This window comes from Eptesicus fuscus, chromosome 6 (genome assembly GCF_027574615.1).
Source record: "Eptesicus fuscus isolate TK198812 chromosome 6, DD_ASM_mEF_20220401, whole genome shotgun sequence".
NCBI classification, from domain to species: Eukaryota; Metazoa; Chordata; class Mammalia; order Chiroptera; family Vespertilionidae; genus Eptesicus; species Eptesicus fuscus.
Window position 1 is genome coordinate 21,929,793 of NC_072478.1, and position 60,948 is coordinate 21,990,740.

The window sequence follows — 60,948 nt, forward strand, 5'->3', positions numbered from 1 at the left end:
CAGCTTTGGAATCAAAAGCAACAGCCATTCCCTGTCCCCCAGGGTTGTATAGACTGAGGACTGCACAGGGGGGATATTTACAGCTCATCAGGCACATTTCCCTCATGTTTTTCCAACATCTAAGCACGTGATTTCACTCTGGGCCTCTGGAAAAACAAAGGAAATTTTTCCTAATGATTCTCTGATCCTAAAAGGCCAGGATGGAAGTCGTTAATTCAGTTTTTATGACTCCTTGTCTTAATCTCACATGCCTTCTACTACCCTATCCCATCCCTGATTTCACAGATTCTTCAATGTCTGATTGCGGGGGGGACAGTGACCTGATATCTCTGGAAAATTGCTATTCTCCTCTTCAACAAGGCAGAACTATGCTCCTTTGATATGCAATCCAGGGCTCCACATTCTTTGGCTTCCTGACACATTTGTCAAAATCATTAGGGATGCCGAAACCGGTTTGGCTCAGTGGATAGAGCGTCGGCCTGCAGACTCAAGGGTCCCAGGTTCTATTCCGGTCAAGGGCATGTACCTTGGTTGCGAGCACATCCCCAATAGGGGGTGTGCAAGAGGCAGCTGATTGATGTTTCTCTCTCATCGATGTTTCTAACTCTCTATCCCTCTCTCTTCCTCTCTGTAAAAAATCAATAAAATATATTTTTTAAAAAATCATTAGGGATTTTATACTTATATATCACATGTTAAGAGCTGTCATTTAATACCTCTAATTACCAAGGCCAGTATGGCTTGTGGAATTGGCATGGAATAAGGGACAGTTAAACACTCAGAGGTTCAGGAAAGTAAGCTTTTATTCAAAGCAGCGCTGCTGGTTCAGGGGACTCAAAGATCCAGATCCTGAAAACCTGGACAATGAGATTTTCTCCTTATATATTACTAAGTTTTTTTTGTTTCCTAACTACCAAGCTTCTGTGGTGCACTTTCACAGCCCCTCCTGAGTCAGTTAGAATGGTTAATTTAGATTGTATCTAATGTCTATCCTGGGTGGCGCCAGTGACCTCCCTCTAGTTAAGCTGTTACATCCTTGGTTTATGGCCCTTGTAAATTGGGAGTATTCAGGTAATTAGGTCTTGCAAGACCAGATAATTAAGGAAGGGGCAGTGACTTGATTATGCGCTTACAGGACTGTGCATTGGGGATAGTGATTAACTATGTACAGAGTCAGGCTGCTAGCCTCCTACATTCTTTCACAAATAGAGTTAATTATCAGCTAGCAAGAGTGTGCTTTAGAAAGCAGGTTACTGCCACAGATTCAGATTGCTAGCCCCTCTCCCCCCACCAAAAAAATGTCTTATGTTCCCCATCTACTCAGTTGGTTGAGCATCATCCAATGCACTGAGAGGATGCTGGTTTGATTCCTGTCAGGGTATATGCCCCAGGTGTGGGCTCCATCCCCACTAGGGGGCATACAGGAAGCAGGCAATTGGTGTTTCTGTATCATAGATGTTTTTCTCCCTCTCTATGTGAAAAAAAAAAATCAATAAAAACATATTTATAAAATATTCATTAATGATAAGAGATATATTTAGATATTGTTATGCCACATGACTTGAGCTAAGCATTTTCTAGGAATTATCTGATTTAATTTTTAGAAAAGTTCATTCTCTATTCCCCATTGCAGGAATAGGGCTCAAGTGAGGTAACTGATCTGCTCAGGGGTCAAACTGATAAGAGATGGGGTTTTGATTGGAATTCTGTCAGGATGCCTCTAGCTTTCACTGTGGGGCAGTGATTCTCATCCAGAGATGACTGTGCCTCAGGGGCTCTTTGGCAATGTCTGAAGGCTGCTGCTGAACACTGACAATACCCAACACAAGTAATTGTCCTGCCTCAATTGACAGCATGAAATGGTGAGAGCACCTAGTCCAGACCGGCACTTCTCCAACTTCACTGTGCATACGAGTCACCCAGGAGTCTAGTTCAAATACAGAATCTGAAGTATCAGGTCCCGGTGGGCTTGAGATTCTGAGAATCACAGTCACCCATGTGATGATGCTGCAGGTCCTGGCCGGAGGACCACTCTCTGAGTAGAAGCCTGTGGTTCTCTGTTAGAGTCGGGTGCAGGAAGTTTTAGATTTTCTGAACAAAAACAAAAAAAATCATAGTTGCATGTAATTTTTAAAAAATAGGGTATTCACTCATTCAAGAGGCTATTATAAATTCATTGTTTATTTACTTTATTTAAGGATTCTTGAAGGATACAAGATGATATAGTCCAAAAAAGCCTCCTTTAATCCTTTTATATAAGGGTCCTTGAGAAACCAAATAATATATTACTGAAAAAGATTTTATAGTAGGCAGGATGAGCACCTCCAAAACATGCTAACATTCTAGCCCCAGAAAATTGTAATATGTCATTTTTCATAGCATAGAACAATTAAGGGGTAAATGAGATATGTTCGTGAATCAGATGACTTTAACATAAAATTGGCCAGACATCAAAAACAAAAATAAATAAAAGGCAGAGGACAGTGGGCAGGTGAGAAGAGATCAATCAATGAACTTGTGTGCATATATGCATAACCCATGGACACAGACAATAGTGGGGTGGAGGCCTGGGATTGGGGACAGGGGCAGGCTAGAAGGAAAGATAGGACAGTGGAGGAAAGATAGGACATATGTAATACATTCAACAATAAAGGTTTTAAAAAACAAGTGGGACTAAAATAAACCGAAAAGCTTTGCCCAGCATAAAACAACAACAGCAAAAACGAAAATACCAACAAGACAAAAAAGCAACCTACTAAATGCAAGAAGATATTTGCAAATGATATAGCTGGTAAGGGGTTAATGCAAAATTTAGAAATAACTCATACAACTCAACATAAAAAACAAACTATTATGTTAAAAAATGGACAGCTACAGAGGAGACCTGATGCCCCTTCTCCCTGGAAGAATTCAGAGTCAAAAATCCATAAGGGGAAAATAGAACAGGACAGGATGAATACAGTTCAACAATAAGACCCCTTCCATATAAATCTAATTTCATAGATATGAGATGATAATACTAAATGAGAGGGGGAAGGACATGTAGTAAGAGTAGAACCACAGTTGTTTAATGATTATTCACCTTACTAACTACAGATAGGTTTTCTTACAGACCCTGGGAAACTGACCAACATGTTACAAGGAGATCAAGCCATGGAGACAAGGTATCCTGAAGCCCAGATCAAGGATGGAACCTATCTGAAGGGAGAGAGCATTCCAGAGCTAATCTTTGTAAGGACAATGAAAGAAACAAACTCTGGGAATTCACTAGCTTTAAATTTTTTTCCCCACCCACTAACTCTATGTGAGAGAGTGTTTAAAATTAAATGTTAGAGCAGAATTTCCAGGGTGAGCGACTGATTTCTCCATACTGCTAGCATGATTGAAATAAATGCTCAGGTATTTCTTTCAATAATAAATATGTGGTTTAATTTGGCTCAAGTAGTGATAGGCATCATCCTTAGACCCATTGTATCTGGTATTGTAATCAGACAAACAATGGGTCCGTGCTGCCTGTCACTACATGAGCCAATTAAGCAGAGACGGGGTTGAATCATTTATGATCGTTTGTTCCAATATTGCCGGCAGTATGGGAGAGCAGCAGGTTATCCACAAAAATCTGCTCTGCAGCCCACCATAAGCCAGCTGCTTCTACAGCAAAAGGGCAGTTTACAGATATGCAAAAGGACTAGGGGTCTTCGAAGGGTTTAGTGGTATGCAAGGGCTGGGGTTACATAGGGAAACACCAAAGGGAGTGCCAAAACCAACAGGTAAGCAGGCTGGAGATTTGCAAAGGCCTGCAGGTGTGCAAAAAAAAGGCTGGGGATCCTCAAAGGGCTGGTTGTCTGAGAGTTTAACCAATTGTTATGTAAATCTCAGCCCATCTGGTTTCTGTCACAAATCTTTGTTAATCTTTTCATGATGATAGGCAGCTCCAAATGGAGAGGAAAGGATGCATCTTTAGGGTCAGCTCCAGCCAGGGTAGAATGTGTCTTCTTTAATCAGAATAAAACAATCACGGTTAACAGAGCACGATTACTATTTCTTGTAATACTAGCTGGCTCCCCAACATTCTATTGCTGCCCCGTTTCAGTACCACAATCATGTATTTCAGTTAAATCCAAGCTCTGCTTGACATTTATTAGTTGGCTAATCTAGTAGTTTTAATAGTTCATGTGATGAAGAAAAAGAAATAACCTAATGCTATTTTCACAAAATTAGTAATCCTAGAGAAATAATTGAAGTCCAAGTGTGTGGGTTCCCTAAGACCTTGAACCAGCTCTTGCTGTTTATTCTGCATAATCTTTACCATCAAGCACTGCCTCATGGGTAATGCTGCCTCCCTTCAGCTTAGCCAGGATGTGATGGCAGTGGTTATGCTAGTTTTTACCAATGTCTGGAAATATCAGATTTGGTAGTCTGCTTAAAGAAACGTGTCTCTATACTATATTGTTTTTCAATTTTAATTGAAAGTCTCACTTGCTCTACTCCAGGCTTATGAGCTAAAGACTAACTTGCAAAACTGTTGTTTTGCTTAAGTTATGATGGACTGAAATTTACATAACAATTGGTTAAACTCTCAGACAACATGTAATACCCTATTTAGGACATAATACTGCAGAGGTTCTTAAGCTCCTCCTCCTCCTCCTCCTCCTCCTCCTCCTCCTCCTCCTCCTCCTCCTCCTCCTCCTCTTCCTGCTCCTCTTCCTGCTCCTCTTCCTCCTCCTTCTTCTCCCTCTCCTCTTCCTTCTCCTCCTCCTCAAGCATCCTTACCAGCAGAGGAATGTGAAATCTTAAGCGGTTTGGGGTAGTTTGTCACCAACTTTCAATTTCTTTGAAGTGTCTGTTTTTTAATATTACAATATCAGAGGTTTTTGCATACCACTCTATGATATGTTCATTTTGTTTTGAATTTTCAAAATATTTTACATTGTCAGGTAAATTATGTAACTTTCCCTTCCAGTTAATTTTTCCTTCTTCAAATGCTTCTTTTATAAATTTTATTTTTATTCTTGAGATTATTACAGATGTCTGCCATTTCTCGCCCCCCCCTTTGTCCCTCTGCACCCAGGTTCCGCCCCACCACAAGCCTTCACCGCACTATTGCCTGAGTCCTTGGGCTATGCATATCTATAATAATCTATAATAATAAAAGCATAATATGCAAATCAAATGGCTGAACAGCAGTATGACCATCCAGATGACCATGCTATGACACGCACTGGTGCCAGGCCAGCCAAGGCAGGTGCGATGAGATTGGTCTGAGATTTGTCGGGGCAGTGTGTGGGGGGGGGACGGGGGGAGGTGTGTGGCCTGCCATCGCCCCACGATCACCGCTAAGAGGGAGGCCCAGGTCACCCACTGCTGCACGCAGGCCCGTGGCCTGAGCCTCCCTCTGCGGGGTGTTCAATCGCAGAGCCCCCGCCCCAATTGATCGCCCCATAGACCGTGGCCTGGACCTCCCTCTTTGGGGCAATTGCCCCGCTGGCCAGTGCCCTGAGCCTCCTTCTGTGGGGCAATTGTGGGGCAATTGTGGGACGATTCTGGGGAGACGGCGGGGGCCCTGACTAATCACATCACACCCGACATGGCTAGAACTTCCAGTACTGTGTTGAATAAGAGTGGTAAAAGTGGACATGATGTTTTGTTCCTGGTTTTAGTTTTTGCTAATTTAGCATGATGTTGGCTGTAGATTTGTCATATGCGACCTTTATTATATTGAGGAATGTTCCCTATGTTTCCATGTTGCTGAGAGGTGTTTTTTTTTTTATCAAAAATGGCTACTGGATTTTGTTGAACGCTTTTTCTGTGTCTATTTATATGATCATGTGATTTTTATGCTTCATGTTTTTATGTAATGTATCATGTTTATTGATTTGTGAATATTGTACCAACCTTGCATTCCTGAATAAATCCCAAATGGTCATGGTGTATTTTCCTTTTACTGTATTGTTGAATCCAATTTGCTAATACTTTCTTGAGGATTCTAGCATCCATATTCATCAGGAATAGTGATCTATAACTTTTTGTCTTTGTGGTATCTTTATCTGGTTTTGAAATTAGGATAATCCTGGCCTCATAAAAAGAGTATGGGTGTCTTCCCTCCTCTTGAAATTTTTGGAATAGTTTGAGGAGGATTGGTTTTAGTACTTTTTTGAATGTTTAATAAAACTCCCCTATAAATCCATCCTGTCCAGACTTTTATTTGCTGGGAGTTTTGTGATTACTGCTTCAATTTCATCAGTTGTTATCAGCCTCTTCAGGTTTTGTGATTCTTCCAGATTGAGCTTTGAAAGATTGGATGTTTCCAGAAATTTACCAATTTCACCCAGGTTGTTTATTTGGATGGCATATAGATGTCCACAGCATTTTCTTACAAATCTTTGTGTTTCTGTGGTGTTTGTTGTTACTTTGTCTCTTTCTTTTATGATTTTATTTATTTGGGTCTTCTGTCTTTCTTTCTTGATGAGTCTGGCTATAGGTTTATCAATTTTGTTTACCTTTTCAAAAAACTAGCTCTAGGTTTCATTAATCTTTTGAATTGTTTTGGGTTTTTTTAGTCTATATGTCATTTATTTCCATTCAGATCTTTATTATTTCCTTCTTTCTACTTACTCTGAGCCTTTCTTGTTGTTCTCTTTCTAGTTGTTTGTTTGTTTTTTTAGTTATAGGGTTAGATAGTTTAATAGATATTTTTCTTGTTCTTGAGGTAGGTCTGTCATGCTATGTACTTCCCTCTGAGGACCATTTTTGCTGTATCCTATAGATTTGGGATTGTTGCATGTTTATTTTCATTTGTGTCCAGGAAGTTTTTTATTTCTTTCTTGATATCATTGGTAACTAATTCATTATTTAATAGCATGCTATTTATCCTCCATGTGTTTGAATGTTATTGAGAGTTTTTATTGAAGTTGATTTCTAGCTTCATGCCATTGTGATCCAAGAAGATAATTGATATGATTTCAATCTTCTTGAAATTGTAGAGATTTGTGTTTTGTCATAACATGTGTTATATCTTTGAGAATGTTTCATGTGCACTTGAGAATAATGTATATTCTGCAGCTTTTGGATGAAATGTTCTGTAATATCAATTAAATCCATCTGATCTAGTGTGTCATTAAGGTCACTTATTCCTTTTTAATTTTTTGTCTGGAAGATATATCCAGTGTAGTCAGTGGGGTGTTAAAGTCCCCTACATGATTGCATTGCTGTCTATCTCTGCCTAAGTCCTGCAAGTGTTTTTTTATATATTTAGGTGCTCCTATATTGGGTGCATATACACTGAGTGGCCAGATTATTATGATCTCTGAATGCATTATAATCTGGCCACTCAGTGTATATCCTATATAATAAAAGGCTAATATGCAAATTGTTCCCTCGGTCAAGAGTTCAACCAGCAGGCAGGCCAGCCAACCACCCATGTCCCCTCCCCCTGGCCAGGCTGGCTGGAACCCAAATTCATGAACCGGGCCACTAATATATATACAATAAATAAATATATAATAAATATATATATAATATATATATATATATATATATATATATATATATATATACATATATATATATGTATACACACACACACACACACACACACACACATACTGAGTGGCCAGATTATTATGCGTTCAGAGGTCATAATAATCTGGCCACTATGTGTATGTTTACAAGGGTTATATACTCTTCTTGGATTGATCCCTTTATTATCATGTAGTATAATTATTTGTCTTTTGTATGGCCTTTGTTTTGAAGTATAGCTTCTCAGATATAAGTATTGTTTCCCTTGCTTTTATTTTGCATGGAATATATTTTACCATCTCTTCTCTTTCATCCTATGAGTCTTTTGTTCTGTGTTGAGTCTCTTGTAGGCAGCATATATACACTTCATATTTTCTTAACCATTCAGATATCCTGTTTTTTTATTAAAGCATTTAATCTATTTACATTTATGGTTACTATTTTTAGGTACTTATTTATTGCCACTTTTATTCTTTATGCCTATGTTCTTCTCTCTCTCTTTCTTCATCTTCTTACAGCAGTCCCTTTAACATTTCTTGCAATGCTGGTTTGTATTAATAAACTCCTTTAGTGTTTCTTTTTTGTTTGTTTGTTTGCTTGTTGTTGTTGGTGGTGGTGGTGGTGGATTTTTGTTCTGGAAAGCTCTTTATTTCACCTTCAATTTTATTTTTATTTTATTATTATTATTTTTTAATTTCTTTATTGATTAAGGTATCACATATTTGTCCTCATGCCCCCATTCCTATCCCACACCCCTCCCCACACATGCCCCCACCTCCCTGTTATCTCGCCTTCAATTTTAAATGATAGCCTTACTGGATAGAGACGTCTTGTTTACTATTTTTCTTTTTTGTTACTTTGAATACTTGATGCCATTCCCTTCTGGCCTAGAATATTTCTGTTGAGAAATAAGCTAACAGTCTTATGGGAACTCCCTTGTAGGTAACTGACTGTCTCTTTCTTGCTGCACTTAAGAATCTCTTTTTGTCTTTAATGTTTGCCATTTAATTATGATGTGTCTTGGTGCAGGTCACTTTGGGTTCATCTTCATTGTAACTCAGTGTTACCTCAGCTTTGTGACTTTTATCTTCACAGGGTTATGTAAGTTTTCTGTCGTTATTTCTTCAAGCAGGTTCTTGATCCTTTGCTCACTTTCTTCTATGCACCCTGTGATGTGGATGTTGTTATGTTTCATGTTGTCCCAAAGATCCCTTCATCTGTTCTCATGCTTTTAAAGTATTTTTCTTTTTGCTGCTCTGAAAAACTTATATTTTCTTTCTTGTTTTATAATTCTCTGATTCAATCCTCTACTTTTTCTTACCTACTACTAATTCCTTCCATTGTATTTTTTATTTAAGCTATGTCATTCTTCATTTCCAAATGGTTGTTTTTATGGTTTCTATGCCCTCCTCCATTCTGTTGAGCATTCTAAAAACCATTACTTTCTACTCTGTTTCTGCCTACATTTCATTTAGCTCTTTTTCTGGGGATTTCTCCTGCTCTTCCATTTGGAGGCTATCTTTGTTGTCCAATTTTTCTGTTCTTTTGTGTTTGTTTTTGTGTATTGCATAAGGCTGCATGTGGCCCACGGGCCGTAGTTTGAGGATGCCTGGCCTAGAATAATGCCTGGGATGCAGCATTTGTTGAGTGAATATGTGACTGTCAGATCTGTAAAAAGGAGGAGGGTAATGCCTACTTCAGATCAGACAGTGGAAAGATGAACTAAGGGGCAACCTGTGAGGCACAAAGGAGAGGCTGTGACAGCAGAGATGCTCAGGGTGGGGCTGGGGGACAGTGCCATCACCCACTTGGGATTTTTTAAAGCTGGGCTGAGATTCACAATGATGTGAAATTTACCATTTAAAAGTGAAAAATCCAGTGGCATTCATCACACTTACATGCTGGGTGACCCCCACCTCTATCAAAACTTCATTCCTTTTTGTGACTGAATACTATTCCATTGTGTGGATGGATCCCATTTTGTTCATCCATTCATGTGTCAATGGACTCTGGTTTGTTTCCACCATTTGGCGATTGGGACTCTCGCTGCAATGAACGTAGGTGTACAAGTATTTGTTGGAGTCCTTGCTCTCAGTTATTTTAGGTACTTACCTAAGAGTTGAGTTACTAGGTCATGGGGGAACTCTGTTTAACTTTTAAAGGATGTGACAAAAATGTTGTATACAATTGGTGAAGGGAGACCCCAATCTGATAGAGTGATGGGGATGGGTTTAATCTTACTGAAGTCCCTGGCTCTCAGAATACATCACTTCTGTCTGAGACTGGTCATGACCATCAGCACCATTGCCCAAGACCCCAAAAACCTATGATGGAGGGCGGGGTGCAGCTGGGGAAACCGAGGCACAAAGAGAGGTTGACTTGGGCATTCAGCCTAAACCCTCTTCCTCCCTCTGCCCCACCCCAGCCCACATTCTGGTACCCCCTTGCAGGTTCCCTGGGAGACAGGAGCCCTTTGTCACTGGGCACTCCCAGGAGCCCTTGCAGAATGGGGAAGAGGCTCTGAGCTTCGATAAAGCGACCAAAAAAGCACCAACTGTTATCAGCTCCATACTGCATAGCTTCCTGTTGGCCGCTGTCAGTTCCTCCACTACCCACCACCTCTCCCCTCCCCCCCTAGCTCATCCCCTTCCCCACTGGGGTCTCCCTAAGACTGGGAACATCTTTCCATCTCTTCTTCCTCTAACCACTTCTCATTAGAAACTTAAAACATTTTAAAAGTTCAAAAAGAAAGTTTTACAGTGTCTCAGATTCAGAAAATCAATTTCCCATGACCAGCTCTAGCCAGTTTGGCTCAGTGGATAGAGTATCATCCTATGGACTGAAGGGTCCCGGGTCCAATTTCAGTCAGGGGCACATGCCCAGGTTGCGGGTTCTATCCTCAGTGTGGGGCGTGCAAGGGGCAGCCGATCAATGATTCTCTCTCATCATGGATGTTTCTATCTCTCTTTCCCTCTCCCTTCCTCCCTGAAACCAATAAAAATATTTTTAAGAGAAAATATATATTTAAAACTATTTCCCATGACCAGCTTTATTTTATTTTATTTATTTATTTTTAATCCTATAAGGACCCCCCTTTTCAGTCCCCCACCAAGAACTGGGACATGACCCTGCTCTCTCCCTCCACCAGCTCAAATTTTGTTTCCTGTTCTCTCATTCATTTTTTGTCTATTTGTTCTCTTGCACATCTGTATGCCAAAACCTTGTTTCATTCTCTCTGTGTCTGAGCTTTATGACAACGGTGGCTTTTGTATGGGTCTTCTGTGGCTTTTGTATGGGTCTCTGCGGAATTCTTTTTGATCAAGATTTTACTACAACCAAATCATTAGGTAATACCTTTTAAATATATTTTAATTTATTTGTCCATTGTGCCTCAGTAAACCTGATAAACTAAGATTCTACTACAAAATCCATCAAGCAAATTAAGATGTTTGTACATCACTCAGTGATTAGAATCCAGAAAGGAGTATGTTGTTAAGACTTAGCCATCAGGGGAGTTCACCTCCGGCACAGAAGCCATGCCATCTTGAAGAACAGAACTGCTTGAGACTAGGATCCTAGCCTTACCACCACCCCATCTGGTCTCAGATGCAAACCGGGACCCTACAGCCACTTGGGTAAAAGACCTGCAACCACAGCTGCAGATCCACGGACACCAAGACTCCAGGCATCCAGGCCTCGGATTTCTGTGAGTCACAGAGCCCATCCCCCTCTCCACCTGCCCTTTGCAGCTGCATAGGAACTGCTAGACCTGCTCTGCTCCAGGCAAGCAGGCCTCCTGCCCACACATGGTGGCTGTGCTACCCAGTTTAGCCTGGGTGCGCGGACTCGGGGAGTTAGTTCCCCACAGTGCGCACTCCCACGACCTGATCCCACGCCCACACAGGGCAGCTGCCCTACCTAAATTTGAGCCTGGGTGTGCAGACACGGGGTTTTTGTTCCTCACAGCATGCACTCCGTGACCTGACCCCATGCCCACACAGGGCGGCTGTGCCATCTCACTTTGATGCTGGCTGAGGGCACATGGAAGTCTCTTTCCCACAGCACAGGATTCAACCTCCCACTGACACAGCGCGGCTGTGCAACCCTGTCCTCCAAGCAAACCCGGGACCCTCATTCTCCATGTGAGAGACAGCACTGAACACCGGTGACTTGACTGTTTCTCATTGCCTGCGCATGGGATCCCTGATTTCGAGTACAGGCACAATAAGAGTCGGTGACTCAAATTCTCGGCACATGTGCACACAGGGACCCTGGGCCAGGGGATGGAAATACACAAAATGTTAGTGAAGCATAGTAACCTCCATCTTGTGTAAAAACTGCTGTTTGAAATTTTAACCCTGCTATTTTGGCTTCTGTAAACACTTGCTTGCTTAAATAATGGGGGAAAATAAGACTACTCCCATTCCAGAGAGGCCATAAGCTATGCCTCAGACAGAGTTGTCAGTGCTGGCACCAGGCCAGGCCTTGAGATATGGTCTCACGGCCTGTCCCAGCATGCAAGCCTTCTTTCTCAGAAGGTCCGGAAGTCTCGTAGTCTCGTTCCAAATTTGTAAGACAAAGAGCTGGAAAAATAAATAGGGAAGACTTCCACCATGGTGGGGCCCAGAATTTGACAGAGATATTGTATTCTGAGCCCGATAGCACTAGCATAATAAAAAAAACTCCAAATTAATTTGGCTTGTTGATTAAGCATCTCCTGTTTTAGTTCACTGATTTACAATACAACATTAGAAGGTTCAAATCCCCAGAGTCCTCTCTTCTTCTTGTGCTCCCTCTAGCTCTGTGACCCGAAATCACCCCTGCGTTCCCGTGCTGCCTCCATGACCATGTGACCTTAAGCAGTCACATGGCCCATGGCTGGACTGGACTGGATTTTAATAGGGAACAGAAGTTCTGGGCAATGACCTTAATTCTGGCCCTGCTGAAGATAAGACTGAAGCGAGATAAACAGAGATGGGACCTTGGAGGGGAACCCGCTTAAGTTTACATCATCAATAAAACTTTACACGAAACCCCATCTTCCCCTGCGGCTTCAGCAAATCTTTTCCTTGCAGCACCCCAAGAACTCCACTTCCACTGATAACAATGGGACAACCTGAAAAAAAAAACTTTTAAACTAAAAACTAGTCATGGATTCCGGTTCGCGGTTCAGTTTGTTTCTTGGCAATGTTTCCAAGAGTCACAGCGACCCTACCTCTTCACCCCCTTTCCCGCCTCCCTTTGGGTCCTGGAGGCCCAGAGGCGTCCGCGGCTGCAACTGTGCTACTCGGCGCTCCACACGGACCCGGTCAGGACAAAATATTATATCCAAAGGTGTTTTGGCACTAACAATGTGATCTATAGCAAAGAAGATGGGCAGTCCATTCCAACCCATGAGATTTCCAAGCAGGCAGAGAGCCAAGACAGTGTAAGGAGAATTCGAAAAAAAGACTTGTTAAATTTCATTAAGGACATGAAGGTTGAAATAAGCACAGTAAATGTACAAACCACAAAGCCACCCAACAGAAGATCACTTAAAAGTTTGGAGGCTACAACTGGCAGACTTCAAAAAGCTACAAAAGATGCCCCCAAAGAAGAGGTTTTGATGATGATGGCTCAGAATTTCATGAAAATATATTTCTGGATAAATACCTGGAAGGTTTTCCACAGCAAGGACCAATTCACCACTTCATGGAGTTAGTAACCTGTGACCTTTCCAAAAACCCATATCTGCGTGTTAAACAGAAAGTGGAACACATCGAGTGGTTTAAAAATTATTTTAATGAAAAAAGGACATTCTAAAAGAAAGTGACATACAGTTCAATTGAAGACCATGGAAATGTGTATTTCAATCTGTTGGAGATTGATATTATAACTTAATAAAAGAATTTTACTAGGAAAAAAAAAAACTAGTCACGGAGGTAGCCAAGTCTTAGACGTGTATCTTCCCTGACAAAGGCCAAGCTTTACCTTCACTGAGCTTGTCTATTGTCTTTTTGCATCTACATAACATACCTTTGCAATGTCAGGGTAACTTCCTTACATCCAGTCCCTCAGAGCACACTCTCCCACCTGGACAGGAGACCACAGAACCCCTCACTGTTATTGTTATCATGTGGATTGTGAACTCTTCACTCTCCTGTACCCACCTGCATAAAGGAGTCTGCGTCTGTTCCTTTTACTTTTTATCCAATCCCAGAGATTTCTGCGCCTGCCTCCCCAATCTACCACCAGTGGATTTCTTGTAACCCCCTTCTGCCTCTTCCTTTGATTGTAATGTATAAAATAAGGTGCAAGGCGAAGCTGGTTTGGCTCAATGGATAGAGCGTCAGCCTGCGGACTGAAGGGTCCCGGGTTCGATTCCGGTCAAGGGCAGGTACCTTGGTTGCGGGCACATCCCCAGTGGGGGGTGTGCAGGAGGCAGCTGGTCGATGTTTCTCTCTCATCGATGTTTCTGGCTCTCTATCTCTCTCCCTTCCTCTCTGTGGAAAATCAATAAAATATATTTTTAAAATAAATAAATAAATAAAATAAGGTGCAAAACTGCCATTCTTGGGAGAATTTTTTCAATCTGTTGAGATTTTGCTTCTAGGTTATTGCTGTCAGTTTGGCTCAAATAAACTCATAAAAATTCTCTACAAGTTGGAATGTTTCTCAGGTTGACAGAGGGGAACAGAGTGTGGGGACAGGAGCCAGGGCACCGACGTGGGAGATGATGGGGCTACACCAGGGTGGGGCCAATGAGGAGAAGTGGGAGGATTTGGGGTCTAGTTGAAGTCAGAGCCATCCGGCTTGCTGCCAGGCCCGGTTATAGTGGTGGTGGCGAGATGTTCCTCTTCGGGCCTCCCCCAAGCTTGCAGCAAACATCTCAATGCATTTCCAGTATGTTACCCCAGTTCTTCCCCACCCTGCTGCATGGGGCCAGTGGCAGGCATTGTATTCCCATTCATCAGACAGGAAGACTGAGTTCCAGACAGGTTAGGGCTCAAGGCACATCCCAGGGGTGGAGAAGGCAAAACAATAGATGATTCTGTGAATGGTGTGGGGACACCGCCCTGGGCAGTGGCTCCTCCACCCCCACTCACAGGCTGTATAAGGGCCAGGAGGCCACAGAAGGATGCAGAGCTGCCCAGCCTGACAACACGGAACCACCCTGCCCAGACCATGGGAGGCCCCCACCTCAGCGCCCTTCACGTCCTACACGGTAAGAATTTGGGGACCCCTCTGGGAGGGGTTAGGGAGCCCCTGGTAGGACCCCTTTGGTGCCTCCACTTCCTTATCTGCCTAACCCCACAGAGGAGAAATAGGAGGCACTGCTGGCAGCTCTGGGGCCTGACATGGAGGAAGCCACATGGTTAGGCGGGAGCCTCAGCACATGAGAGAGCAGCTGGCAGTGCCTGGGTACCCCCACGCCCGGGCAGGAACCCCCCGGGTGCTCTAAGGGTCTGTTCCCCACCTCCGGAGGGATCTCCAAGCTCCTTCCAGATCCACTTGGGAAGCTGCTCCCTAAGAGGGGAAACTGGAGCCGGTGGAAGAGAGGGGGCGAGTGAGTGCTGTGACCCCCTCAGGAAGTCACTCTTAACAGAGGGCAGAGAGGGGGCTAGGGAGCTAAGGGGGGGCCCTTCCACAATGGGGTGACGCCCACACATCTCCATCGTGTGGCAGGGGAAGCCCGGAGACCCCCTCTTATGCGCCCCCAGACCCAGCTGGGACTCAGCTGTGCGTTGAAGGCTTTGCTGCTGTGGGTTGAACCTGAGCTCTGCTGTGACTTCCCCCTGGCCTCCCTTCCCGCCCCACCCAGGGTGGCTCTAAGGGTTATCAGGTTATCAGGGCAGCTCGTTGCCTGGGCAACCAGGCAACAAAGAGAGTTAAGAAATGACATTTGGGGTGCCACTCAGAACTTCCCCGGGCCACAGGGATGGGGCTCCCTGTGCGGGCCCAGGGTGCCAGGCGTGAGCTGGTTGTTTTTGTTGTTGTTGTTGTTGTTTTTATCAAAGTGAGGTGTAATTTACACAGCATGTAATTGGCCTGTTGCATGATTACAATGAGATGATTTTTAGTAAATTTGCCCAGTCCTTGTGGAGCTCACCTGCAGGGGGCGATGTGTCAGGGGGCCAAGTCACAGAGCCCCTGATCCTCACTTTCCAGGTCTGTGAAATGGGGCAGAGCAAGACTGGTCTCCACTTTACAGGCTTGTGTTGAGGGTTGAGGGTTGAGGGTTGACAGTAAGAATTAAGTTAACGTTGTTGTTGTTGTTAATGTTACTATTATTATTATTTCACTGGAGGGTCTGGGGGATGGGCTGTGGGGGGGAGCGCAGTCCTTAGCAGGAGGAGCCAGGACAGAATGACTGCCCCACCCCTGCCACAGGGGCCCCAAGCAGGAATCGGACTGCCCAGGGCTCAGCTAGGGGAATGCAACCCAGATGGGACTGGGAGCAGGGGACCAGCCACCCTCTCCAGGCTCCTGTTTGGGGGACTTCCTGGCCCACAGGTGGGGGTCTGGCCCAGCAGCTTCTGTGGTGGGTCAGTTAAGCCCAGCTCAGCACAAAGAACCCCCTCCCTGCAGGGTCTGGGGAACTTGACCCCTCACTTCCATCTTCCCCAGCCCCCTCTTCACCAGATTCTCCATAAGCCTTTCCTGGGCTCTGAGCCTCAGTTTGTCCATCTGCAGAGTGGACATAAACAGAGCCTCTGTCTCCTAGGGCAGTTGTGAGCATGGAAGTTGCTACTGGGACTTTGGGAGCTGGGGACGAATCGGCCCAGGAACAACCCTGCCAGGGAAGGTCATTTTGTGGTCTGTCCTACAAAGAGGAAGTGGATTTCCACCAAAGGGAGAACTAACCAAACCCTGTGGCCAGAGAGGAGGAAGATGGGAAGTCCAAACTCAGTTTACCACATCTGCGTGGGCCTCAAGGAGGGTGTGGGGGTCTTTGCCCTCTGTTGGCCTGAGGGGTATCAAGTTTGGACATTGGGACTGAGTGCTCAGGGGACCCTCCAGTCTGCACCCTCCACAGCTCCCCAAGTGGTGCTCACACTGACAGACTCAAAATTCCCCTGGGAGCTCCTTCATAGGCAACTGGGAGCCCCTCCATGGGCGACTGGGAGCCATGAATTATCCCTTCATTTGGCCCAGGAAGTGACTCACTCCTGCCCTGTCTCCCTGGCCCCCATCCTTCCACCCACTGCCCCCCATCTATTCTCTGGATTATTTGGGTCTGGGCTGCCTCCCCAACATCTCTAGACCAGCAGGGACTGGATGGATTCATCAAGCCCTCCCCACACCCCACTGCTGCCCAGACACTCACCCTTACTCCTCCCTTCTACCCTCCTTCTGTTTCTCTATCTGACTCTCAATCTCTCTATCTCTCTGTGTCTCTCTGTCTAATCTCTGGCATCCGTGTCTCTTCCTTTCTAGGAGTTCCCTATTTCTCTGTCCATCTCTCTAGATCACTGTCTTCTTAACTCTGCCTCTCTGTTTCTCTCTCCATTTCTGTCTTCTCTCTCTCTCTGTCTTCTCTCTCTCTCTCTCTCTCTCTCTTTCTTTCTCTCTCTCTTTATTTTCTACCATCTCTGCCTCCTTGTCTGTCTCTCTGATATATAGGTCCTCATATCTAGACCCCCTGCTGACTTAAGGAGAACCTCCAGGACATGCCCTAGGATGGGGTGCCTCTGAGCAGCAGGAAGAGCAGGATTGGGGGACCCATAACATGAGCCCCCAGCATCTTCCTCTGTGCAGGGAGCCCGGGGGGTGAAATGTCACCACTGGGTCCCAAGCTGGTCCTTGTGGCTGACAGATGTGGGTGCAGTGTGCTTGCACCTGTGTCCCTGAGGAAGGGTGTGGGCCGGAGCACCTTGGATTTGGGAGATCTGAGAGGACACCTGGCCCAACCCCTTCATTGTTACATAAAGAAATGACGGCAGTAAGCACTCTGACACACCAGGCAGTACTGTGTGCTTAACTCTCACACTCTAGGAAAGGGCCCCCTCTTCATCCCCATTCTACAGAAGGGGAAACTGAGGCACTGAGGCACCTGACCAAGGTCTGGGAGTAGAACCAAGGCCACCTGGCTCCAGTATGTTCCCTGAACTGCTGCCCACAGGTCAGCAGAAGCCAAGGCCCCTGCCAGGCTCAGGCCCCTCCCCATCCTTCAGTTCCTGAAAGCCCCCCTCAGGCGATGGGTGCAGACTCTCTGGCCAGGGGCATTGGAGGCCAGGGAGTAATGGACAGAGCCCGAGCCTGGGAGGGGTGAGCAGCCCCTTCCCTCAGATGTGTCCCCCTTCCCTGTTCTGTTCCCCCCTGACCCCCCATCTCTCTGTTCCAGCGCTGTGTGTCTTGCTGATTCTGTTGGAAGATGGACCCCAGAGCACCAGGGGTGAGTCTGCTGGGAGTAACTCCGTCCACAGGAGAGTCCCATCCCCCACCTGCACCTCTCAGCCCAGGCAGGAGAAAGGCCTGTTGCAGGGGAAGCTCAGGGTTGCCCCTCCCAACACTCCTCCCCAGCCTCTGGCTCAGCCTCATCTTCTGACCATGGTCTCCATCCCACAGCCTCTGCCTGTCCCCAGCCGTGCCCTCCAGACTCCTCATGTGTCGGTGGTACTGCCTGTCGCTGTGATCCAGGATTCCAATCTTCATCTGGAAAGACTGAAGTCAACCCCGGGGAGACTTGTGAAGGTACAGAGGCTTGGGTGGTGGATGGCTACATGGAGACGACATGATGGTTGGTGGCCTCAGCCTTTGTTCTCAGACCATCATGAAGGACAGAGAAAAGAGAAAGAAAAAGATATGAAGGTGGAAAATGAGAGGTGAATGAACATGACTTCATACAGAGGGAGGAGCTGGGTCTCTAGGAGCCTGGAACTTATGCCTCAGTTTACCCTTCCAGGCCTGGGAAGGGGGATTCAGAGCTTTCACCCACCCACCACTTCAGCAGTTGCTCCTGTATCCAAATCCAGGTGACAGACAGAAAGCTGAGCAGAGCAGAGCGGACTTAGTGGGTTTCAGGAATGGCTTGCTCCAGCCACAGCAGTGTTGCCTGAGTCTAATTATTTCCCAACAGACACTGATTGAGCATCAGGCTCCATGCTGGGTATGGGACCAGGCTCTCTGCCCTGAGAGCACTCATGGCTTTGGGAGGTGACCCTTTACCCCTTTTTATTCCAGACATTGACGAATGTGAACAACCCGTGGAAGTAATCTGTGGAAAAGACGCAGGCTGCCATAACACAAAAGGGAGCTATTACTGCACATGCAAGCCAGGATACAGGCCTGGTTCTGGGGCAACAAAGTTCAGTAATGCGAGAGAGAACACGTGTCATGGTAAGAATGACCTCGCATTTTCCATCTCCCTGTCTATGAGGTTTGAGTCACCAGAGCCATTCCTGCAGCATACAGGGAGCCGGGCCCCGGTTCCAGGTCTGAATGGGACAAGTGTGCCTGTGCCTGTCCCACTAAAACAGAGAGGTGGGGTGGCCTTTGAGCCATGACCCAGGTCCTGGTTTTGTACTTTGACAGCTGGGCATGCAACACCAGCCAGGACACTTATTCAGAAACTAGAGGCCCAGTGCACAAATTCGTGCACCAGTGGAGTTGGGCTGAAACTGGGTCTCTGACATCCCCGTGGGGTCCCAGATTGCAAGAGGGTGCAGGCCAGGCCGATGCACCCCACAAGTGCAATATCGGGATCGGGAAGGAAAAGGGAGGTTGGCCAGCCAGGGAAGGAATGTGGCAGGGCTCCAGGGCATGTCCAACCCATCTTGCTCAGTACCGGCCGGACCACAAGAGCAAGCTAACCTACTGGTCAGAGCATCTGCCCCCTGGTGGTCAGTGGACGTCATAGCGACTGGTCGACCAGTGGACTGTCTGCCCCCTGATGGTCAGTGCATGTCATTGCGAGCAATTGAGCTGCCTTAGCATATCATTAGCATATTATGCTTTGATTGGTTGAACAACCAACCAGTCAACTGGACACTTAGCATATTAGGCTTTTATTATATAGAATCACTGGTAACGTGCGAGATGTGATAATATTACTGTGATTGTGTGTGTGTGTGTTTTAAAAGAGCGCCTAGCTTTTACAGATTAAAAACAAAAGTAGCTATACCGTTTGTTAACTGTATGACCTTGGACATGTTCTTTACTGCTCTGTGCCTCAGTTTACCCATCTGTAAAAGGGAGTGATAATTTTGCTTACCTCCCAAAAATGCTGGGAAAGTATAAGTGATTACAGAGCACAACATAGTGGTCGCTGTTGGGTTTTTAGACTATACTCATTCTTTCTCTTTACTTTTTATCTTTATTGCTGAAAGTATTACATAAGTCCTCTTTTCTTCACCATTGACCTCTTCCAGCCCGCCCCCTCCTCACCCCCTCAGGTCCTCACCATCTCATGATCTATGTCCATGGGTTATACTTATGCATAAGTTCATTGGTTGATCTCTTCCCACCCATCATCCCCTGCCGTCCTTCTGAGGTTCAACAGTTCGTTCCATGCTTCTATGTCTCTAGGTCTATTTTTGTTCAGCAGCTTTTTTATTTTTCTTTCTCTGACTGGCTTAGCATAATACTCCCCTGGTCAATCCATACTGTTGAAAATGGTAAGAGTTCTTTCTTTCATACATCCATGTAGTATCCCATTGTGTAAATCAAACATGTCAAACTCAAAGGCTAACAAGTGCCAAATAAATGAGGCATGCAGCCTGCAGGCCACAAGTTTGACAAGCTTGGTGTAAATGTACCAATGTTTTTTATCCACTCATCAGCTGATGGGCACTTAGGCTGTTTTCAAATCTTAATTATTGTAAATTGCACTGCTATGAACATAGGGGTGCATATATTCTTTCTGATGAGTGTTTTGACTTTCTTAGGATATTTTCCTAGAAGTGAGATCACTGGGTCAAATGGGAGTTCCATTTTATTTTTTTGAGGACACTCCATACTATTTTCCACAATGGCTGCAGCAGTTTGCATTCCCACCAGCAGTACACTAGGGTTTCCTTTTTTCCTCATCCTCACCTACACTTGGCATTTGTTGATTTGTTGATAATAGCCATTCTGCCAGGTGTGAGGTGATATCTCATTGTTCTTTTGATTAGCATCTCTCTGAGGAGTAGTGACTTTAAGCATTTTTTATATGTCCTTTGAATTTCCTATGTCCACTTTGGAGAAGTGTCCTTTTAGGTCCTTTGCCCAGTTTAATTGGATTGTTTATCTTCCTTTTGTTAAGTTGTATGAGTTCTCTATATATTTTGGATATTAACCCCTAATCGGATATCATTGGCAAATGTGCTCTCTCCCATGCAGTGGGCTCTCTTGTTGTTTTGTTGACGGTTTCTTTTGCTCTTCAGAAGCTTTGTATTTAGATATAGTCCCATCTGTTTATTTTCTCCTTAGTCTCCATTGTCCTAGGAGATTTATTGGCAAACATATTGCTACAAGAGATGTCTGAGATGTTGGTGCCTATGGTTTCTTCTAGGATTTTTATGGTTTCACATCTTGCATTTAAGTCTTTTATCCATTTTGAGTTTATTCTTGTGTATGGTGTAAGTTTGTGGTCTAGTTTCATATTTTTGCAAGTACCTGTCCAATTTTCCCAACACCGTTTATTTATTTATTTTTAATATATTTTTATTGATTTCAGAGAGGAAGTAAGAGGGAGAGAGAGATAGAAACATCCATGATGAGAGAGAACCATGGATCGGCTGCCTGCTGCAAGTCCCCCACTGGAGATCGAGCCCTTGATCAGACTCGAACCTGGGACTTTTCAGTTCGCAGGCAAATGCTCTATCCACTGAGCCAAACCAGCTAGGGCCCAACACTATTTATTAAAGACACAGTCTTTCTTCCATTGTATGCTCTTGCCTCCTCTGTCAAGTATTAATTGAGCATAATGGCTTGGGTTGATTTCTGGGTTCTCTGTTCTATTCCATTGATCGATATGCCTGTTCTTGGGCAGGAGACAGGCTGTTTTGAGTATGATGTCTTTGTAGTATAACCTGATATCTGGTCGTGTGATTCCTCCAACGTTGTTCTTCTTTCTCAAGATTGCTGCAGCTATTTGGGGTCTTCTTTGGTTCCATATAAATTTTAGGAGTGTTTGTCCTAGGTCTGTGAAATATGCTGTTGGTATTTTAATAGGCATTGCATTGAATCTGTAGATTGCCTTGGGTATTATACACATTTTATTTTTTTCCATAGAAAGTGGTTTATTACTTTTACAACAAAATAAGATGCCATTAGAACTTTAAAGAAGAAAATAGCATTAGAACTTTTTTAAAGTTGTTAATCCTCACCTGAGGATATTTTTTTCCATTGCTTCTTCAAAAAGAATAGAAGGAGGGGGGAGAGAAACATCAATGTGAAAGAGACACATCAATTGGCTGTTTCCTGCACACACCCCGACCAGGGATGGGGACCAAACACATGACCCTTTGGTGCGCAGGCCGACGCTCTAACCATTGGGCCACATTGGTCAGGGCTATTAGAACTTTTCTAGACACTATTTTGTAAGCTAATGAAGTTGATACTTCAATATACAAAACTTTTCAGATGCAAGTGCCTGAGCTGGATGGCACAGCTCACAATTGTATGGACCCTGAGCTGTCTCACCATTCAATGCAGTGAACTACTAAGAAGTAGGGCTTGCACTTGTGGCCTGTGTACTGAGTGTCAGGTCTGACTTCCTTGCCCTGGCCTCTACGGTGCTCTTTCTTCTCCAGCACCCACTCCCGGGTCTTCCTCACCACCCCACTCCGTGCAATCCTGTACAGGACTCTCTTGTTGGTGAATGTGGATTCCTTTGCCTCCTCTTCTTCCTTAATTTCATTTAGGCCCTTTGGCAGAAAGGCTGATGGCCCAGAAAACAAACAGAGGTAGCACTTCTTTGCTTTGGCACTGTTGGGGAGGTCCACCACTACACCACCATGAAACCAGCCCTGGTGGCCTGGGTCGTAATTAGCTCCAACTCTTCTGAGTTCTCAAGGTATAGCTGCAGAAAAGCTCAGGCTCCATGGACCAGCACAGAATAAAGAGAAGAAAAAAAGCAGTACAAGTGCGTGGCAGGAATGTCTGACTTCTTGTTAGCATTACAGAGCCACTGCACAGCAGAAATGCTGATACAACAATCAAAGGAGCCCGGTTTGAAGGGAATGCCCTGGCCCATGTCCCCCAGAAGTAGGTCTCCTTGTGCTTCTGGGTCCCAAAGCTGCATCCAGCATGGCAAGGCTGATGTCTATGCCCACCCAATAGTGCCCCTCATCAGAGAGATAATCTCCACTCAGCCCAGTACCACAGCCAATATCCAACAAGAAACAAGGCTTCTCAACAGGCAGATCAAGGAGCTGCAATGCTCGCCCAGTCATCTTGGTCTGCACATTAATCATCCTAGAGTTGCGCATGTATTTCCGGGCTTCACTCTTGTTGTAAAACAGCTCTGGGGGTCCACCGTGCTCCGTCGGCACCGGCAACATGCCATACCCAAGCCTCAACTGCACAACCATTGCTGGGGGCTACCGAGTCCAGCTTTTAGATCATCAGGTCCACGACTGCCTCGTAATACACATCTAGTATGGACATTTTAATGATGTTGATTCTGCCAATCCATGAACATGGTATATTCTTCCACTTGTTTATATCTTTATCTCTTTATTCAACATCCTGTACTTTTGTGAGTACAGGTCTTTTACCTCCTTGGTTAAGTTTATTTCTAAGCATCTTAATGCTTTTGTTGCAGTGGTAAATGGGTTTATTATTTTAGTTTCTCTTTATGAGAGTTCATTATTAGTGTATAAAAACGCCATGGATTTTGGGGTGTTAATTCTGTATCCTGCTACATTTCTGAATTCATTTATTAAGTCTAGTAGCTTTTTTTGTGGAGGTTTTAGGGTTTTCTATGTAAAGTATTATGTCATTTGTGAATAATCACAGTTTTACTACCTCCTTTCCAAGTTGGTGCCTTGTATTTCTTCTTCTTGTCTGATCTCTATGGTTAGGACTTTCAATATTATGTTGACTAAGAGTGGTGAAAGCAGACATCCCAGTCTTGTTCCTGTTCTTAGGGGAAATGCTTTTAGCTTTGGCCCCTTGAATATGATGTTGTCTGTAAGTTTGTCATACATGCCTTTATTATCTTGATGTATGATCCCTCTATTCCCACATTGCTGAAAGTTTTTATCAAAAAATGGTGTTGCATTTTGTCAAATGCTTTGTCTGCATCAATTGATATGATCATGTGATTTTTGTCTTGCAATCTGTTTATGTGCTGCATCACATTTATATATTTGTGAATTTTGTACCAGCCTTGCATTACTGCAATAAATCCCACTGGGTCATGGTATATGATCTTTTTAAGATATTGCTGGATCTGATTTGCAAATATTTTGTTGAGGACTTTAGCCTCTACATTCATCAGTGATATTGGCCTATAATTCTCTTTATTTGTAGTGTCTTTATCTGGTTTAGTATTAGGATAATGCTAGCCTCATAGAACGAGCTTAGAAATGTTCCTTCATCTTGGATTTTTGGAATAGTTTAAGGAGGATAGATGTTATCTCTGTTTTGAACATTTGGTAAAACTTCCCTGTGAAACTGTTCAGACCAGCGCTTTTGTTTGCTGAAAGGTTTTGTTTTCTTTTGTTTTTTAATTTCTGCTTTAATTTCAGCAGTAGTTATCAGCCTATTAAGGTTTTCTGATTCTTCCTGATTGAGTTTTCTAGAAAAATGTCCATTTCTTCTAGGTTGTCCAGTTAGTTGGAATAAAATCATTCATAGTATTTTTTTTTTTTTACAATCCTTTGTATTTCTGTGGGGTCAGTTGTTACTTCATCTCTTTCATTTCTGATTTTGGATCCTCTCTCTTTGTTTCCTGATGAGCCTGGCTAGAGGTTCATTGATCTTGTTTATTCTTTCAAAGAACCAGCTTTTGGTTTTATTGATCTTTCGTATTGGTTTTTGTTTGTTTTATTCTGTGTCATTTATTTTCTACTTTCTACTTACTCTCTACTTTTCTTGCTGTTTTATTTCTAATTCTTTAAGTTGTAGTGTTAGTTAACTTATTATGAGCTTTTCTTCTTTTTTGAGGTAGACTTGTAGTGCTATAAACTTTGCTTTCAGGACTTCTTTCACTGTGCCTCATAGATTTTGGATTGTTGTATGTTCATTTTCATTTGTTTCTAGGATGTTTTTTAATTTCTTCTTTGTTAACCAATTCATTGTTTAATAGCATGCAATGTAGCCTGTGTGTGTTTGATTGTTTTTGAGTGCTTTTCTGGTAGCTGATTTCTAATTTCATGTCATTATGGTCAGAGAACATGCTTGATATGATTTCAATCTTCTTGAATTTGTAGAGACTTATTTTGTGTCCTAACATGTAGTCTACCTTTGAAAAGTTCCCTTGTTGCACTTGGGAAGAATGTATATGCTGTAGCTTTAGGATGGAATGTTCTGAAGATGTCAATTAGTTTCATGTAATCGAGTGTGTAACTTAGGATTGCTGTTTCATTGTTGATTTTTTTTTTGTCTTGAAAATTTATCAAGTTTTGTCAGTGGGATATTAAAGTTCCCTATTATGAGTGTATTGCTGTGATCTCTCCCTTGATATCCTCCAGAAGTAGTTTTTATATATTTGGATGCTCCTGTATTGGGGATATATATATATACACACATATATACACTAGGGGCCCGGTGCACGAAATTCGTGCACTGGGGTTGGGGGCGTTGGGGGTCCCTCAGCCCAACCTGCCCCCTCTCACATACTGGGTGCCCTCAGGGTATGTCCTACTGATGGCTTAGGTCCACTCCCCACGCTCCTTTGTGGGAGGCAACCAGGCTGATCAGGGGAAGGCACCAGCCCCATCACCCTGCTGCTGCAGCCACTGCCAGTCACCACAGCCACCAAGGTGTTTTCATCAACATGGACTCCAGTCCCTTCACCAAGAAAAAATGACAACTTTCTTTAGGCATTTTCAAGATGTGTCTTTCATAGGATTTGCATTTTTTTTAATCCTCACCTGAGGGTATGTTCCCATTGATTTTTAGAGAGTGTGGAAGAGAGAGGGAGAGAGAGAGAGAAACATCAATGTGAGAGGGACACTTTGATTGGTTGCTTCCTGTATGAGCCCTGACCATGGGCACCAGGCTGGGGGGCATGCAGGGACCCCTGGGCCGCACACAGCAGTGGCCACCGGGGGTCTCCACACACCCCAGAGGCCAGCAGCCAGCCCCCCATTGTGTGCGCCAGGCTGGGGGCATGGACCCAAACTGCCTCTTGGTGCTGGAGCATTCCCAAGCAGCTGGGGGCACTATGGTGACATGGGATGTTCCCGCCCCGCCCAGCCCCCAGCCCCTTGGCGCCTGCATCTATAGGCTCAAAGTGGCCAGGGGGCGTTCTGGGACCCCTGCCACTCAGGACCTAAGCAAGGGGCCTACAGGCTCGGACTGGCCTGAGTCCTAAGGATGTTTGCGGGACCCAGCCCCTTGGCGCCTGCATCCTTAGGTTCCAAGTGGCCAGGGGACATTCTGAGCCCCTGCCGCCCAGGACCTAAGCGCGGGCATGCAGGCTCTGAGCGGCTTAGGACTGGAGGATATTTTCCCAGTCCCAGACCCCAGACTGCTGCAAGTGTTTGGGGGTGGGAACATTCCTGCGTCACTATGGCGACGCGGGAATGTTCCCGCCCCACCAAAGCTCCCAGTGGCCAGGGGGAATTCTGGGCCCTGCCGCTCAGGACGTAAGCGCGGGCCTACAGGCTCTGAGCGGCCTGGGTCCGGAGGATGTTTATGGGACCCAGGCCGCTCAGCGCCCGCATATGCAAATTAACCACCATCTTGTTCACTCTGATTGGCTGTGGGCGTAGCAGAGGTGTGGTCAATTTGCATGTTTGTCTATTATTAGGTTAGATATGTTTACCAGAGTTATATCCTCTTGTTGTATCAATCCTTTTAGTATTATGAAGTGGTTTTCCTTATCTCTTGTTATGGCCTTCATTTTGATGTCTCTTTTGTCAGATATAAGTATTGCTACCCCAGATTTTTTTAAATTTCCATTTGCCTGAAAAACACTTTTCCATCCCTTCACTTTCAGACTTCATGAGTTCTTTGTTCTGAAGTGAGTCTCTTGTAAACAGTGTATATATGGGTCATGTTTTCTTATCCATTCAGCTACCCTTTGCCCTCTGATTGGAGCATTTAATCCATTTATGTTTAAGGTACTCCTTTGTTGCTATTTTTATTCTTTATGCCTGTGCTCCTCCCTCCCTTTCTATTTCTTCTTTTTACAATAGTCCCTTTAGCATTTCTTCCATTGTTAGTTTGGTGGTTATAAACTCCTTTAGCCTTTTTTGTCTGTGAAGCTCCTGACTTCACCTTCAACTTTGAATGATAGCCTTGTTGATAGAGTGTTCTTGGATTCAATACCTTGATTTTTATCATTCATGCCATTGCCTTCTGGCCTGATGTGTTTCTATTGAGAAATCCATTGACAGTCTAATGAAGATCCCTTTTAAGTAACGTTCTAGCTCTCTCTTGTAGTCTTTAAGATTCTTTCTCTGTCTTTTACATTTGCCCATTTAATTATGATGTGTCTTGGTGTAGGTCCTTTGGGGTTCATTTTGATTGGCACTCTCTGTGCTTCTTGGACTTGTGTGACTTTTTTCTTCCCCAAGTAAGAGATGCTTTATTTCTTCAAACAGGTTTTCTATTCCATGCTCAGCTTCCTCTCCTTTGGCACCCCTATTATGCAGATGTTGTTGTTGTTGTTTTCATGTTGTCCCAAAGCTCGCTTAAAGTCACCTGCATTTTAGTGTAGTTTTTTTTTTTTTTCCAGTTGCTGCTCTGCTTGGGTGTTTTTTTCTACCTTGTCTTCTAACTCACTGATTCTGTCATCAGCTTCTTCTAGTCTACTGTTGAAAACTTCCAGGGTGTTCTTTATTGCACTATGTCATTTTTCATTTCCTCTTTATTCTTATTCATGTTGATGTATTTCTCATTCAGCTCCTTATACTTCTCATTGAGTTGCTAGTAATTTCCATTCAGATGTTTGAGCATCCTTATAACCATTACTTTGAATTCTTTATCTGACAAATTATTTACCTCCATTTCATTTAGTTCCTTTTCTGGTGATTCTTCCTTTTCCTTCATTTGGGGGTTGTTTCCTTGTCTCTCCATTTGTTTGTGCCTTCATTTATTTCTTTGTATTACTAGTAAATCAAACTGCTATACCACCTAGATTTTTTGAGTTGGTCTTATGTAACTCAAAAAAGGCAATCATTCAAAATTGAATATGTGTTTTGTGGGACCCAGAAGTGTAGTCTCTCAGGTTTCCTGGGATGGGTGTTCTAGGAAGACCGCCCCACCCCCCCAATTTGGATTCTCCTGTTGTTGTTGGGTCTTGAATGTTATTGTCCCATTCGTGAATGGAGTCTCCTTCCAGGGTGTCTGATTATGTGGCTTACCCTGACCACACTGTGCCAACCATTATGGAAGTGCTGACCAAACAGCACAAAATACAACAAAAGAAAACATGACACAGGAGAAACAGAACAAGAATGTACGTAAGTCCATTATAGCCCCAACAAAAGTGACCATCAGAGAAAAGAGAATTAGGAAAGAGAAAATAGAGGAAGAATGATAGAAAAAAGAAAGAAAGATGTGGGGAGAAAACACAACACAACAAACAAAAACACCAAGAAATGGGGGAAGAATCTGTAAATACAGAGCTTAAATAAAGAAATAAGAATAAAGAATTAGAGGAATAGGGGAAGAAACATGGTGTAGAATAAAGGAGGGAGAAAAGAAATGAGGATATAAGATAAAAAATTTTTGAAAAGGAAAAATAGCAGATAGACCTAAATTTAGGAAGTGAATCGAGAAGTTAGTAGAAAAAGAAAAAAGAAAGAGAAGAGAGAAATAAAATGAGTAGTGAATAAAAAGAAAACAGAATGGAAAATTGAATAGGAGAGGACAATTAGATATATGAACAAAACAACAGAGACTAGAATAATAACAAATCAATATAGCAGAGAGATAAAGAAGATAAATTTTAAAGGAGGGGGCAGAAAGGAAAGAGAAAAACTGAAAAGGATCAAGGAGAATAAAAATGGGAGTGAATAGGAGAAGAAAGGAAGGAAAAAGTTGGGGGGGAAAAGTGAAGTGTCGTTCATTTCAACTGAGTTTTAATGCCCCATGGGAACTGGCTTAGGACCCTACTCTTTTGTTCTGTCTGCCAATTCTAGGTTCCTGTTAAGTATTTAGGGGCTAACTACTGTCAGGTACTGTCTGTTGGCTTTTAGAACCTGCTTCGAGCTCCAAGCAATGCACCGGTCCACCGTTTGTGTCTGTCTCCACAGGCCTTGGCTGTAAGCAGGAGGGGCCAATCGGCCCTCTAGAGTAGGTTGGTTAGCTGCGCAGGGCCAGGGCTGGTTCAGCACACTTCCCCCGATTCCCCAGTTTCCACCTCTGCCCACCTTGGCCTGTCAGACAGCTGTCAATCTTAATCACTCTACAGTCTGTTTCTGACAGGGCTTTAGGTAGGTAGGTGCTCTTTTGCTTTCAGGGAATATGATGAGGGTGTTTCCCTGTCCCAGAGCGAGCTACTCTTCCCAACATATTACTCTGCCCTTGGCTGGACAGAGATCCTTGTACGGAGACCAATGTGGTCAGCTGGGACCCTGCAGTTTTTATCAGTCAGGATCCTAGAATAGTGCGGCAGATGGCCCCTCCTCCAATCTGCTCACTGAGGGCTCCTTGAGACTGTTCTACTCTTAAACTTGGCCTCTACCTTTGTTCCCTCAGTAAAGCTCAAAATTTGGGGTCTGGCAGGTTGTATCACCTAGGGCAGGGTTTATTTCTTTTCTTTACCTGCCCTCTGGGGGTGGGGAGCAGCTAGCTCCTCCCAGGAAAAAATGGCCGTTTTGGAGGTGTACGAAGGACCCAATACAGGACTCCTGGCTACTGTTTTTTTCAAGTCTCCCTGCACTGCTTCCCACCCCAGCTCTCCTCAGGCACCTCAAGTCCTTGCCTCCCTCCCTGGCCAATGCAACAAAACTGCTGCAATCTCTCCCACTGGCTCTGGTCTGCTGGGCCTGGACTCTGCTACTACCACCAGCCCTGCTACCTTTCATAGCTGATTGGATGACACGTGTGCCATGGGTCACACCACAGGTGTGTGGAGCCCAGCCTGTGCTCCTGGCTCCTCTTTTCTGAGGGAACAGTTCTCCCCATAGCACAGTGCTCCCTCCTCTCTCAGCTCCCCTCCTCTCACAGCCTCTCCCTTCCTACCTGTCTCCAGGTGTTTACTGTTCTTCCTGTTATAAGTTACATCCTCAGCTGGACCTCAGTTGGTAATTCCAGGTGAATGTTCTCTAATTTAGTTGTATTTCCAGACTGGCCCTGGGACAAGGTACCCCACAGGTCTGCCTATCCGGACACCATTTTCTCCTCCCCACTAGACTACAGTCCTCCTGATCTCACACACCCTCTCCGGGTTGGACATCCCAGGGGACCATGCCCCAGAGTGGGTGCTCAGAGAACAGCTGGCCTGGCCCATCCCCTCACCAGAGTCCCAGGAGAAGCCAGGCCTGCACACATCACCAGGCTCTGCTCACTTTCCAGGGAACAGGGAAGGGGCTTCAGGCATCCACAGGTAGATGGGGCCAGCAGTGGTCAGGCAGAAGCCACAAGTCACCCAGAGAGAGGGGCTTAGTGCAGAATACAGAGAGGGGAGGAGGAGGCTGAGCTGGGGATCCTAGAGGCTCTGAGCAGGGTCTACAGGCCCGCCCTGCTGAGACAGAAGAACCTGAAACCAGGTGTCATCAGGGACCATAGCCGCAGGTTCAATCCTCTCCCGAGGATATCAACCCAGATGTCATGGGGGCCCATACCAGTGGTGGACAGAAGACGGAGGCTGAGCCCCTCTGGCCAGGCCCACAAGTCTGTGTCCCTGGTGGGAGATCAAGGAGCCAGATGACAGACATGCCTGCCACTCTTCACCCATCAGCCCCTGCGCCTGCTCCAGGCACCCAGCCCTTGCCCACCACTGGCCTTGTGGATTCTGGTGATGTGGATTCTCATCACTCCCTGCCAGTCCAGGGGATGCCTTCAGGGGGATCAGAAGGGGCACCTTCCCACCCCAAGGCTGCATGGCTGGATGTCAGCCCTACTGCCCTCATGGCCAGGCACCCGCTGTCCAGGTGGCCCTGGCCTGTCTGGCATCATTTTCACATTCTGGGCCCCGGCCTAAAAGCCTTGTCCGCGAGGAGTCAGGCTCAGGGGTGGTTCTCGGTCCATCTCCATGGGCTGGAGTCTCAGGAGTCATGTGGATGGGAGAGCGCTGTCTCAGCAGAGTCACCAGGATCCAAGGAGAGCTCAGCCAACAGCCCTTCCCCCCGCCCCCCCGCCCCCCCGGGGGGAGCCAGGACCAAGGCCGCCGAAACGAGCCTGCTCAGGCCCGCAGCACTTCTCCCGCACTTGGTTCCAGGAAGGCCCAGCCTGGCCTTTGCCCAAGTCCTCAGGCTGGACCCAAGTGGTGGTGCTGTCGCTGCCCTAGCTGGGAGCTGCCCAAGGGGGATGGTGGTAGAGGGAATCAGAGGGAGGACTTGGGCCGCTTCTGGCCACATCTGGACAACAGAGCGTCTAGGCCACCATGCTTACCCACAGGACACCTCCATGTGAATTAGAAAAGGCACCACTCACCTGGGAGGAGGCAGTGGGGCCTTCCAGCCGCTTCCATGACAGTAAACGTGGCTGACTCCCAGGCTTGAAGGCTGCCCACGGCTGCAGGCATCCACCACCCTATCCTTCCCCTTGCAAGAATGGACGAAAGGCAGCTGAACCCCAAAATCTGACACTGTCTCTGCTTTGTCCTCAGATGTGGATGATTGTAAACCTGGGCAAAACTCCTGCCACAAATCCACCCAATGCCACAACACCAAGGGCAGCTATGAGTGCCGCTGCCGCCCTGGCTGGAAGCCGGTTCCTGGGTCCCCCAATGGTGCACACAACACCGTCTGTGAACAAGGTTCGGAGTTCAGATACCACTTTCCCAAAGACCCACAACTCAAGCCACCTGATCACATGTTCACAGGCAGCCACACGAACCCAACACAATGAATGCTGGGGGCACCTGCTGGCCAGGCTTCCATTATTTGAGACTAAATGGGAAAATATCTGGGGGTCCTGTGGAAGGAGCTGGGGTAGCAAGGAGAAGGCTTCTGGGGGACCTCAGGCAGCAGTTAATTACTAACTGGGACAAAGGTACCTCTGTGCGGGGCTCACCTGCTGTGTGTCAGGCCTCTGCACACTTCCCATAACCCGTGCTACCCCCACTCAGGGATGTGCAGTCACCAGGTGTCATCACCTCCAGCCAAGGCGTGGGGGGGGCCTGAATACAGGAAGGGGTTGAGGCATGGAGAGGAGAGGGGCCCAGATTCCTGAATAATCAAAGGACTACTCAGTGTGAAGATAGCTGGCCTGACCCCAGGCCCTGCCTCCAATACACACACACACACACACACACACACACACACACACACCCCTAATGAACTGCTGTTCTGTCCCCTGCAGAGATCTCCTTCCCTACCTGGACCACACCCCCTGAAATCAAGAGCCAGGTGAGTGACTCCAGCGGGACCAGAAGGCAAGGTCCCTCCAGTCAGCTCACTGTCCACCCATTTCCCCACGCTCCCCCACCCACACATGAGGGCCTCTAAGGCCTCATCTCCTTTCTCCAGAGTCTCTCCCGCTTCTTTGAAAGAGTCCAGGAGCTGCTCAGAGACTTCAAGCCTGCCTCGGCCCAGGGCACCATCCAGGTAAGGACAGGACCCAGGGAAGGCAGGTGGAGGCATCCCATAGAGACCCGAGGAAGCCTTGGTCTGGAAGAAGACTGACCCCAACACCAATGGCACCCTGCTGTGAGGCCCCGCTCTCCCAGGGTGGGTGGGAAGAGCATACCATGTATTTGTACTCACTGTTAGACCCACTAACACCTTTCCTCTTGTTTCTGGCCACTGGAATTGCATTGTCTTTGGTAGTCATGACCAGGGTTTGACCTCTGAGTGGCGGATTGCACTAGCAAAGACCCAGGGAATCCCATCTGATACCACTTTTATCCCCAAATAGACAGGCTCTGGGATCTGTTCTCAAAAGCTGAGTGTCAGGGTCTTCTTGAAGCTTCTCTGGCACAAGATCCACTGGTTCTGTGTCTCCATCCCCCCAGGACATCATACAGGAGGTGGATAATCTGCTGGATTCCCCGGGGGACCTGCTTACCCTGCCTCTTTCAGAGCAGCACTGTGTGGCCACTATCCTGCTCACTGGCCAGGAGCAGATCCTGAGAGAGCTGAGCAAGGCCTTGCCCAATGGGCCACTAACCTTCGGGACAGCTGTAGGAACAGGCAAGTAACCCCGCCTATCCCCAGGCCCTGCTCTGCCTGCTCCTCACCTCATTCCTCTTCCCATCGCACTAGAGCTGAGTGTACCTCCCTGTTATTCTCATAAACATATTAAGATAAGAGATCAAAAGAAAATGAAAAAAAATTATCAATACTACACATTCTCATTGTAATATAAATTATCAGCAGATGAAATAATTATCCTATCTAATATAGAGGGAATATGCTAATGGAACCTTATGCTGTTGCAGAGATGGCAGTACCCACAGCCAATAAGGAGGGAATATGCTAATTGACTTCCACACCCTCAAAGATGGCAGTGCCCAGCCAATAAGGAGGGAATATGCTAATTGAATGCCATGCCCTCAAAGATGGTAGCACCCACAGCCACAAGATGGCAGCACTCAGTCCCCTCAGCCCCACCAGGGCAGCAGGTGCACGGCAAGGCTGGGCCTGCCCCCAGGCAGGCCCTGCCGCTCCATGCTCCAGCCTCCAGAGTCTCCCAGTCCCCTCAGCCCACCAGCCACCCAGGGCCAGCCTGAGGTGCAGGCAAGCCTCAGATGGCAGCTGCCCAGCCGCCCAGGACCACCCAAGGCTCAGGTAACCAGGGCCAGACAAAGTTTGCACTGCCAGCAGTGGCAGCAGCACACATGTGATGGGGAGTCACCTTCCCATGATCACTGGGTCACTCCTGCCCCTGAGGGCTCCCAGACTGTGAGAGAGGGCAGGCCGGGCTGAGGGATGCCCCCCTTCAGTGCATGAATTTTCATGCACCAGGCCTCTAGTAATAAGTAAATTAGATAAAATAGATATGGCCTAAAAGAAAACAAATTATTAAATTTGGAGGAATACAATTTAATATTATCTGATATTTAAGTGATTTGTTTTATTGAGGTGAATTTCACATAACATAAAATCCACCATTTTAATCGAAGTGTACAATTCAGTGGCATTTAATACATTCAGAGTTGTACAGCCAGCACCTCTATTTCTTTTCTTTTTAATATGTTTTTGTTGATTTCAGAGAGAGGGAGAGGGAGAGAGAGATAGAAACATCAATGATGAGATAAACCAAAGAACCTATATACTTATATGCATAGCCTATGGACATGGGCAATAGGGTAGTGAAACCTGGGGTGAGGGGGGAGTGAGGATAGGGGCTTGGAGGAGGGGTTAAAGGAGGTAAAAATGGGAGATAATCTGTAATACTCTTAATAATAAAAAATATATTTTTAAAAATGTATTTTAGCCCTAGCTGGTTACACTCAGTGGATAAAGCATCAACCTGTGGACTGAAGGGTTCTGGGTTTGATTCTGGTCAAGGCACATGCCTGGGTTGCGGGCTTGATCCCCAATAGGGGTCATGCAGCAGGCAGCCAGTCAATGATTCTCTCTCATCATGTTGTTTCTGACACTCTCTCCCTCTCCTTTCCTCTCTGAAAGCAATAAAAATATATTTTAAAATATATATATTTTTTTCTTAATGGTGGCTGCCTCCTGCACGCCCCCTACTGGGGATTGAGCCAGAAAGCTTGGCATGTGTCCTGATCTGGAATCCACCTGTGACCTCCTGGTTCCTGGGTTAATGCTCAACCACTGAGCCACACCCGCCAGGCCATCACCTCTATTTCTAAAGTATTTTCATCACCCCAGAAGTGAACACTATATCCACTAAGCAGTTACTTCTCATTTCTCCCTCCCTCAGTCCTTGGCAAGCATTTATCTGTTTTCTGTCTCTATGAGTTAGCCGATTCTGTACATTTCATATAAATAGAATCATACAATACATGACTTTATAGTCTAGCTTCTTTCACCTAGCATACTGTTTTCAAGGTCATCCACGTGGTAGCATATAGCATATGGTTGAATACTATTCCATTGCATGCATACACCACCTTTTGTTTATCCATTCATCCATTTATGGACATTGGATTGTTACCACCCTTTGACTATTGTGAATAGAGTTACTATGATTTTGGTGTGCAAGTTTCTGTATGAATAACTGTTTCAGTTCTTTGGGCCCATATGTAGGAGTGGAATTGCTGAGTGATAATGCTAATTATATGCCCAAACTTTAGGAGCCACCAAACTGTTTTCCAAAATGGCTCTGTCCTCCACCCCCAGCAATGTGTGAGGGTTCCATCCTTTACATGCCCAGCAAAACGTCTTACTTCCATTTTGTTTTGGTTTTATTAAAGCCTTTCTAGTGTGTCAGGTGATATCTCATTAGGGCAAGCATGTCAAACTTGCGGTCCATGGGCTACCTGTGGCCCTCAACGAGTATTTTTGCAGTCCAGCCAATATAGTGGTATGTAAAAAAGCGTTTTAATAAAAATTTTGTAACTTAATTTTTACAATATCCTGTTATACATAATTATTAATAACAAACGACAACATTTGCTAATGACTGATTACTATAATCATTCATTACTGTAATGAATCATTGCATTCATTTCCCTTACGCGCCTTACGTGCAGGTTCACCATTTCTCTCCACTAATACCAGCAGCGAATATTTTAGCAGCCGACTGCCAAGTCATTAGTCTTTTACTGACTTGTTTGGTGTGTGCAACAGAAAATACTTTGCTTTCGGAGAACAAGAAAAGTAGGTTTATTTGCGTTACGCCTATTAATTTATGCAGTTATTCAGTGTCTGGTAAGCTAATGTTCAAGAAAAAATATTAATTTTTATAAAAATGTTCTATTATTTTATGTTAACAATTACTCATTTATTTCAGCCCTTCGTATTCAGCATGTCCCTATCGAAATCAAGTGGTAGTAAAACTAAATGAAAAATTGGTGACAAACATCGAAATTTCCAAGAAAAGTGGACATTGGAATATTTTTGCTCTGAAGTAAAAATAATCTGCTTGATACGTAATAATGCTATTATACATTGAAAATTGAAGCTTTTGTTTTTTTTTGCAGCCCACATAAACTAAAACTTAGTTTATTTGGCCCGTGTTAGCCTTTGAGTTTGACATGATTGCATTAGGGTTTTGATTTACATTTTCCTAATGACTAGTAATATTTAATATCTTTTCAAGTGATTGTTGAACATTTGTGTATCTTTTTGGGGTAAATGTCTGTTCAAGTCCTTTGCCTACTTTTTAATTGGGCTATTTGGCTTTTTGTTATTTAGTTTTAAATGTTCTTTACGTATTTGCTAGTAGACCCTTATGAGACATGTGATTTGCTAATATGTTTTCCCATCCTATAGATTCTTAGCACTTTCTTCAGTCTTTTTACTTTAATAAATAGATGCATGAAATTTTGATAAAGACCGTTTTATTTTTTCTTTTGTTGTACACTTTGTGTCATATCTAAGTATTGATTGCCAAATCCCAGGTCATGAAGATTTACTCTTGTGTTTCCTACTAACTTCTATTTTTTTTTTAATGTTTTTATTGATTATTTTAGAGAGAGAGGAAGGGAGGGGGATAGAAAGATAGAAACATCAATGAGAGAGAAACATCACTGATTGGCTGCCTCTGCACACCCCGACATGAGACAGAGCCTGCAACCCGGGCATGTGCCCTGTCCAGGAATCAAACAGGAGGGGAAGGAGGGTGCCTCTTGGTTCCTGGGTCAACCACTGAACTACATGGGCTGGGCCTAACTGCTCTATTTGTAGCTCTTAAATGTAGCTCTTTGATCCATTTTGACCCGCTTTTTATGTATTGTGTGAGGTGTGAGTCCATCTTCCTTTTTTCGCTTGTGCATAGCCAGATGCCCCAGCGCCATTTACTGAAGCGACTATTCTTTCCCTCATTGAAGGGTTCTGTTGAAAATCGGTTGACCATAACTAAATGGGTTTATTACTCTCAATTTTATTTTGTTGGTTTATATGTCTACTCACATGGTAGTACCATACTGCTCTGGTTATTGTATACTAGTAATAAATTTTGAAATCAGGAAGTTTGAGTTCTCCAACTTTGTTTTTCATTTTCAATATTGTTTGGATATTGGGGCCTCTTACAATACCATATGAATTTTAGGATGAGCTTTTCCATTTTTGCAATATATATATATATATATATATATATATATATATATATGCTTTTGGAATATTGTTAGTATTGCATTGAATCTGTAGATCACTTTTGGGAATCTTGCCATGTTTAAAATATTAAGCCTCCCAATTCATAATCACAGCATACCTTTCCATTTATTTAGGGTTTTTAAATTTCTTTAACAATATTTTGTAGTTTTCAGTGGACAAGTCTTAAGCCTTCTTGGATAACTTTATTCCTAATATTTTGTTGAAGATTTTTGCATCTATGTTCATAAGAGTTAATGACCTATAGTTTTGTTTTCTTTTGATGTCTTTTTCTAGTTTGGTTTTTAGAGTAATTGTGGCCTCATAAAATTATTCAGTGTTCCTTTTCATTCTATTTTTTAGGAGTGTATAAGAATTTGTGTTAACTCTTACTTAAGTGGTTGGTTGAATTCAGGTCTGAACTTTTCACTTAGAAAGTTTTGATTACAGATTTGATCTTCTTATTTATAACAGGTCTGTTCAGACTCTACTTCTTCAGTTACTTTTATAGCTCATGGGTCTGTAGGAATTTGTTTATTTCATTCAGGTTATATAATTGGTAGTTACTCTGATAATCCTTTGAAAATTCAGATTGGTATATATATCATTATTACATATACAAAATACGTGTCTTATTATAACACTAGAGGCCCGGTGCATGAAATCGTGCACAGGGTGTGTGTGTCCCTCAGCACAGCCTGCATCCTCTCCAATCTGGGACCCCTCAAAGGATATCCAACTGCCCATTGTGCTCGCTTCGGCAGCACATATACCAACTGCCCATTTAGACCCGATCCCACTAGGATCGGGCCTAAATGGATAGTCGGACATCCCTCTCACAATCCAGGACTGCTTGCTCCCAATCGCTTGCCTGCCTGCCTGCCTGCCTGCCTGATTGCCCCTAACCACTCCACTGCCAGTCTGATTGATGCCTAACTGCTCCCCTGCCAGCCTGATTGCTCCTAACTGCCCTCCCCTGCTGTCATGGTCACCCCTACTGCCCTCCCCTGCCAGCCTGGTCTCCCCCAACTGCCCTCCCCTGCAGGCCTAGTACCCCCAACTGCCCTCTCCTGCAGTTCTGATTGCTCCTAACTGCCCTCCCCTGCAGGCCTAACCCCCCCAACTACCCTCCCTTGCTGGCCTGGTTGCCCCCAACTGCCCTCCCCTACAGGTCTGGTCGCCCCAACTGCCCTCCCCTACAGGCCTGGTCCCCCCCAACTGCCCTCCCCTGCAGGCCTGGCCCTCCCCTGCAGGCCTGGTTGCTCCCAACTGCCCTCCCCTGCAGGGCTGGTCCCCGCCCCCCCCCAATTGCCCTCCCCTGCAGGCCTGGGTCTCCCCCAACTGTCTTCACCTCCAGGCCTTGTCGCCCCCAACTGCCCTTCTCTGCTAGCCAAGTCACCCCTAACTGCCCTCTCCTGCTGGCCTGATCGCTGCCAACTCTCCTCCTTTTCAGGCCTAATCACCCACAACTGCCCTACCCTGCTGGCCATCTTGTGGTGACCATCTTGTGTCCACATGTGGGCAGCCATCTTTGACCAGATGGAGGAGGCTATTTTGTATGTTGGAGTGACAGTCAATTTGCATATTACCTCTTTATTATATAGGATATATATGACATTATTTGGTATACCTATAATAATATTACAGATAACATTTTGTATATAGTGAAACAAAATCTATACTAATAAAATGGTAATATGCTAATTAGACCGGGTGACCTTCCAGACATCCTTCCGGACAAAGCCATGGTGGTGGGGCCAAGACAGAGGTGGTTAGGGGCAATCAGGCTGGCAGTGGGGGGGAGAGCAGTTGGGGGCGAACAGGCCAGCAGGAGGGGCAGTTGAGGGCAAGCAGGCCAGCAGGGGGTGGCAGGTAAGGGCGATCAGGCTGGCAGGGAGGGCAGTTGGGGGCAAGCTGGCCGGTGGGAGATGGCAGTTGGGGGTGAGCAGGCCACTGGGGGGGCAGTTGGGGGCAAGCTGGCCGGTGGGAGATGGCAGTTGGGGGTGAGCAGGCCACTGGGGTGAGCAGGCCAGCAGGGGGATGGCAGTTGCGGGTGAGCAGGCCAGCAGGGGGTGGCAGGTAGGGGCAATCAGGTTTGCAGGGGGGCAGTTGGGGGTGAGCAGGCCACTGGGGGGGCATTTGGGGACCTGCCAGCCTGCCTGATCACCCCTAACCACTCTGCCTGCTGGCCTGATCAATCCCAACTGCCCCCCCCCTTCTGGCCTGATCATCCCTAACTGCCTGCCCCAGCTGGACTGATTGCCCCCAACTGCCCTCCCTGCCAGCCAGCTCGCCCCCAAATGCCCCCCATTGGCCTGCTCACCCCCAACTGCCCCCCTGCAAACCTGATTGCCCCTACCTGCCACCCCCTGCTGGCCTGCTCACCCGCAACTGCCATCCCCCTGCTGGCCTGCTCACCCCAACTGAATCCCCCCCTGCTGGCCAGCTCGCCCCCAACTGCCATTCCCCTGCTGGCCTGCTCGCCTGCTGACCTGCTTGTGAGAGGGATGTCCCAGATTGGAAAGGGTGCAGGCCAGGCTGAGGGACACCCCTCCCCCGTGCATAAATTTCATGTACCAGGCCACTAGTCTATACTAATAAAAGAGTGATATGCTAATTAGATCAGGAGACCTTCCAGACGTCCTTTTGGACAAAGCCATGGTGGTGGGGCTGAGGAGGCAGAGGCGGTTAGGGGCGATCTGGTTGGCAAGGGGGAGGCAGATGGGGGCAAGCAGGCTGGCACAGGGAGGCAGTTTGGGGCAAGTTGTCTGGCAGGGAAGGCAGTTGGGGGTAATCAGGCTGGCAGGGGGGCACGGTTGGGGGTGAGCAGGCCAGTGGGGGGGGGGAGTTGGGGGCAAGCAGGCCGGCATGGGGGCAGTTGGAGGCGAGCAGGTCCGCAGGGGGGGCAGTTAGGGGTGATCAGGCCAGAAGGGGGTAGCAGTTGGGGGCAATCAGGCCGGCAGGCAGAGTGGTTAGGGGCGATCAGGCAAGCAAGCAGGCAGGTGAGCAGTTAGGAGCCAGGGGTCTCCGATTGCAGAAAAGATATCGGACTGCTGGTTGAACTGGTAGTCAGACATCCCCTGAGGGGTCCCAGATTGGAGAGGGTGCAGGCTGGGCTGTGGTACACCCCCACTCCATGCACAAATGTTGTGCACTGGGCCACTAGTATACATATAAAAGATATCTATACATTAAAGTGGTATTATAGCTACAACTGCAGGCACAGTTACTAATCTAACTCCCTATGTAACTCCCACAACTCATAGAACTGTCCCTGGAAGTGAAGGAGCAAGAAGACAAGAATGTCACCCTGAGTATTAATCAGGCAACGATGCTGGTGAACTGGGATGTGGTGCAGGACTCAGGTGGCTCAGGTAATGATAGATATGGAGAGAAGGTCAACAAGGCTTTACAGTGGAACATGACACCCAAGGATGTGACAAACAGAGAATTAAATATTAAGGGAAGTATGGGTTGTGGTGGGTCAAAGGAGAGAATGCATCCAAGAAGGAAGGGGGCCTTTGGGACACCGCAAGATGTCAACCTTGTCCTTGTCTGTAGGCCCTTCTGTGGTGGGCCTTGTCTCCTCTCCAGGGATGGGCAAGTTGCTGGCTGAGGCCCCACTGGTCCTGGAAACTGAGGAGCAGTCAGTTCTGCATGAGACACACAAGGGCCTGTTGCAGGAACGCTCCCCTGTCCTGCTCTCAGATGTCATATCCGTCTTTGTGAGCAATAAGGACACTCAGAACCTCAGCTCCCCGGTCACCTTTGTCTTCAACCACGTGAGTGCTGGTGAAACAGAGCTGTGGAAGAGGCCCGAGTCCTGGACACAGTCTTGGGGTTCAGGGGCTCTCCCATGGGTGCATCTTCTACCCAGGAAAGCCCATCACAAGCAGGATTTGGGTCAACATTTATGAACACCAGAACCACCTGCTCACACCTCGCCCTGTTCCTACAGTCAGTGACCCCAGGACCAAGGCAGAAGGTGTTCTGTGTCTTCTGGGAGTCTGGCCAGAATGGAAGTGGTCATTGGTCCACCAAAGGCTGCTGGATGGTGGGCACCAGAGACGCCAGTACCACCTGCCAATGCACCCACCTCAGCAGCTTTGCCGTCCTCATGGCCCACTATGAGGGGCAGGTGAGAGCCTTGAGAAGGGACTTTGTTCAATGTCTATCGCTATGTAATAAATTCCCATGCATGTTGCACCTAAAAAACATAATTTATTATTCTGCAATTTATGTGGGTCAACAAATAAACATGGTGCAGCTGGGATATCCAGTCAGGGTCATACACAAACATCTCATCTGAGGATTGCTGTCCTCCATTTCCTTTATCATATTCACATTTCTGTTTTTCTCTCTCTCCATCCCTCTTTCTCTCTCTCACCTACTTACACTAAAATTACTTTTTTAAATATATCTCCTTATAGATTTAAGATAATTTGAAAAATCAGGCAGGAAAATTTTTAATCTTTAAAAAACAGGCAGGAGCCCTAGCCACTTTGTCTCAGTGGCTAGAGCATCAGCATAAGGACTGCAGGGTCCCGCTTTTGATTCTGGTCAAGGGCACAAGCCCGGGTTGCAGGCTCAATCCCTGGTAGGGGGTGTGCAAGAGGCAGCCGATCAATGATCCTCTCTCATCATTGATGTTTCTAGCTCTCGCTCTCTCTCCCTCTCCCTTCTTCTCTGAAATCAATACAAATATATTTTTAAATAAATAATAAAAAATTAGGCTGGAAATATTAATTTCAAGCTACCACCATCATCAATACTTTTCCTTCTTTAACCAAGGATCTAAATCTGTAAGGAACAGGTGTTGCAGGGATGAGGTGAATAAGTCCAAGGTGGGAAGTTGATCCCTGGACATCGAGTCTCTGGATACAGACTCTGTCACACAGTATCACTTCATGGGGATGGAGGATGATGCTCAACATGGAGCCGTGTGCCTCTGTGACTCTCACATGATAATCTATAAGCTTAGTCATGAAGGAAAATCAATCCTATGATTTCCAGGGCTTGGTCCTGAATGAGGACTCTCTTATCCCTCAATGTGTACAGAGTCTGAATTAGTCAGTTCAGGACCCCCTAGAATTCTAACAGTGTCCATAAACATCACAAATTTACCTGGCTCCTCCATTCCTAATTGTGTTGTACCCTGCCCAAAACTGAAAATGGTAGAAGGATCATTAACCCAGATTAGGAGAATGTGACTGCTCTCTCCTCTTTGCTGGGTGCCAGGAGGAGGATCCCGCCCTGGCTGTGATCACCTACGTGGGGCTGAGCCTCTCTCTGCTGTGCCTCCTCCTGGCGGCCCTCACCTTCCTGCTGTGCAAAGCCATCCAGAACACCAGCACCTCACTCCACCTGCAGCTCTCGCTCTGCCTCTTCCTGGCCCACCTGCTCTTCCTCACGGCCATCGACAGAACTGAGAACAAGGTACTGACACTGTCCCAAAGGATGCATGCCCTGACCATGGAATGAGGAGTACACTTGCATTGGACACCTTAATAAAATGACTTTGGGTTTGGGGAAGGTTAGAGGGGTACGTAGCCAATTTTACATTGACTGACCCAAATAGAAATCACAGCTTCTTTGGACAATTCCTTCCTAAACAGCAGAGTTCTCCAAAATGGCAAGGTATAGGAGAGGTCCTGGGTCCATGCTCCACCTTGACAATCCCACCTGCTGACTCTCACTCCTCCCCCAGGTGCTGTGCGCCATCATCGCGGGTGCCTTACACTATCTCTACCTGGCCTCCTTCACCTGGATGCTGCTGGAGGGCCTGCACCTCTTCCTCACCACACGCAACCTGACGGTGGTCAACTACTCCAGTGTGAGCAGGTTCATGAAGAAGTTCATGCTCCCTGTGGGCTACGGAGTCCCAGCTGTGATTGTGGCCATTTCTGCAGCATCCAGGCCTCACCTTTATGGAACACCTGCTCGGTAAGGGCAAATTCCCATTTCTTTTACTTCTCCATGACCATGGCTTTGTGGAACCAACATAGCATTCTGATTATGACAGATCATATGAATAGAGACAATCAGTGATGATGGTTAGGGCATCTTTCTGATGGCTTTCCTGTATAATAAAAGGCTAATATGCGAATTGACCAAACAGCAGAATGAGCAGTCGCTAAGATGCGCACTGACCATCAGGAGGCAGATGTTCAACCCTGGAGCTGCCCCCTCGTGGTCAGTGCGCTCCCACAGGGGGAGCACTGCTCAGCCAGAAACCAGGCTCATGGCTGGCAAGTGCAGCAATGGTGGCGGGAACCTCTCCCTCCTCCATGGCAGTACTAAGGACCCCTTGGGGGATGTCCATCTGCCGGCTTAGGGGAGCAGGCCTAAACCGGCAGTCGGACATCCCCAAAGGGGTCCCAGACTGCGAGAGGGCACAGGCCGGGCTGAAGGACACCCCTCCCTCCCACCGCCAGTGCACAAATGTCATGCACTGGCCTTCTAATTTATAATGCTTAAGAAGAATGTCTCTAAAACTCTCCATAAGTAACAAAGGTATAATGAAAAAAGGTGCTTAGGACATCATTATAAACAATTTAACCTACCTCTTTATCCAAATCATACAGGTTGTCCCTAATTTATGTTTGGAAAAATAGAGCTGATTTAAATAATTAGCTCTATTAATTATAATTATAATTATAATTATAATTATATTTATATTTATAATTTGTATAAATATACAAATTATAAATATAATTATAATTATATTTGTATATTTGTCTCTCCATATATACAACTGTAAGCCTACTTTTTCCCACAACTATAGATTGTAACATAGTTGAGATTAACATGATGCTTACTCTGTGCCAAGCCCTTTTTAAAATATTTATTTCAAAGAGAAAGGGAGGAGAGAGAGAAACATCAATCATTGATTGGCTGCTTCCTGCATGCCCCACACTGGGAATTGAGCCCACAAACCGGGAATCGAACTGTGACCTTCTGACTGGGAATCAAATCGTGACCTCCTGGTTTATAGCTCAATACTCAACCACTGAGCCACACCAGCTGGACTGTGCTAGGCACTTTTGTATTTCTTTTTAAAAATATACGTTTTTATTGATTTTTAGAGACAGAGGAAGGGAAAAGAGAGAAATAGAAACATTGATGTGCTGCTTTCTGCATGCCCCCTACTGGGGATGGAGCCCACAACCTGGGCATGTGTCCTGACTGGCAATCAAACCAGCAACCTCTCAGTGCATGGGATGATGTTCAATCCACTGAGCCATACCAGCCAGGCTGTGCCAGGCACTTTTCTAACCATTTTTATATTAGTTAATGCAATGCTTCTTCACACCAATACTGTGAACTAGACACTGTGATTTGACCCATTTTACAGATAAATAAATCGAGGCACAAATAGTTTAAATAAATGCCCAATAAAAGGGGCACAGCTAGTAAGTAGCAGAGCTGGGATTCAAATCAAGGGAGACATTCTCCAGAGCTTGCACTCTTTTATTTTCACCTTTTTATACTAGGCTTAATGTTTTCACTTCATTTTGAAATATATTCCATATACCTTTAAAGGGTTCTTCCAATAATCACAGAGTTGTACACCTATCACCACAATCAAATTTCACAATGTTTTCAATTCCCAAAAGGAAACCTTGTGCCCTAGCTGGTTTGGTTCAATGGACAGAGTGTTGGCCTGCGGACTGAAGGGTCTCAGGTTTGGTTCCAGTCAAGGGCATGTACCTCAGTTGCAGGTTTGATCCCTGGTCAACCCCGGTTGTGACCCAGTTGGTCAGCATGCTTTCAGGAGGCAACCAATCAATGTGTCTCTCTCACATCAATGTTTCTCTCTCTCTGTCTCTCCCCCTATCTTCCACTCTCTCTAAACATCAATGGAAAAATATCCTCGGGTGAAGATTAACAACAACAAAAAGAAAGAAATCTTGTATCATGCAGAATCATGCAGTCCTCATTCCTGCTAGCTACTCCTCCTCCCCAACCCCTGACAACCACTAAACTATGGATCTACCTACCCTGGATTTTCCCATAAATGAAACCATAAGTGCTGTGTTTTGTGACTGGATTCTTAGCATGATGTGTACAAGGTTCATCATGTTGTAGCAAGTATCATGACCTGTGGGCTACGGAGTCCCGGCTGTGATTGTGGCCATTTCTGCAGCTTCCAGGCCTCACCTGGAATTGTTGTTGTTTCTGGTATTGTTGTTTTGTAAATAATATTCCATTATATAGATATATCACATTTTTTATCCATCCAACAGATGACAAACATTTTGATTGTTTCCATTTTTTCACTATTATGAAAAATGCTGCTATAAACATACAAGTACAAATTAAAATATTTTAATTAGATTTATTGGGGTGACATTGGTTAATAACATTAAATATGTTTTAAGTGTACAGTTCTATAATACATAATCTGTATATTGCATTGTATGTTTACCATCCAAAGTCAAATCTCCTTCCATCAACCTATATTTTCCCCCTTTACCCTTTACTTCCTCCTCCTACCCCTCTTACCCTCTGGTAACCACCATACTGTTGTCTGTGTCTATGATTTTTTTTTAATATATTTTTATTGATATCAGAGAGGAAGTGAGAGAGGGATAGAAACATCAATGGTGAGATAATCATTGGTTGGCTGCCTCATGCATGCCCTCTCTTGGGGATCAAGCCCACAATCCAGGCATGTGCCCTTGACCGGAATCGAACCCGAGACCCTTCAGTCCACAGGCTATCACTCTATCCACTGAGCCAAACCAGTTAGGGCTGTGTCTATGACTTTTTGTTTGTTTATTGTCTTGTTTGTTCATTTCTTGCTTTCAGTTTTGTATCTTACAAATGAGTGAAATCATAGGATTCTTGATTTTTTTTTGTCTGAATTGTTTTGCTTAGCATGATATTCTCAAGATCCATCTATGTTGTCACAAAGACAATTTCATGTGTCCTTATGGCGGAGTAGTATTCCTTTGTATGTAATAAGTACATCTTCTTTATCCAACCATCTATCGAAAAACACTTTGGTTGTTTCCATGTCTTGTCCACCATGAATAATGCTGCAGTGAACATAGCCATGCATATATCTTTGTGAATAAATGTTTTAAAAATTTTTGGATAGATATCCAAAGGCAACCCACTAAATGGGAGAAGGTATTTGCAAACAACACTTCTGATTTGTTGTTCCATTTATTTATGCATTCTTGTTGATTTATTTATGCATTTATTGGTTGATTCTTGTATGAGCCCTGACCTGGGATTGAACCTGCAACCCTGATGCATTGGGACCACACGCCAACCAACTGAGCCACCCAGCCAGGGCCTCAGACAAGTTCTTGTTGACACCACCTGAAATCACAGCAAAGTTACTGACAGGCATGCCCTAAGGGCAGGCTGTTTTGTCTCTCACTGAGATGAGCTTTCAGTGGAATAAAATACACACCAAATTTGGAGACTACAGGTTTCCCAGATAGCTAAAGGGTCAGAAAAAAATACTGACTTTGCTCTGGAGATAATGATGATACTTTCAAATGAGCTCCAAAAAATGCCAGATCTCCCTGTTGTCTGCCATGCTACCAGCCCTTGGTGGCCTCACCACTAAGCTGGGGAGAGAAGGAGTGGAAATAGTTCAGAGTTGAAACATCACAGAGTCCTTCCTCACCAACTTTATCAAGCTTCGGTAGTTTCTGTTGGATAGACTACTTCAGTTTGTTGTGTGGCTTTGGGTAGTTGTCAGAGTTTTGAAATGGTTGGTTTTAGTTGTGTTGCTTATGTGTTTGTTGTTTTTAGAAGGAGAACAAGTCTGCACACTTACATTCAGGAAGTCAGTCTCCCAGAAGCTGCACTCTTCCCCACAACATGCTGCTCAAACTTACGTGTGCCTGCATCAACTTAGCTATAGAGAGATTCCTTCTTGGACACATTAGTTCTTTCTTGCTTACATTTTTCTCAGTGTACATTTCAGTGTCCTACTACACTCTCCCTTGCCCTGAAATGTCCTCTGCACAAGCGTAGGCAAAATGTTTACAATTGTTGGTATGGAAAACAATACAATAATTAATAAGTAATAGTACAAGAATAAACTGCTTCACATATATACAACTGTAAGCCTACTTTTTCCCACCCCTGTTCCTTACCCTAAAGTGGATCAAGAGTGAATTCTGTCACTGTTTATCAGTAAAACCTTAAGCCCTTTATACTTCAGTTACAAACCTGTAATCAGAAGAGAACTTCTGTTTTGCACTGTTGTTAAGATTAAGTGGAACAACTCAACAACAAAAGACAACCCAATTTAAAAATGGACAAAAGAGAAAGAGGACCTAAGTAATACTTTCAACAATAAAGATTTAAATAGCCCAGCCAGCATGGTTCAGTGGTTGAGCGTCGACCTGGGAACCATGAGGTCCTGGATTTGATCCCATGTCAGGGCACATGCCCGGGTTGTAGGCTTGATTCCCAGTGTGGAGTGTGCAGGAGGCAGCTGACTGATGATTCTCTCTCATTATGGTGTTTCTATCTCTCTTTCCCTCTCCTTTCCTCTCTGAAATCAATATTTTTTAAATTAAGATTTAAATAAATAAAATAAAAAATAAATAAGTGAAAATGGACAGATTTGAATAGACATTTCTTCCAAGATATGTAAATGACCAGTGAGTGTATAAAAAGTTGCTCAACATCGTCAGTCATTAGGAAAGTGAAAATCAAAAAAATCAAAATGAGATGTCACTTCACTGCAATTAAGTTAAAAGGTTAAAATAAAAAGACTGCCCTAGTCGGTTTGGCTAAGTGGATAGAGCATCAGCCTGCGGACCAAAGGGTCCTGGGTTGATTCAGGTCAAAGGCACGTACCTTGGTTGTAGGCTCCTCCCTGGCCCTGATTGAGAGCGTGTGCAGGAGGCAACCATTTGATGTGTTTCTCTCACATCAATGTTTCTCTCCGTCTTGCCCTCTCTCTTCCACTATCCCTTAAAAAAAAAATCAATGGAAAAATATCCTCCGATGAGTAAGAACAACAAAAATAATAATAATTTTTAAAAAGATTATTCAGCCATAAAAACATACTGCAACATGGGTGAACCTTGATTGAAAACATGCTAGGTGACAGAACCCAGTCATAAAATACCACGTATTGTACAATTCCATTTATGTCCAAAATAAGCAAATCCATAGAGACAGAAAGTAGATTAACGATGCCATGGGGCTATGGTGGGTGGTGAGGTACATGGAAGCAGGAATGAGGAGTGACTGCCAGTAGGAATGAGTTTCTTTTTGAGGAGTTGGAAATGTTCTAAAGTTAGATTGTGGTAATGATTGACCAACACTAAATTTTTTTAAATATATTTTTATTGATTTCAGAGAAGAAAAGAGAGGTAGAGAGAGATAGAAACATCAATGATGAGAGAGAATCATTAATTGGCTGCCTCTTGCACGGCCCCTACTGCAGATTGAGCCTGCAACCCATGACCTTTCAGTCTGCAAGTCAATGCTCTATCCACTGAGCAAACAAGCTAGGGCAACTCTATGAATATTTTAAAGGTCACTGAACTGTACAGTTCAAATGGGTGAATGTTCTGGTGAGTTACCTCTCAAAAAAGCCATAATTTAAAAAACTCAGCCCTAGCTGGTTTTGCTCAGTGGATAGAGTGTTCCCAGTTTTGTTTTGTTGTTGCAGGGTGTCTCATTGTGTGTCTGTGAGATGTGTGGGATTGAAGGCCATGCTTACTTTCTTCATGAGGGTATCTTCAGAGCCAACCAGAGAGCCTATCACAGAAGAGACACTCAATGTTTGCTGATGAATGAATTAATGAATGAATTTGCATAATTGTTCTACATTTCTAAGGACCGATGCATTTTTATTTTATTTTATTTTATTTATTTTTTTATTTTAATTAATTTCTTTATTGATTAAGGTATCACATATTTGTCTTCATCCCCCCATTTCCATCTCCCACCCCTCCCCACGCATGCCCCCACCCCCCTGTTGTCCTTAACCACTGGTTAGGCTCATATGCATGCACACAAGTCCTTTGGTTGATCTCTCCCCTTTACCCCCACCCTCCACTACCCTCCCTCTGAGGCCCAACAGTCTGATCCATGCCTCCTTGTTTCTGGGTCTGTTCTTGTTCATCAGTCTATGTTGTTCATTATTTCCCCTAGATGAGTGAGATCATGTGCTATTAGAAATACACTTAATAAGAACCAAAAATGAGACAAGCAATAATGATTATGCTGACAGGCAAATGAATCAGTCTGTAGTGAGTTTCTTTCTGGGCCAACAGTTCTTTTGAGACCCAATTTCAATGTCAGACAGTTCCTTATGTGTACATGTCAGCAATGATATTTCAGTTCTGGATGGTGGACAAATGGTGGTAATGCAGGTCCGACTCTCTCTGCTTTGGTCCTGGGCAACCTGCAGTGACGCACAGCTGCTGACTGCTAGTATGGCAAGGCAACGTCAGCGTCTTCCATCTCTGGACTGCTTCTCTTCTGTCTTCATGGCTGGAGTAGTCCTGTCGATTCCTCTCTGTTGCTAGAATCCACATGGTCTCGGAGTTGTTTTCTGAAAATATACAAACATATTCTCGACCAAAAGTTAATAAAGGAATATTTTCTATAAATTTGACTTGGGATCCTATTTCATTTTTTGCTCAAATGATTTTCCTTTGGCTTGTTTTGACACCTTGTGTGTTTTTCATGGGTGTCTTGCTTTTAGCCTTACAATTAATTTTCTAAAGTATTAGTTTTCTAGATGTAATTTACTTATAGGATATTTTTCCTTACATGATATTCTTCTACTATTCCCCCCTTTTTTGATTTAAATATTAGGAGGCTTTTGAAAATTTTATAATGTAGTCTTGATGGCTTTTAAATTTTAATTTTTTGCACTATAATACTACTGTTTTAGGTTCATTACATGGTGTGCAATTTTATCATGAGATGAACTACCAATAAAAATATTAGTTAACACTTTAGGAACTGTTTTTTGTCCACTACAATTAATTTTTCTAGAATATTTGCTTGTCTCAACTAGCCAATTTAAATTTGCCTGAAAACTTGACTACTATTTTACTGTCAAATTTATTACTCTAACAACAATCTTATTTTACCCTGTAAATATTAGTGGAAAGGATTATTTGCCTTCTTGAGTAGGTCCTGAGCATTCCTGGTGGTAGGCTGGATTTAGATATCATAAACCCACTTCCCCACACCATGGGTACAAGACAACTCAAACAATTCTTGTTGGAGTGAGACGATGCATTTTTAATTCTCTCTCTTTCTTAGCTGCTGGCTCCACCCAGAAAAAGGATTTATATGGGGCTTCCTTGGACCTGTCTGTGCCATCCTCTTTGTGAGTAGAGACATCAGAGAATCCTTAAGGCTCAGCTGAGGGTCATTAGACTTATAAAGAGGTGGGAGGATGACATGAGCAAAAATGTCCCTGGGTTGCCTTGGGTTTGCTCTTCTTTTTTTTTCTTTTTTTTTTTTTAATATATTTTATTGATTTTTTACAGAGAGGCAGGGAGAGGGTAGAGAGTTAGAAACATTGATGAGAGAGAAACATCGATCAGCTGCCTCCTGCATACCCCCCACTGGGGATGTGCCCACAACCAAGGTACATGCCCCTGACCGGAATCGAACCTGGGACCTTTCAGTCCGCAGGCCGATGCTCTATCCACTGAGCCAAACCGGTTTCAGCTGCTTTGTTTTTCTAAGACTGCTCCTAAAACTACAAGCTCTAGCTTTAGTAGTTTAGTAGTGTAATATAAAAACTACTTAAATGTGGAATTTCTGTTGAACAGGCTAGGCTAGAGATAACAAACTCAAATTTTATTCACTAAACCTTGTGTGTTTTCCTGAAGGTCAATCTAGCTTTCTTTCTGATGACCCTCTGGATTTTGAAAAGCAAACTCTCTTCGCTCAACAGTGATGTGTCCACCCTCAAGAATACAAGGTAAAATGGAGAAGAGGGTGATAACCCCACAAACATGTGTGGTCCCAAGAGTAAATCCATGTGCCTTAGAAGCCATGACGTCTCATCGCAGGGTCTTCTGAGGGAACCCAGAGTAAAGAGATGCAGCTGTCCTCCAACGGCAGTCAGCTTGGATTCTGTGGTGGGCTGCTGACTTTCCAGCCGCAATGTTCTGTCTCTAATCTCAGCTTGTAACTCCCTCAGTAACAAGGAAGGATTGACATTTGTTGATAAACATTCTTTGGACTTTTGTCAGCAGTCCTACAACAAAAGTACAAAGAACCTGTGTGCACTTAGAAAAATATGTGACTCCTTTCACAACCCAGTCTACACTTCCATACCCACTCTCGGTCAGGCTCCTTCTCACCCCTCTCCAGTGTCCTTTCTACATTTTGCATGTCGTTATTCCATTGTGTTAGTCATTGGAATAGCCTGTGACCTTTATGAAAATAAAAATCTTGCCTCTGTTACTTTTAATACCCAGGCCCCAGAACACAGCCTGATGCACAGACTCAGTAATGTTGTCTGAATAAAATTAGGCATCACCAGGGAGCATTATAGAATTTTTTTTTGAAACTTACATTATGAAGTGTCACAACCCTACTCAGTTCAATCAAAATGCCATCCTGGACCCAAGTAGCATTTCTATTGTGGAGAATCATTGACAGTCAAGGTCAAAGCTGAACACAACTCTGTCTGTGAACTGATTACCAACAGGGAAGGCAGGAACATTCATAGGGAGGAGATGAGAATGGCCTTGATTCTGTTGCTCTGGGTGCACCATGGGCCACTCATCTCCTCCTACCCAGGATGCTGACATTTAAAGCGATAGCTCAGCTCTTCATCTTGGGCTGCACGTGGTGTCTGGGAATCCTGCAGGTGGGTCCAGCTGCTCTCGCCATGGCCTATCTCTTCACCATCATCAACAGCCTGCAGGGCGTCTTCATCTTCCTGGTGTACTGTCTCCTCAGCCAGCAGGTACCACTGTCCACCTCCTGCTCAAGATTCTTTCCACTCTCACTCTTCTCAGTGAGCTGACTCAGAGCATGCTTTGCCTCTGCAGGTCCGCCAACAATACAGGAAATGGTGGGAAGGGGTCAGGAAAACCAAAGCAGAGTCTGAGCAATACACCCTCTCCAGCGGACTCCTGTCGGATGCCCCTAAACACAGTGTGGTAAGGTCCTAACTGATTGAGTACCTCATGCCCAACACACTGGACAACCTGGGCATACAGTAGGTGATGCCCTAGGATGGCTCCCACTGAATTTAATCTTTGATTCCTTAACCATTAGCAATGGTCCCACTTAGAAAATATACAGTATATTTTGCTCTTACTCCTTAGGACTGTGTTCATCTTGACTTTTACACATTAGCACTCTTATTGAACACCTGCCGTGTGCCATGCATAGTTAGCTAAATAAGCAAGAACAATGATCTGAAGCAGGGATTCACATTCCACTCAGTCCCACATTATCTTACCCTTCCATCCACTTTTATCTCGTAGTCACTCAGAAACACAACAAAAAGGCAAAAATGGGGGGAAATAATGTACATATTTAAGAAATAAATGGAAATAAGTGTTAGCTAGCATTTTAGACTTAAGGAGGCTGCCTGATATGTTCAGCACCCTCCATCCACTGTAAAACCAGGAAGGAAAAGCCATAATTGCATGGGATAATTCACGGAAATGATTACTAAGAACCACCAGTGGTTTAGATTTACCAAGTTCTTTTTACAGTTTTTTTAGACATAGAAAGTTCTCTTACTTACAATTTCTCACCTCTTCTTCCATCTTCCATTAAACCCCTTGAGTCTTCTTTCCCATTTAAAGGAGCCTGCTGTGCCCGCCTACTGTGGCTCAGTGGTTGAGCATTGACCCATGAACCAAGAGGTCCCTGGTTCAGTTCCTGGTCAGGGCACACTCCTGAGTTGCTGGGTTGATCCCCAGTAGGAAGTATGTAGGAGGCAGCTGATCAATGTTTCTAGCGCTCTAAAACTCTAACTTCTTCACTCTTTCTCAAATAATAAAAACATATTTTAAAATAAAATTTTTAAAAAGGAGCCTACTATACTCCCAGAAAGTCCTGTATATTTTTTACCTGTTCACCCATATTCCACAAGCACTGGTTTCACTGTTGAATCTTCTATCCCCTCTCCCTTTCTCAGCAAATATTCTTGCCACATATTCCACAGAGAAAATCCGAGTCATTGCGATGACCCTGTGAACTGCACCCTCTCAACCACACATTACATTAGCATGCACCTTCTCCACATTGCCATATCATTCACACCATTTCTTTTCTCTCTGAAAACAACTTTCACCTTCACCTTGAATCCCAACATTCTTGCCTTATCAATTATTCTTACACTATTGTTCACACATTCTCTCTCCCTCCTCCCTCCTTGTCTTTCTCCAACCCTTATCCCCTTCATTCTTCCCTCACCTTCTCAAAAGCATTCTTCCCAATGTTGTAGCAACATGTTTGATTTTTTTCCATCTTACAAACATGTACCACTTGGCCTACCATTTCCTTCTAGCTACCAGCCAAGAGTTGACTTTTCTTTGTTGCTCTTTCCTTGCCTTAAATTCATTCCCTCAATTCATGTATTTTTACTTCTTTCCCCATCATTCCATCAAAGCAAATATCTTTTAGTTTTACAATGATCTCCATGCCCCTAAAATCTTTCCAGAAACTTCTTACACTATTTATCACTCTTTCTCATGAAACACTCCATCCTTATCCTGTCTAGAATCTACTCACATGCCCCTCCTCCATGTCTTTCTCCATTATCTCTAGCTTTTCTCTCTTTGATTCTTTTATAGCTTCAACCAATTTAAATTCTCATTAAATTCTTTCTTCCTAGGCAATGGAATTCATTCCTTAGAGTCAGTCACCATATAGATGCCAATGATGGCCACATAAGTTTCTCTAGCTCTGAGTATTTCCAGTTACTTGACATCTTTGATATTACCAGGACACCTTAAACTCAGCCTTCCAATTTATGACTCACCATCTTCACCCTAATCCCATCCTTTTCCATGGTGTCTTTCTCTCTCTGAATGGCACTACATCCATTCCATTGTATAAGTTTGAAACCTGAATGTTACACTACAGTTATCTTATTTCCCACTAAAACCTATCCATTATACAGCCCTATTGTTCTTATCTTCTCAGTATGTCCCTCATGTGCCAGATGGCTCAGTCTCCATCACCCCCTCCTGAGCCAGGCTGCCAACTTCATGTCTGAATCACTGCAATACCCTTCTGACTGACTACCCCTTCCTACTCTTGTCATCTTCCAATGCCTCTTTACACAGAAGTCAGAGGGATTCTTTCAAAACACAAATGAAATCATGCCACTCCTGTGTTAAACCTGTTACATGTACTTCCTCTTGTGTTCAGTTCTGAATAATTTCCTGAAGTAGAGTATTTATAAACTTCTTTCTTGTTGAATTTTGGGTGATATTGGTTTAAAAAACAGACAGGTTTCAAGTGTGCAACTAAATAAAACATCATCTGCGCACTGCATCGTGTGCTCACCGCCCAAAGAAAATTCTCTCTTTGCATCCATTTATCCCTCTTTGCCCATCTCCACCTCTCCCCAACCAACTTTCCCTCTTGCTATAACCATAATTTTGTCCATGTTTATATGTCATATGTATAAATATATTTTTCGCTTAATCTCTTCACCTTTTTTCACCCAGCTCCCCAAAACCCCTTTCATCTGACAGCTGTCAATCTGTTCTAAATATCTATGCTTCTATTTATATTTTGCTAAATTATTTTGTTCATTAGATTCCACATATAAGTGAAATCATGTGGTATTTGTCTTCTTATTTCACTTTGCATAATAATGTCAAGGTCCATCCATGCTGCTGTAAAGGATAAGATTTCATATATATATATAATATATATATATATATATATATATATATATATATATATATATATATATATATCCACATGGTATTCCATTGTGTAAATGTACCAACAGCTTTTTTATCCACTTATCTATTGATGGACACTTTGGCTGCTTCCAAATCTTGGCTATTGTATATAATATTGCAATGAACATAAGGGTGCACATATTCTTTTGAAGTATTGTTCTGGGTTTCTTTAGATATGTTCCAAGAAGTGGAATCTCTGGGTCATAAGGTAGTTCAACAACAACATTGTTGTTGTTTTTTAATTGTTTTCTAATACTCACCCAAGAGCATGCTTAAAGAAAAAGGAGAAGGGAGAGAGAGACAGAGAGAGGTGTGAGGACAAAACACTGATTGGCTGCCTCAGTACTCTTCCTGACTAAGGATAGAATTCACAACCCAGGTATGTTCCCTGATCAGGAATCGAACCCACAACCTTTCAGTGTCTGGCACAATGCTTGAACTAACTAGGCCACACTGGCCAGGGCCCATTTTTAAATTTTTGAGGAAACTCCGTACTGTTTTCTACAGCGGCTGCACCACTTGTTCTTCATTTGCTCTCTGCTAAAGTGGAGAAAGACCAATGGGTAGTTAGTGTGTGCTGGTCCAATCCATCCCCTTTGTTCTCAGTGCCTCCCAACTTCTCAGGCAGACAAAACCCAGTCCCTCAGGCAGACCCTCAAAATGTTAGAATGCTGGCCGTACAAGTCAGTCATCTCCTGTGGCAAGATGATGCCATGAATTTTCCTACTGACTTCAATGCAGCTGGTGTCATACTCAATGCAGCTGGGGTGCAGCAGCCTCTCAAGTGATCTCTGGATTTTTCACAAGAGAAATGGATTAATTGTATTGTTGGTGAATTGATGTGTCCATGAGGAGAAGGAAGTCTGGAGCTTCCTATTCTGCCATCTTGCTGACATTACCCCTAATCTCCATTCTTTGAGTAAGGACACAAATCATATTAGGTTAGAGCTCACCCTAATGTCCTTATTTTAACGTAATAATCTCTTTTTAAAACCCTTTGTCTAAGTATAGTCATGTTCTGAGGTCCTGGAGGTTAGGATTTCAACATATGAATTTTGAGGGTATAGAATTCAACCAATAACAATGCTATACATGAATGACCCTCTAAAACATTAGTCTAAGTAAAAAAAAATCAGATATAATAGCAGATATAATAGGTTATATATTGGACAACTCTATTTATATGAAATATTCAGTATAGATAAATCTGTGGATACAGACAGTAGATTGGTTGTTGCCAGGAGCTTGGAGAGGGTGATGGGGAATGACTACCTAATGAACATGGAGTCTTCTTTGAGGTGATGAAAATGGTTTAGAACTAGATAGAGGGGAAGATTGCATGTAGCACATGTACTAAATGCCATTCAATCATGCACTTTACAATGATTAAATTTATGTTATGTGAACTTCATATATTACATAAGTTTGGAAATTTAATATTAAGTGAAAGTATGTGTGTTTATGTGTGCATAAAGAGGTAAAACAATGTGACAAAAGAATAATTGGTTAAAAGTACATGAATGTTCCTTTAAATTTTCCAGAAAAACTGAGAAAATATCTGAATATTTATTTATCTATTTATTTATTTATTTATTAGCCAGTTCCATCATTTTAGTTTTATCTCTTCCCCAGGTAAAAGATGATGGATTGACAGAAAAAAATAGAAAATTAAGTCAATTATAAGAAAACTAAAGGTGAGTGATTAAAGAAAAACAGGTAAAATCATATGATTTTTGTTCTTTTCTGTGTGGCTTATTTCACTTATGTCCTAATACTCTCAGGATTGATGATTCAAATGGCAATATTTAATCTTTTCTATGACTGAATAGTATTCCATTGCATATATGTCCCACATCTTCTTTATCGATACATCCTTCAATGGACACATAGGTTGTTTACATATCTTGACTATTGTAAATAGTACTGCAATGAACATAGGGGTATACATATCTTTTTTAATTCATTTTTTATACTCTTCAGATGGGTACTCAGAAGAAAAATTGCTGAATTTTATCAAATTATATATAACTTTAACATTATAACATAATTTTATTAATCAATGCTACCTCAATGAGAGAAAGAGAGAGAAAAAAAAAAAACATGGGAATATTCCACAGACTATCTCCCTGGTTAAACTTTTCCCAGTAGAATGCAGCGGCGGGGGGAGGTTGTGTGTGTGTGGTAATGTCTAAACTTTTTAAAATGGGTATATCTCTCAATATAATATTTTTGGTGCATTATTACACAGGAAAAGTTTATACCTCGAGCTAAATACATGATTTCAAATAAAACGATGTATAGGAAAAGTGCCCCAAGTGAAAATAAAGGAAAGTGTGTGTCTCAGATATTGCTGGTGCTAAGAGAGGTCATCATAACATCACACTCAATATCAGTCATTCCTTACTATTGGGTGCTCCTCCTGAACTTGTTTCTTCCAGACCTTCTACATTTTGCCAAATGCAAAGGTTCTTTTTTCTATAATGATTCAGTCCTCCAAAAGTTGAGGGAATAAAAAGAAAATCTTGGAAATGTAAGCAATGAAGTAGAAATATGACTTCTTACCAAACTACTGTTAACAACTATGTTCATTTGGCAATCAATAGGAAGTGATGTTTTAAGTATTTTATATCCTAACATGATATTATATTACTGACACATAAATCTTTAATTGGTTTTAGCTATATTTCAAGAAATTGGTGGAGAGTTATAATACAGTCTATCCCATCCTATATAATAAAAGCCTAATACACTAAGTGTCTAGTCGGCCATTCAAACAAAGTGTAATCCTATCTAATAAAAGAATAATATGCAAATTGACCATCACTCCAACACACAAGATGGCTGCCCCCATGTGGACACAAGATGGCCACCACAAGTTGACCAGCAGGGGAGGGAAGTTGGGAAGGATCAGGCCTGTAAGGGAGGGCAGTTGCGGGCGATCAAGCCTGCAGGGGAGGGCAGTTAGGGGTGACCAGGCCGGCAGAGGAGGGAAGTTGGGGCCGACCGGGCCTGCAGGGGAGGGCAGTTAGAGGCAATCAGGCTGGCAGGGGAGCAGTTAGGAATCAATCAAGCTGGTATGGAAGTCATTAGGGGGTGATCAGGCTGGCAGGCAGAAGCAGTTAGGGGCAATCAGGAAGGTAGGCAGGTGAGTAGTTGAGAGCCAGAAGTCCTGGATTGTGAGAATGATGTCCGACTGCCCTCGAGTGGTCCCAGATTGGAGAGGGTGCAGGCTAGGCTGAGGGACATACACCCCTGTGCATGAATTTCGTGCACTGGCCCTCTAGTATGCTAATGATATGCTAAGGCAGCTCAACTGCTCGCTATGATGGGCACTGACCACCAGAGGGCAGATGCTCCAACCAGCTAGTTAGCTTGCTGCTGGGGTCCAGCTGATTGGGACTGGGTGACACAGGCTGGACATGCCCTGGAGCCCTTCCACAGTCCCTCCCAGGCTGGCCAACCTCCCATGTCTCTCCCCGGCCCTGATTGTGCTCCGGCGGGGTCCCTCAGCCGGACCTGCTCCCTCTCACAACCCAAGACCCCTCGGGGAAGTCAAAGAGCTGGGTTTGGCCCGATCCCACAAGCCAGGCCTAGGGACCCCACTGGTGTATGAATTTGTGCCCCGGGCCTTTAGTTTAAAATAATACACTATAGGGTCAAAATGGACAGTTTTGTGTGCATCTGCTTTTTAGGAATAACTGACATTAGGTACCTGAATTGAGAACATGATAGTGTACATAGCATATGGAAATGGCATAAATATGAAATTGTATGCAAAGAATTAGTAATTGATGCACACATCTAGAGTACTAACAATTTCTTTGCCATCTTTTTCTCTTACCCTGCTCTTTAGAACAACATGACTCAGTCACAAATAACTTTAATCGTGGCTTGTTCCATCCGTCCATCCATCCATCCATCCATCCACCCATCCGTCATCTTTGAAGCAAGTCAACATGCCAGGTGCGAGAATCACCAGTGCCTACTTCTCCATATTTTAATTTTTCTTTCCAAATTTCTGCCTGCTGCAGTCCTTCCTGTGCAATACACATTGCTATGAGCCTTGGCTACCAGTTATACAAAAATGAATATAGCAGGTTCCTTGACATCAGGGCACTCATAGTCCATGGCAGTGTTACTCAAAATGTGGTGCATGAGCTGGTATTGGCCCTATTACAGTCTACCTTGGGATAGACTGTAAATCAACAACATCGCTAAGCTTTAGTCCAACTGACATTTATTCCATAACAAGATTTTATCAATAAAGGAAGCAGTGTGTTGTCTAACTTTCTGGTGCAAGCTCCTGCTCTCCATGCAGACTGTCACCACTTCTGAGTACTGGTCTAGAGTCTTCTTGCAAAATAGATTTCATGACAAATGTCAAAACCAATTGACAAGGCCTAGCTGGATGGTTCTGTTAATGTTGAAGAGAGAGACAACGGAGTTGGTCTCAGAGACATTATGACAATGCTATACAGCTGGCTTTGAAGATGGAAGAAGAAATATGAGCCAAGGGATGCAGGCGGCCAGCAACAATAACAGGCATTAGAAAGAAACAGATCCTCCCCTGAGCCTCATGAAGGACCCCAGCCTGCACCTTCTGGATATTACTCAATGAGGCTCATTTCAAGCTTCTGACAGCCGCACTGTAAGAGTATGTTTGTTTGTTTATTTTAAACAACTAGCATGGGAATACTTACAGCAGCCATAGGATTCTAATAGAGACATTTTTTTTCAATAAAATTTGTCTGAGGAAACTGAGTTTAAGCCTCTTCATTCATTAGGTCCCTTGGGTATGGGAATTTTATGTTAACAAACATGAAGTAAAAAATAAATTTTAACTATATTTTCATCTGATACAGTGAAGGCCTCACTGCATAAATGTAAACTGACTTGCTGCCTCTGCCGCATTAAGAGTTAAGGTACAATGGGTGACCTCTATTTCTCCATCTACATAACTATAGTGACTTTTTTCTCAGCACCCTATATCTTTGCCTAGAAGTTGGCCAGTCCTCAATTTATACTCCACAAGAACATGACAGAATTTCTCATTTAATGTAGAGAACGCATGACCACTGTGGGAAAAGGCTGAGTGTGGGATAGGAATTCCTACTGTTAAAATAAAGAAAGGAAATGGGTAACCAATCCAAGAATATACGCATCCTTGCCAATGATAAAATAATTCAAAGTAAAACTATTTAGTATTCCTCTTTAGCCTTATTAAATAACTAGAGGTCCATTGCATGAAAATTCATGCACTGGAGGGGGAGTCCCTCAGCCTGGCCTGCACCTCTCACAGTCTGGGAGCCTTCAGGGGCAGGAGGCAACCCAGCAATCATGGGAAGGCGACGCCCCATCACACCTCTGCTGCTGCCACTGCTGGCAGGGTAAGCCTCGGCCGGCACTGGTTACCTGAGCCTCGGGCAGCCCTGGGCAGCTGGGCAGCTGCCATCTGAGGCTTGCCTGAGCCTTTGGCTGGCCCTGGCAGCTGGGGGACTGAGGAGACTGGGGGACTCCAGAGGCAGGCACACCGAGTGGCAGGCCCCCTGGGGGTGGGCCTGGCCTTGCCGCACGCCTGCTGCCCATGCGCAGCTCAGGGGACTGGGTGCCGCCATCTTGTGGCTGTGGAAGCCACCATCTTTGAGGATGGGGCAGTCAAAAGCATATTCCCTCGTTATTGGCTGTGGGCACCACCATCTTTGAGTGCGCAGCAGTCAATTAGCATAGGCCCTCTTTATTAGATAGGATATTTTCTCATATGAATATCCAGCATGAGAGGAGATACTTCAATGAATGTCTCAGGAACTGCTCTGCAAGATGCCATCTACCTCCACTGGTCAGGAATTTTTCAATAAACATGCTCAAATACACACCACCATTGAAATTTAATGCAAACACTCCCCGTCCACTGCACTGTTTTTCCCACCTAATGCCCAATTACCTCCTCCCTGAAAAACAAATCTCTGATACATTTTCATTTTACTGCAATCACTTTATGCATCTCACTCATTCTACAGTGTCAGTCAACTGTATACACGTACCCATCACTTAATTGTCAACTATGGCCCTTGTAGTGCAAATCAATCAAATACATCTTTCTTAATGTGTTCAAT

At 44.3% G+C, this 60,948-nt stretch overlaps 1 protein-coding gene and 1 pseudogene across 1 annotated transcript; one reads left to right on the plus strand and one right to left on the minus strand.

Moving 5' to 3' along the window:
- The first annotated feature begins 14,682 nt into the window (after positions 1-14,682).
- On the plus strand, positions 14,683-58,742 carry LOC129149287 (adhesion G protein-coupled receptor E2-like). Its single transcript, XM_054716867.1, has 19 exons — positions 14,683-14,722; positions 17,843-17,893; positions 18,067-18,192; positions 18,682-18,837; positions 31,376-31,525; positions 32,071-32,117; positions 32,238-32,315; positions 32,723-32,900; positions 40,202-40,309; positions 40,497-40,727; positions 40,907-41,073; positions 42,174-42,371; positions 42,643-42,878; positions 50,199-50,265; positions 50,777-50,868; positions 51,696-51,864; positions 51,950-52,060; positions 56,468-56,529; positions 58,689-58,742. The coding sequence occupies exons 1-18, from the start codon at positions 14,683-14,685 to the stop codon at positions 56,516-56,518; spliced, it is 2,256 nt and encodes a 751-aa protein (XP_054572842.1). The 3' UTR covers positions 56,519-56,529; positions 58,689-58,742.
- On the minus strand, positions 22,122-22,990 carry LOC129149477 (probable 18S rRNA (guanine-N(7))-methyltransferase; annotated as a pseudogene).
- Positions 58,743-60,948: the final 2,206 nt, after the last annotated feature.

Bases quoted from the DNA above. Each gene is read 5' to 3' on its own strand.
- LOC129149287 (XM_054716867.1), top strand. From the start codon at position 14,683: ATGGGAGGCCCCCACCTCAGCGCCCTTCACGTCCTACACG. The intron at 31,526-32,070 runs GTTCGGAGTTCA...TGTCCCCTGCAG, and splicing joins CAACACCGTCTGTGAACAAG to AGATCTCCTTCCCTACCTGG. The intron at 50,869-51,695 runs GTAAAATGGAGA...CCTCCTACCCAG, and splicing joins TCCACCCTCAAGAATACAAG to GATGCTGACATTTAAAGCGA.